The sequence below is a fragment of the Hibiscus syriacus genome, unplaced genomic scaffold (genome assembly GCF_006381635.1).
Source record: "Hibiscus syriacus cultivar Baekdansim isolate YM2019G1 unplaced genomic scaffold, ASM638163v2 tig00111543_pilon, whole genome shotgun sequence".
In the NCBI taxonomy this organism is placed as follows: Eukaryota; Viridiplantae; Streptophyta; class Magnoliopsida; order Malvales; family Malvaceae; genus Hibiscus; species Hibiscus syriacus.
In genome coordinates, this window is record NW_024063116.1 from 422,491 (window position 1) to 494,579 (window position 72,089).

At 33.6% G+C, this 72,089-nt stretch overlaps 2 protein-coding genes and 1 pseudogene across 2 annotated transcripts; 2 read left to right on the forward strand and 1 right to left on the reverse strand.

The window, feature by feature from the left end:
- Positions 1-3,343: 3,343 nt before the first annotated feature.
- Positions 3,344-24,761, forward strand: LOC120164840 (ribosomal RNA small subunit methyltransferase I-like). The gene is made up of 10 exons (XM_039174487.1): positions 3,344-3,423; positions 3,511-3,637; positions 15,719-15,800; positions 16,433-16,551; positions 16,644-16,772; positions 16,863-16,971; positions 17,060-17,204; positions 17,836-17,878; positions 24,132-24,305; positions 24,510-24,761. Exons 1-10 carry the CDS (start codon positions 3,344-3,346, stop codon positions 24,612-24,614), a joined length of 1,113 nt encoding a protein of 370 aa, XP_039030418.1. The 3' UTR covers positions 24,615-24,761.
- An 898-nt stretch (positions 24,762-25,659) lies between these two features.
- LOC120164841 lies at positions 25,660-28,595 on the reverse strand (annotated as a pseudogene).
- Positions 28,596-49,046: 20,451 nt separating this feature from the next.
- On the forward strand, positions 49,047-53,702 carry LOC120164819 (beta-galactosidase 5-like). Its single transcript, XM_039174467.1, has 18 exons — positions 49,047-49,469; positions 49,564-49,659; positions 49,768-49,880; positions 50,048-50,114; positions 50,245-50,337; positions 50,473-50,616; positions 50,731-50,819; positions 50,904-51,009; positions 51,108-51,195; positions 51,302-51,420; positions 51,528-51,689; positions 51,790-51,968; positions 52,063-52,172; positions 52,267-52,376; positions 52,519-52,626; positions 52,729-52,839; positions 52,920-53,122; positions 53,223-53,702. Exons 1-18 carry the CDS (start codon positions 49,293-49,295, stop codon positions 53,377-53,379), a joined length of 2,232 nt encoding a protein of 743 aa, XP_039030398.1. The 5' UTR covers positions 49,047-49,292; the 3' UTR covers positions 53,380-53,702.
- Positions 53,703-72,089: the final 18,387 nt, after the last annotated feature.

The window sequence follows — 72,089 nt, forward strand, 5'->3', positions numbered from 1 at the left end:
GACCAAAACAAAACTTTTAGAAAATAGGTGACAAAAATAAAACAACTATAAGAAATAGTGACCACCAGTGTTGTTTACCTGAAATTATTTGTACGGGTTCTTCAGGTGGCGTTCCTTAAACACAAAATTCGCGGAGGGATAATCCCTACTCTCTTACCACAAATAACGCTTCTCCGACGACTGCCTTTAACCGCCTTTTGCGTCGCTGTCACTGCCCTATCCTGGCATTACTCTTCTCCTTGCTCCTTTTTTTTTCCTCAGCGCTGCATCAAATCCTTCAATTCCATATCATTTTACCCATATCTTAACCTCCTTTCCTTTAGCTCCACCTCAGACATTTCATCTGATTTCACCGACTTAATCACCGATGAATCCTCCAAGCGCGTAAAACCTCCACACACACTCTCTCTCTCTCTCTCTCTCTCTCTTCTTTTGAACTTTATTTAAAAGAATATTTAATTAAATTTCCGTTACTTATAGGGACCCCTCAAACCTGGACTCTGTCTCGTCGGAACACCTATCGGAAACCTTGAAGACATCACATTACAGTGCATTGTTTCTCTTCTTTTGTTCATTTATATTTTTTTATCAAAATATGCAATCAGTCCCACTGGCAAAATCAGAGATTTTAGATTTATTACTATACTTAAAAACGTAAAATATAAATTATCTTACTTATTCAAGTTAAACAATTTAGGGGATGTTTGTTTACTTCATAATGATTAAGTGCTGAATGATTCAAATATTGAATGATTCAGAGGCTCTATATGAATAAGCTCTGAATGTGACATGTAGTTTGATAATGACTCTGAATCATTCAGAATGTACTTCTGTACTGAATCATTCAACACTGTTTTATTGAATTAGTCAGCACTAAATCATTCAGATGCGCTAAATGGTTCCATTCAGAGCTAAACAAACAGCCCCTTTGTTCAATATTGATATTTTTAATTTTATTTTCTTAACAAAATTCGCTTAGTATAATTGTCATAACCATTTTTTTAAACAATTAATTTAAAAAAAATAATTATGACTTATATTTGAAAATTTGAGATTTTGAATTATTTTGGATAGAAGTCGCTATCGACATTTGGGTTAGGTAGGTCGAATACTTAAAAACATCTTTGGGTTAGGTAAGTTGAATACCTAAAAATTATTTTCTTAGATAAAAAATGGTATGTGTTTACCAAAAATCTGATTTAACAGGCCCGAGAGTCGATTACGCGTGGGAAATGATTAACACCCCATAGCACCCAAAATTGGTACTCAATTGTTTACGCATTGTCGTAATAGTGACAATTATAAATCGAATATAAAGTTAAATTATGATCCATGCACTGAACATTGATTAATTTATTTCAAATTATTTAGTAGGAAAAATTCTTTAATTTGAAAAGAAATCTCGAGATTAACAATTCTCCGTCGAGAAAGCTATTTTGTATATTTCTTTGTCTAAAAAGAATATTCCCTCCTCGATAAAAGCGCGAATCGAATATAAATTGAAAATCGACATTTTGCATACAACAAAATAAATTGTTATTTACTTTATCATGCATTGCATTATTTGAATTAAAACAAATTAATTAGAGCTTTAAAAAATAAACTTCAATTTATTTCAAGTTCTCACTTTGTTTGAATGTTTATCGGATCACATTACTTCGATCAAACAATACTTTTCACGCCCATTCTACAAATCGTTGTTCTTGAAAATATTTGGATGAATTGATAAAATTTTAATCAAGTCTGGGAGATATGCACAATTTCGACACAAGATTAATTCATAAACTAAAATTAGCATGAATGAAATAAAAAAAACTATTAATATTTATAAGCATGCAAGGATTAAGGAAAACCCATTAAACATATACACTTATATCGTATAATGTAATAGTAAACATTTAATACTATGTATATGAAAATAAATAAACACAATGTATTAATCAAACATTTAAATCAAAATAATAGAACTAAAATGAAATTAAATGATAAAAGGATTAAATCATGAAAATATAAGATACCCATGCATAAACATGTCATAAACCATTAGGATTTCAATTGTAATACCCAAACAATGATCAAAACGAAATCAAATTAATACATCATATCCATAACACAAAATAAATATTTATCATAAAATATTATTTAAAGACGAAAACAAAAGCCCAACAAACACAGAAACCAAATCATAAATATTAATAATTTCACTAATATGCATATCAGGATCTAAGCTAAATGAATCACAAATCAATGGCCTAAAATAGACATTAAACCAAATGTATATAAAGAATATATAATGACTAAAACACAAGCAATCAAACTTGAAGCTGGAAATCAAAAGATTTGAAGTTCTATTTAGTGATTAAAATGAAAAAATTACAACATATGAGACCAGAGTAAAACATCCACGGAACTGGTATAATACAAAAGGGTAAGGACTTAAATATAAACAGAGAACAATAGATGCCCAAAACGAGATATCACAAATTTCCATTAATGGCTAAAACAGAATATTACACATAACCAAGGACTTATACTGCAATTAGCCCTTGAAAAATTAGAAACATGGATGAGATTACAAAATAATAAGGACCACAACAACTACTAACCCAAACCCGAAAACACGCTGAACCTCCCCCTCTTTAAACGATGTCGTATCATGATCTACATTTAAAGCCAAAATAAGTCCCAAAATTCGTCCCTCCCTTCCCATTTCCAGATTTCGCTCCCTCTCTCTTCAAAATAAGAGAGTGAAACTCTCTCAAATGTTCTCCTCCTCCCATCTCTACTTCATCGTCGTGGAGAAAAAGCGAAAGCCACAACTGGCATAAATCACCGATGATGACATGGAAAACCTACCTGAAAACAAACCCTTAGCCTTCTTCTCTCATTTTCTATGAAATTAAACCCTTCCACCACCCCAAAACCGAGACCTACCCTCTCGAAAACCTAGATCTGAAAAAGAGACAAGAAGGCTATACCTTCAGTGATGGGTTTTCCTAGTTCCAGCGTTGATACAATGATCAGATTTGGATGAAGGGTAAGATCTTTCTCTTTCTTTCTTTCATATTCGAAAGATTTTTCTTTAAATTTGGTTCTGGTTTTTTTAATGGTACATATCTCTTCAAATCCCCTCCGAATCTATCTGCGCTCTCTGTTTTTTTTCGAACGGTTTCTCTCTTCCCCTTTGTCTGTTGCTTCTCTCTGATTTTTATCATTTACATATGTGATTGATGATATCTACTGATGAGTATACCCTATATCCATTGATTGACACATTAGGATTTGTTTTGGATTTGCTTTAATTTTTGATTGATTTGGTGTAGATTCGATCACTGTTTGATGGATGGCTAAAACGACAGCTCGAGAAGTCATCGGTGACAGCTCACGCAGCTGGGAAGTTGATACACGCACCGATGATGGACGGTCCAGATCCCGTTGTCAGTGGTGGATGGATAATATTTAGGGTTAAACCCTAATCTGGATATCTATGAACCATTGGATCTCCATCAGATCCAACGACTGGAAAGGTGGCAGCGCCATGCAACAAAAATGGAACCCTAACTGGGTCTGGATTATTGGGCTTCAGGTCGGATACTGGGTTGGGTCTGGATCCGGATTTGGGCTTGCTTGTAATCTGGTTTGGGTTTTTTGTCATTGTGGGCTCTGGGTTTATAATATATTGGGCCTGCAAAATGTAATTAAATTGTTAATAAAATAATCATATTAATAATAACAACAACAAAACAACAACAACAACAACAATAATAATAATTAATAAATTTGAGAACCCGAACAAAAACGGGTGTCTATAGCTGCCCCTCTTTTCACATTCTTGTATTAACAAGAATAGGGTAAAGACAACGAGACAACAAGTTTTTGTCCGATTCTCCCTTTTGTTTTGAAATTTTATAGTCAAAGACAACGATGCTCATCCGCGATGAAGAGTTCTGGTCGTTTTTAGGTAAATTTGGAGATAACATGGTTCATACATGATGAGGAAGTATGGCTATCTAAGGGTGACACGGCTCCTACGTGATGAGGAGATCTGGTCAGTGGATGACACGGTTCCTACGTGATGAGGACGTCTGATCATCTTTAGGGATAAAGGCGTATAACATGGTTCATACGTGATAAGGAAGTTTGGCTATCCGAGGATAACGCGGCTCCTACGTGATGAGGAGATATGGTCGGTGGATGACACAATTCTTACGTTATGAGGATGGCTTGCCATCTTTAGGGATAATTTGTTTCAAGAGAAAATGTCTCAAGAGAAACAAAACTTGTTTCAAGGGAAATAATCTCAATGTTGTATGTTTCAAGAGAAACTATCTCCAAAGAGAAAAAACTAGTTTCAAGGGAAACAATCTTAAAGGTTGTATGTTTCAAGAGAAAAAGTCTCAAAAGACACAAAACTGGTTTCAAGAGGAACAATCTCAAAGTTTATCAAATTTTTTTCAAGTGAAACAATTTTCAAATTTTGTGTTTTGAAGAAAAATTATCTCAAGTGAAACGAAATTTGTTTTTAAGAAAAGTAATCTCAAATGTTCGTGTCTTGAGGAAGACTATCTCATGTGAGATGAAATTTGTTTTGAGAAAAATAATCTCAAGTGAGATCAACTTTGTTTCAAGTGAAACAAATTCAAAATTTGCATCTCAAGGGAAAACTGTCTCAGGCGAGACGAAATTTGTTTTTAGAGAAAACTACTCAAGCGAGACAAATTTTGTGAAAATATGTCTCAAGCGAGACGAAAAAAACAATATCAAATGTCAGCAATTTTGTTTGTAACATCCCAAACTATGGGTTAGTGACTAAATTGTAAAACTTCAGAATGTGGTGATTAAAGTAGGATATTTGAATAGTTCAATGAGTTATTCAGAAATATTTCCTGAAGGTTTTAGTAATTATTAAAGGAATCAAAGGGCAAAATGGTATTTAGCATAAAAGATATTTTTTCCCTCTTATAAGATAAGGGAACCACGTGGGGAAATGAGAGATTTTCCAGAGTTTTCTTCTTCCTTCTCCCAGCCGTGGACTCCAACTTGAAAGGTAAGATTTCTTAATAGTTGATTATTAGCTGAAATTTAAGTTGGGTTTCGATCATTAGATGATAACTAAGCTTAAGGAAAACTTAAGTTATCTTAAAATCAAAAGATGATGGAATTAGGAGAGATTAAAGATTATGAGTTCTTGAATGAAATCTTGATATAGTTGATAATTAGAATTGGAAGTTGAATTTGACTTGTCATAAATCTAAATAAGGAATATGAAGTGTTAGAATGAGATTTGGAACATGTTGATATTTGCGTATGATTCTTGAATGTCATATAAAAGATATGATTGGGAGGTTAAAGAAGTGATTATTGAGTAGAAATAAGTGTAAATATGTGTATGAAAGTTAGGAATATTAAAGAAGGTGAAATATGAAGTGTTGAGAGGAAAATGAAGGGATTTTCGTGTTCAAAATGACATTTCTGGGTTGTGTACATCGGTACATCTTCAATGGGTACCGATGCACTCTCAAATAAATAAACATCAAATACAATTAGTGCATCGATGCACCCCCTTAAGAAGAAAACATCGAATGTAAATGTGTACCGATGCACAGAGAGTGCATCATGCACGTTAAGGAATGCATCGATACACTGTAGAGTGCATCGATGCATACCTTCATTAAAAGATGAAAATAGTCTTTCTTTTAGCCCAAGAAGTGATAGTTTAGAAGATATCAATTAGTATACTGATACGTATCAATGTATTACTATGTAGGTTTAGAGCGTAATCATGTTCAAGAACAATTGAAGAATTAGGATCGAACCAAAGCAAGGCTAAGGTGAGTGCATAGTGTATTTATATGGTGATTCATGGAAATAATACTTGTGTTAAGTCTATTTCCTATATTAGAATACATGAATTAATGAATATAAGCATGTGGTTGGTATAAGTATATGTGTATATTATGATATGTATGGATATATGTTAGAGTAGTAAATCATATGAATATATATATATATATATTCTAATTCATGTGATTAGATAAGAAGATGATATAGGTTATATGATCATGAACTATGTAGATAATAAAGATTTAAGTAATAACAAGAGAAAGTGGTATACACTTGGTGGTATAAATACCCAGAATTATATAACATGTAATATAGGGTAGGTAATGAGGAATTATGGGTCTATATGACTAGGTGAAGATATAAGAACCATGGGTAAATATATAATGAGTGTACACAAACTCTAGGGAATGTTATAAGTGGAAGGTAACTATATGACATATAGTATATTATAGGGCAATGATTTATGTGAAATATGATAACTAATATGATGGACTCGTGTGATTAAATGAGACTGAAATAAGTGAGTAACATTGATGTATATATATGATAGAAAATGTGAATCAGATGTAACTAAGAAACACTAACATAAGTTATTATATTAACATTTAATAGAAGTTATATAAGAATTATATAGGAAATCATATGTGAATATAGGTTTAGATAATAAAATATGTGAGGTTGAATTAAGTAAATATATGGAATTAGTATAAACTTTGTATGTTGTAAGGGTATATGCATAAAATTATATGAGATGAGTTGTGAAGCTATGTGATATGCTATGAGAAATGACCCATGTGAATACATGAGCTTATATGAATTAGTGATGTGAATGTATATGAATAAGTAATATGAGCTACGTGCTTATGAGATATGAATATGGAACATGAGCTATGTGAAAATAAGTTAAGTAATTACATGTGCAAATGGAAATGTTATGTGAAAAGCTATGTGGCTATGTGAAGATGTGTAATGGTATAAAAGATAATGCCCATGTTATGTGATATGAGAGCTAGGGGTATAGTTGGCATGCCAAGAGTCGAGGGATTATCAGTGGTCCTTGGATAAAAAGTGTCCTTCGGGAAAAATATTCAGTGCCCCTTAAGGGAATTATATGAGCTGTGGTGACAGCATAGTGCACAACCTCTATGTACTCGCATATCTTTAGTTCTCATATGTGTACATGGGCTAATAAAGAGATAATATAAATAAACTTGATATGATGATATGTTTGTTTCCTTGTGAAATGTTATGTATGATATATGATTGTACAAATGGTAATTATAAGATCATTTGATAAAAGGAATCTATGATAGTGATAAAAATGAATATGATGATATAGTTGCTTGATTGTATATGTTATATGATAAGTGAATACATGTTAAGATATATATGAACATGAGAGATTATATGAACAAGAGAATAAGATATATGAATGATATGACATGTATGTAGTGTATTTGTTACATGAATAAGGATATGAGTGGTATGATAAATACAGTAATTATTCATGCATGATTACAAGTTATAGTTTACATTATATGTTTATTTGCCTCACTAAGTCATCGACTTAGCGTGTGAGTGTTTCACACGTAGGTTCTAAAAAGCGAGAGGAGAAGTGAAGAGGAGCAAGACAGTCAGACTCTCATTTCCACAGATCAGATCAGAATTGTAGTTAAGTGTAGATATTTGGTTGTATATAGTGTGTTAGCATGTAACGAAATTGTGAATTGCTAATGCTCTAATTGATTTTGTTTATTTGGTCCAACTTGTGTGAATTAACATCTTTTATTTTAATGAAAGTTTAAAATTTTCATGATTTTCTTTAAGAGTTAAAGTTTGAAAGTCAATGTGACATATTGGACTCGGATACGGTTGGGGTGTTACATTGTTTCAAGTGAAAAATTTCAATTTTTCCCCCAAGAAAACTGTCTCAAGAGAGACGAAATTCATTTTGAAATAAACAATCTCAAGTGAGATCAATTTTATTTCAAAATTTTCAAAATTTATGGAAAACCATCTCAATTGAGACAAAATTTGTTTTGAGAGACGATCTCCAAGGCCTATAGACTGCCCACTTCTGTATGTTGAGGATATTCCTCTAGAAGATCTTATCGTTGACTTCAGTATGTCAAAATTGTTTCTTCATGTTGAGGACATTTGGTCATCACCAAACTTTGATTTCCTGAAAGATCAGAATGATACATTTATGAATGACTATCTTGGATGTTATGATGGATGCCAAGATAAAGTTTATTTTATGTTTGATTTGATGAATTTTGAATTTGTCCTCATGAGAGGGGACAATGTCTTTAAGAAAGACAAAATTTCAAGTGAATTGTTTTTGAAAAGTATCCTCATGGGAGGGAATATCAAAGTCTTTATTACACACGATGATGAATGTTTGATGCAAATATGCAAATTTCATGTAACATGTATATATGTGTTGATGTATGTTTTCTTGATCAATGGTGAGAATGATTGTATGGGCATTCTTCATTATTTATTTGCACCAGTGTGCATCCTGGCAAATCTAGACTTGTGACAATTTCTTCTTGCCCCAGCCAATTTTGCCCCTGATGAATTTGGCTTCCTTTGTTTGGACTTGTATAGAAATCCAATAGATATTCCCTATGATACCATCATCATCCTTGTCAGATGGTTTTAAAAAGGAGAATTTATCATTCCAAAGGTCTCGGAGATTGTGTATGCATAACTGCCTTGTAGCGGGAAATCAAAGACCACTGTCTGGAGATAACCACTATAGCAATTGATGAAATATCAGACTACCCAGGAGAGCCAAGAGACATCTACATGCCAAGGATGATGGTTGGAATCTTAGAAACAACTGGATTTGAATATGTTTGATTATTTTGTTAATCATTTCCTTATATGATTTTAAGGACCTATTTTACTTTTTAAAGGTTATTTTGTACACCTTGATAATTTAAAGAAATAATCAATTTATACAATTAATTTGATATAATTTTATAAAATTTATTTAAATTTATTATATTTTATCCATTCAATTAAACTAGTAATTATTATTAATTAAATAATAATGATAAAATAATTTGTGTCCTATAGATATAGGTTTCGACATCAATTCGTAAAATAATTTTAAAAGCAAATTCGTAAGGTACTGATCATTGATCCTAGTTGGAGTCATACACTGTGTGACTCTGCCAAGCTTGACAAGACTCATAGAGATCAGAATTTTCTTATCAGGTAAAACACAAAGAAGAAATGTGGAACTCCAGGAAGTTTGGATGTCCTCAAACATTTGGCAACTTATTCATCATTTCCTGTGGCTTATGTCTAGATTTTTCAACCAGTGAATCTCTTTGCATGGTGTTCAAGGCTTTGTATAGCGTTGTGAGGAAACCAAAGAGTAAAGATAAATGGGAATGTTAGTGGGACGCTTTGGCTTGCCAACATTAATGCATGGGTGATCACCTGATCAATACAACTGTATGTTGTGATAATGGACAAAACAGTCATATATGGTAAGCTCCATTGTCTCTGTTTCACCATTTTCATTCTTCTCGCATTTTTCTGGCTCATTGATGTCTGCTCAACTCAATGATCTTGTATTCTTGGATGATACAAGCCTCCAAAAATGCCCCAATATTCCTCATTTCTTACTTCAAACTAATTTTAAGCATGAACTTTGTGTCTGAGAGCCACATGTCAATTACCAATATCTACTTCGGAGAGATTATCTTGATTGAAAATGTTTTTCTTCTTCTTTTATTTTCAAAACTTGAAAAATATCAATTAAATAATTTTGAAAAATGTTTAATCAAAAGTTGAAAATATTACCCCTTTCTAGGTTTCACAATTGAAACAAACCATAAAACAAGTGTTCATTGGATATCAAAGAATTAATTAGACTTTTAATCCTTCAACAAATTATAGCTATTTGACAAGTGTCAAGACTAATGCTATCTTTGAGGTAGGGTTAAGTAAGGAAAGAACAAGGTGTCTCGGGATGTTGCATATGGTCAAAGGTTTGGTTATTCTCATTTCTTTGATGTTCACTGATCTGATGGAGTAGCTTATATGCTCGTCTACTAGAAGTGTTCTCCGACTCCTAGCTCTCATGATCATATACGGGTTGTGCGATACCTTATCAAATCGCCTTCTATACAACTGCACAGTTTTTATATTTGAGTCGACTTTTCAGGTTTTCAACTCAAATCCTCATTTGGTTTTAAGATGTTATTCAAAATTTATGTCTTGAACCCCCCTTTGTTATTTTTTTCCTATTATACATTAAAGATTTTAGAAAACCTTTTTTAAATAAAAGATTAATCCCGATGGGCGGGATGAGATCTGAAGATAATCTCTTCTTTTTAGGAATCTATGTATGATTAAAAGGGACTTTTTAAGCACGTAATGTAGGTTATGGTTCACGGTTATGAAAGAAAATGATAAATAGGCCCAAAAAATGTTTAAGGGTAATTGAACCAAGGATTAATTCAATCTGATGCCTTCAATCTTGTCTTGCTCGATTTGAATCTGCTCGTATGCGTCCTTTATTTCTCTTGATGTTCTATGATCTTCTGGTGAAATGATTCTGGAATGATTGTACTTGATCAATCTTATGGTTTAAAGCTCAATGCGCCATTTGACTCGAGGGACTCTTTGCATGTGCATCTTGTCTTCTTTTTTTCTTTTTCTTTTTTTTTTCTTTGTTTTTTCTCTTTTTTTCCTTTTTGTTTCTTTTCTTTGCCCTTTTTTATTTCTTTGTTTTTTCTCTTTTCTTTGATTTGATCTTCGCACATTGCATTTGGCTCACTTTTTGGTATCTTATCTGGATCGGTGGTCTTCACTCATGCGAGCAGATTTCCTTCACATTCCCTCCAGTGTGGAGGGTGATACTTGGTTAGGGTTGAGTCAGAAGAAAATATAATTCAGCATCAAATGGGGACACAAGGGATATATTTTCTCCTTTTGTGAATGGATAATGAAAGAAAATCATTCATCATTTCATACACGGAAGACTTTGCAGAAGAGGTATCCCTAGAGGCTTAGATTTTTAGGATTAATTTTATTCACATGAAAACAATGTAATTAATGCAGATATAATTATTTCGAATCAATTTCCTTTTATTTTTGTTTCTTGTCTTCTAGCATGTCTCAATTGTTCAGGATCTTCTCCAGAAAATTGATGCGAGATGCCCCACATTGTGTCTTCTTGTATGAAGGTTCACGTTCAAGTGAACATCTTGTACTCAATGTCTTTAGGTTTTATTGGTAGAAAAAATGTCAGTTTTGCGTCTAAGAAGACGATGGTGACTTTATTGGCTCAACAAAAGGTAATGGTATGACTTTTTGTGTCTCAAAAAAGATAAAGGCAATATTTAAAAGTCTCAAAGAGAGGTAATGTCAAATTTTGGTTCTTTGGTACTGATCATGAATTATTCGGGTAAAGAATCGAGAGATTTTATTTCTGGTTTTGGACGGTATAAGAAAGGTCTAATCTTGACTTATGTCAAAAATCTATAATTCTTGAAGAATTAAAAGAATATGTAATTCATTCGATATTCGAATAACTACAAGATTAAAACTCGTTCAATTATTCAACCTTAGAAGGTAGCATAAATTCAATCATTAAGATTTAAAAAATATTTAAGCAAATATTGAAGAAAGAACAAAAACGAGTTCAAACAAAACAATGCTCTTAATGCAAGCGGTAAATGCAATGTCTTCTTGATCAACATCAGAATGCCTCATCATTCTTCGAATGTCCATGCCCCTGAATCAATCATGTTCTGGACCTTGTTTCAATGTCCCACTGTTCTCCATAGAATGCCCTGAGCTTATTATGTGATAGCTACATAAGGCATCAACATCGTAAAACTCAAGATATAGAGACTCTTTTCTCGGATCATCCTGGAAGGCTCAGCCCTACGACCAGCTGCATATGCTTCTACCGTACTGATTTCAGCTTCTTCCTTCAATTATTCAAATCTTGCTTCTATTCTCAATGTGGTGTCACATGATTAGGACCACTTCATTGAATCCTCCACGGATTAATTTCATGTTTTCATGAATGATGCATGTGAAAATGCTTAAAACATGAAATGCATATACAAAATGCAAAGATGCAAATGCAAAAAGATTAATCCCAACGATGAATATCGTAAAACAATTTTTACCAGAGATAAAAGTCTTCACATTACAAGATATTCCATTTTACAGACATGCTTTCTCTTGGACGTTGAGTCTTAAATGGCTCAATGCTTCATCTCGGATCTTCATTCTTGAAAATGATGCCCCTCAAGCACTTTGTAAACTAACTCCGTTAATGCCCTGGCGGTGCTGAAGTCAGTGTGTCACTCCTTGATGACTAGCGATGAAATGATTGTAAATAAGGCTCTATTGTTGGATTACTCCTTGGATCAGTGGATCATCATTTCAGTCTCGAATACTCCACGATCTTCAAGCAAGTCTCCTTCTTCTACTCTCTAAACTTCTTTAAGCCCTCGGTGCATGTCTGTGTACGCGACTGCTTGATTGAAAACTTTTATCTTTTCTTGTGAAAATTTTCTCTTGAATATCCCCTTGCGAATCAACACTTTCGCATTATGTCATGTCGATGAAATGTAATGCAAAAAGGTGAAAATGACACAAACAAAATAAAAGAAATAAATTAGTACAGACAAGATAATCAATAAAATTAAATGATGTTATATAAAATAAATACACCACCTACCCGATCATGGTATCTACCCAAGCATGCTTTCATTTGATAACAATCCTACCCGGACATGTTTTCTACCCAAAATGATTTATTTTTGCGAAATTGATCCTAACCGCATGGTTTCTAGTTTGCATGCTTTTATTCAAAAAGAATAAATATATTCTACGAACTTAAAGCAAAAGGTAAAGGATTAGAAACACTCCTCCTTTGTGTACAATTATTTTGGGCACCTACCGACGGACAGAGGTTCAGTATGGCTATACCTAGGGTGATCGTTCTACGGTTCACTACATGCATAGTTTTGCTCTATGAGGAAAGAGTACTCGAATTGTCTTTGATGTTGGTGCCCCCTTGGGCTACCAAACCCTCAATCCTAACCCATTATAGGAACAAATGGATCGAGTTCAATTCGAGGGGATTCACTTCCTTATACCCATACGAGGAATAAATCTCTACGAAGGTATATGGCATGTATCCCAGGGGTTATTTGCTAAAACTCATACGAAGAATAAATTCTTACGAGAATAAAGCATTCACCCCGACTTATTTGGAACGAAGCTCAGGTATAGATCTTATATTATACAAATGCACGTGATGTGTGTGAGAAGGAACATACAAACTTTTGACTCAAAAAGAAACAAAAAAAAAACTTGACAAAAACCTTAATAAAGCTTAAACAATAGATTAAAACGTTAGTACGATAAACATACATAAATTAGAAAAAAAATCAATAAATGGATCATAGGATAACTATAGACTCGAACTCATAATTTCCACCACAACGACAATGTGTAAGTGACTTATAGCCTCACTTTAAAAAAGGTCATCAGTGAAGTCGCCAAGCTGTCATAACCATTTTTTAAGACAATTAAGTTTTAAAAAACAATTATGACTTTTATTTGAAAATTTAAGATTTTGAATTAACTTAGATGGGATTCGCCATTGACCTTGGGGTTAGATAGGTCGAATACCTTAAAACGTCATTTAAAACAATTTTAATAAAAAATCATTTTTAAGACAAAAAATGGTTTGCGTTTACCAAAAATATGATTTAACATGTTCGAGAGTCAATTACGCGTGGGGAAGGATTAACACCCCCACAATGCCCAAAATTGGTACTCAATCGCTTACACATTGTCTTAATAGTGGCAATTATAAATCAAATATAAAGTTAAATTATGATCCATGCACTGAACATTGGATAATTTATTTCGAATTATTTATTAGGAAGAATTCTTTAATTTGAAAAGAAATCTCGAGATTAGCAATCCTCCGTCGGGAAAGTTATTTCGTATATTTCTTTGTCTAAAAAGAATATTCCCTCCTCGACAAAAGCGCGAATCGAATATAAATTGAAAATCAACATTTTGTATACAACAAAATAAATTGCTATTTACTTTATCATGCATTGCATTATTTGAATTAAAACAAATTATTTAGCGCTTTAAAAAATAAAGTTCAATTTATTTCAAGTTCTCACTTTGTTTGAATGCCGTATCGGATCACGCTACTTCGATCAAACAATGATTTCCACGCCCATTCTACAAGGTGTTGTTCTTGAAAATATTTGAATGAATTGATAAAATTTTAATCAAGTCTGGGAGATATGCACAATTTCGACACAAGATTAATTCATAAACTAAAATTAGCATGAATGAAAAAAAAACTATTAATATTTATAAGCATGCAAGGATTAATGAAAACCCATTAAACATATGCACTTATATCGTATAATGTAACATTAAACATTTAATACTATGTATATGAAAATAAATAAACACAATGTATTAATCAAACATTTAAATCAAAATAATATTAACTAAAATGAAATTAAATGATAAAAGGATTAAATCATGAAAACATAAGATACCCATGCATAAACATGTCATAAACCATTAGGATTTCAATTGTAATACCCAAACAATGATCAAAATGAAATCAAATTAATACATCATATCCATAACACAAAATAAATATTTATCATAAAATATTATTTAAAGACGAAAACAAAAGCCCAACAAACTCAGAAACCAAATCATAAATATTAATAATTTCACTAATATGCAGATCAGGATCTAAGCTAAATGAATCACAAATCAATGGCCTAAAATAGACATTAAACCAAATGTATATTAAAGAACATATAATGACTAAAACACAAGCAATCAAAACTTGAAGCTGGAAATCAAAAGATTTGAAGTTCTATTCAGTGATTAAAATGAAAAAATTACAACATATGAGACCAGAGTAAAACATCCACGGAACTGGTATAATACAAAAGGGTAAGGACTTAAATATAAACAAAGAACAATAGATGCCCAAAACGAGATATCATAAATTTCCATTAATGGCTAAAACAGAATATTACACATAACCAAGGACTTATACTGCAATTAGCCCTTGAAAAATTAGAAACATGGATGAGATTACAAAATAATAAGGACCACAACAACTACTAACCCAAACCCGAAAACACGCTGAACCTCTCCCTCTTTAAACGATGTCGTATCATGATCTACATTTAAAGCCAAAATAAGTCCCAAAATTCGTCCCTCCCTTCCCATTTCCAGATTTCGCTCCCTCTCTCTTCAAAATAAGAGAGTGAAACTCTCTCAAATGTTCCCCTCCTCCCTTCTCTACTTCTCCACCGTGGAAAAAGAGCGAAAGCCACAACCGACGTAAATCACTAGTGATGACGTGGGAAACCTACCTGAAAACCAACCCTTAGCATTCTTCTCTTATTTTCTAAACCGAGACCTACCACTCTCGAAAACCTAGATCTGAAAAGGTGATGGGCTCTCCTATTTCCGGTAGGGATACAACGATCAGATCTGGATGAAGGGTAAGATCTCTCTCTTTCTTTTTTTCTCTTTTCTTTATCTCTTCTTTTTTTTAGGTTCCAAAGTTTTTTTCTTTAAATTTGGTTTTGGTTTTTGCGAGTGGTACCTATCTATTCAAACCCCTCCAAATCTCTCTGCCATCTTTGATATTTTTCGAATGGTTTCCCTCTTCCCCTTTGTCTGTTACTTCTCTCTTATTTTTATCCTTTGCATGTGTGATTGATTATATATGCTGCTAAGTAGATAGGATATCATTATCCTATCTCCATTGATTGACACATTAGGATTTGCCTTGAATTTGCTTTAATTTTTGTTTGATTTGGGGCAGATTCAGTCACTGTTTGATGGATGGCTGAAACGACAGCTCAGGAAGTCATCGGTGGCGGTTCACGCGGCTAGGAAGTTGAAAGGTTGGGCGCGTGTATCACACGCATCAGTGATGGACGGTCCATATTCCCTTGTCGGTGACGACTGGATGATATTTAGAGTTAAACCCTAATCTTGATAGCTGAGGACCGTTGGATCTCCATCAGATCCAACGGCAGGAAATGTGGCGGCGCCAAGAAGTAAAAATGAAACCATAATTAGGTCTGGACTCTTGGGATTCGGTTGGGCTTCGGGTCAGATCCTGGGTCGGGTCTGGATCCGGATTTGGTCTTGCTTGTAATCTGGTTTGGGTTTTTGTCCTTGTGGGCTCTGGGTTTATAATATATTGGGTCTGCAAAATGTAATTAAAGTGTTAATATAATAATAAATAAAAAATTAATAAATTTGAGAACCCGGACAAAAACGGGTATATACAATTATGTTTGCTTATAATTTTCCTAATAGTTTGCTTATTAAATATATTTTCCTATCAAGTTTATATGATTTTATGTGTATATTGATGTTAAATTTTGACGAAAAATATTAACGATTAGCTTAAATGAATAAAACAAAACGATTTAATTTTTAAAGTTCTAAAGTGCATGACTAAATATCAATTCATTTGAGTATAGGATCTGACTTCATATATTGACCTTAATTTTTTTATATATCACATTATTGGTGATTTCATCAAAGCAATCTCTACGGGTTTTGAAATCAGCTGATGTCATACTCTCAGAGGACACACGGCATTCCGGGATGTTGCTTCACTATTATAGCATCAAAACTGCTCTTGTAAGTGAGATTGAGCCATTTTTTCCTTGATCAGTTGATATCATTCATTTTGTTCTTCAAAATTTTTGATTGTGCGGGTTTTAGAATTCCAGCTAAGTTATCACAAATATAATGAATCTCAAAGAGAGGAAACAGTTTTGAAGAGGTTAAAACAAGGGGAGATCATAGCGTTGGTCAGTGATGCTGGAATGCCTGGCATTAGCGATCCCGGTACAGAACTGGTTAGTATTTGCATCCCTATTGGCTGAATTCTATAGATTGGTTGGTCTTGATGAAGAATGTAGTGACTGATGTTTGGAACCGCGGTTTAGGCAAAGATATGTGTGGATGAGAACATTCCTGTTATTCCAATTCCTGGACCGTCTGCCTTCTTAACTGCTCTTTCTGCCTCAGGATTGTCCACTGATGAATTTACATTTGGTAATTCCTTTGTAAAATATTGTGATTGAATGCGTTTCTCTGTGTTCCTGGAAAGTTAAAGACTGTTATATGGCATATAATGTTGCAGTTGGTTTTCTTCCAAAACATGCCAGTTCACGGAAGGAGAGGCTGATGACTTCTGCAAGTGAAAAACCAACACAGATATTTTATGTTCCTCCTCACAAGCTTAGCCTGTTTCTTGAAGAAAGTTCCCTGAATTTTGGCGATTCAAGGTAAAAAATGCATCTGCTTTTCTTCCATGAACCGTGATCAGTATAGTAACAAATGGTGAGAATCAGAGGAAAGGATTGAAAGATCAAGTCATTCTTGGTGAAGGGATTTTGTATGAAGATGCGGAATGTCTTTTCTTGCGAGGAGAAATCCGCTTGAGCCAGAAGTATTCTCTTTTTTAGGTGTATCATTTTTGGATGTGTATGCATCTATTTATCTGCATTACTCAAAAATATATATAGAAAGTCTGCAGAGGGAAAATAACTCATAGTGGCTCCAAATATGTAAAGCTTGTTAGTTAACTTGCTCTAATTTTGTAGTAACTGATTATCAGATCAATAGCTGAAATCTCTATTATAAGATGATATCATTAAAGAAACTGTATCAGCAGTTTCCAAGGCAATCAAATTAGAGGGGTGAAGAAATTTGGTTCGTTTCATCTTTAAGTGCAAGATCCTCTGTTTGCTTGATTGACATTATGTACTTTTCCCTTGCTTCAGTTAGTTATCTGCCTTCTGATACTTCTTTCAAAATTCTTAGTTGTATGTATTGGCATCTTTAAACTAAGTCTTAAGTGGAAATGACTGATGGCTCTTAGTCCCTATTATGACAGGTGACTTGATATCGTTGCAGGCAATGTGTCATAGCTCGGGAACTAACAAAAATGCATGAAGAGGTAGGTCTGTATTTATTCTCTTTATGTTATCGTATGCTACTTTGTCAAGTGTTAGGCAGATTTTATTTTATTTTTACCTACCATTTATGTTTATGCTAACGTAGCCTTTTTTCACCTTATTTCGGTTACTAAATCGTTAATGTTTATAGCTTCAATAACTAATCATGTTCTGGTTTCAGGCTTCTGATTAAAGACCAGTAGAAGAGGCCAATGCCTAAACTTTTTCAATGGGCCTGTATGGGGGGGGGGGGCGGAAATCAGGAATATGGCGTAACTCATGAGGCTTTAACACCATTTTATTTGAACCTTATGTCATGTGGCCTTTTGTTTTAGGCCTTTTTGGCCTTGCGTTTTCCAATGGAGAAATGTTCTTTTTTGATAATTGAGTTTTTCTTTTAATGTTCTTTGTTTTCTTTTCAAGGTATTCGTTGATGTGATTTTCACCCCTTATCAGAAATGCTATTGCATACAATAAATTCACTGGCTCGGAAAGCCGGAGGAAAATAAAATGATATGAATGTACCCTATAGTTTGTAGGCTATAGAAGGTAGAAAAGAGATGCAATAATTCTCACCCCATAATGAGTTGAAACATTACATGGTTTAAATTTGGAGATCTTACTTTAAGGAAATACAATAAAGTGCTTATGCAATAGGTTTGAGTAGAGATTTTATTTTAAAGAAATACAATAAAGTGCTTGTGCAATATAGGTTTGAATAGTGCTAAATCTATTAGCCAGTGTGACCTTGTTTTGTTGGAAATAAAACACTCACACAAACAACTTTTATTGAAACTCAAACAAATATTACAAGAGTACTCTCACTCAAAAAACAAGAACTACAACTCACTCTTATAAGACTTTGCTTCTTCACTCACTTAGAAGCTCTTAATTTTTCTTGATGCTTAAAACTAAAATGGGAAGGGGTATTTATACTACTCAAGAACAATCCTACACCACACAAATAAACTAATTTAAACCATTACAAATTCAACAAATATCTAACTCTCACCTAACTAAATCGATGTAAGCAATGACATCATTAATTAAATGATGTAAGCAATGACATCTTTAATTAAATGATGTAAGTAATGACATCAATTTAGTTTGGGTTTGGGTTTAGGCTCCCATAATGGATCAAGTTTATGATCCAACACCTTCCCTTAAACTTGATCTCGTGACCCCTAGTAGGTTCCTTAATCTTAAGAAGTCTTCGCTGGTCAGTGGCTTGGTAAAAATATCAGCAACTTGATCTTGTGACTTCACATATTCAACTTCCACATCTTTTCTTGCAACACACTCCCTTATATAGTGGTAGCGAATATCAATGTGCTTGCTTCGATCATGGAATACTGGATTCTTCGCTAAGGCAATGGCTGACTTGTTGTCGACACAAACCTTGGTAGGCTCTTCTTGTATCAACCAATCTCCTTCAATAGATTTCTAAGCCAAATTGCATGACAAACACATGAGGTAGCAGCAACATATTCCGCTTCACAAGTGGACAATGTGACAATCGGTTGTTTCTTTGACATCCATGTGAATGCAATATCTCCCATGAAAAATATGAATCCAGTAGTGCTCCTTCGATTATCTATGTCTCCACCCCAATCACTGTCGCTATATCCAACAAGCTTGTAATCATTAGAAACTGAATAGAACAAGCCAAAGTCAATTGTACCTTTCAGATAGCGAAGAATTCTCTTTGCGGCTTTAAAATGGGTGGTTTTGGGGATTCCATGTAGCGACTAACCAATCCAACTGCGTGAAGAATATCGGGTCTCGTGCAAGTTAGATAGCGTAGACTTCCTACCAAACTTTGAAGAATGTTGGATCTACACTTTCGCCTTCTTCATGTTTGGTCATCTTGATCCCGTATTCTGCCGGTGTGCTTATTGGCTTACAGTTCTCCATCTTGAACTTCTTCAGTATCTCCTTTGCATAGCTTTCCTGTGAAATGAAAATTCCATCATTTTGTTGCTTAACTTCAATGCCAAGGTAGTACGCCATGAGCCCCATGTCTGTCATCTCGAATTCTTTCATCATCACATCCTTGAATTCATTAAACATGCTTGGGTTGCTTCCAGTGAAGATCAAATCGTCCACGTAGAGGCACACGATCAAAATATCTTCATCTTTGATCTTGATATATAGAGCATGCTCGTAGGGACATTTGTTGAAGCCATTCTCTTGGAAGTACTTGTCGATTCGGCTATTCCATGCCCTTGGTGCTTGTTTTAGCCCGTAAAGAGCCTTCTTCAACTTCAACACCTTGTCTTCATGCCCTTTGACTTCATAGCCTGATGGTTGCTGAATGTAAAGTTCCTCTTCAAGAACTCCATTTAGGAAGGCGGACTTTACATCCATCTGTTGTATCTTCCACTTGTTTTGAGCTGCCAAAGAAATGATTAGTCTGATAGTCTCCAATCGAGCAACAGGAGCAAATACCTCATCATAGTCAATTCCAGCCTTTTGACTATAGCCTTTAGCAACTAGCCTCGCCTTGTGCCTTTCAATCTCTCCTTTGGCGTTTTGCTTTGTTTTGTACACCCATTTGACACCTATCGCCTTATGTCCCTTGGGAAGTGAGGTAAGTTCCCATGTGTCATTCTTCTCGATGGCCTTGATTTCTTCGTCCATCGCATCTCCATTTCTTTTCTTGTACCGCTTCTTGAAAGCTCACTGGTTCACAATCGGCAAACAGACAAAATAATGTAAGATTATCTTGTCGTTCAGTTACCTCATAGAGATCTCTAAGGCTTCTTGTGCGTTGCACAACTCTTTCACTTTGACTCCCACTTGACGATGATGAAGGTGATGAGTCTCCTTGAGTGGTTGATGTTGGTGAAGTGGGTGGAGTTGCAAGCTCTTGTTGAGATTCATCTAGTTGCTCCCTTATTGTCTGCTCATCTTCTTCAAACTAAGGAAAGAAATTGAAGTCATCTGTATGAGAGTTAAAATCCCATTCTCCTTCTTCGTTGAAGACCACATCTCGACTAATCACAAACTTCTTATTTTCTGGATTGTACAACTTGTAGCCCTTCGAATTAGCATCATAGCCGATGAAGATAAAACTCTCGCTTTTATCATCAAGCTTCGTTCTTCTCTCGTCTGGTACGTGAACATGGGCTATACTTCCAAAGGTTCTCAAGTGGGAAATGCCAGCTTTCTTCCACTCCATGCCTCTTGCGGTGTCTTTCCCCATACACTTCTTGTTGGAGATCGATTTGACAAGTAGACTGCACACGATACTGCTTCCGCCCAAAATTCTTTGGGTAGTTTCTTGCTTTTGAGCATGCTTCGTGCCATGTCGAGGATTGTTCTATTCTTTCTTTCTGCCACACCATTTTGCTGGGGGATCTAGGAACTGTCATCGGTCGACGAATTCCATTTGCTTCACAGAACTCTTGAAACTCCCTGGAAGTAAATTCTCCACCTCGATCGGATCTCATGACTTTGATCTTTCTACCGCTTTCTCTCTCCACTGCTGCTTTGAACTTCTTGAAGACTTCAAAAACTTCTGACTTCTGTTTCAAGAAATATACCCAGGTTTTTCTTGAAAAATCATCAATGAAGAGAAGAAAATAGTTATTGTTACCGAGAGAGCTTGGCTTGATCGGTCCACACACATCGGTATGGATGAGCTCAAGTGGCTTCTTAGCTCTTGTCTCTGACTCCTTTGGAAAGCTTTTCCTGAATTGTTTCCCGACTAGACCCCTTCACAGATGGTCAGGATGGTTGATGTGAGGTAGTCCTTTCACCATCTCCTTCTTAGATAATAGCTCTAGACCTCCAAAATTGAGATGCCCAAATCGAAGATGCCAAAGCCATGATGCATCTTTGTAGCAGCTTTCAGGCACTTTGCAACATCATTTTGTATGTTGATCAAGACATTCTATTCTTTGACATCGGCACTTTAGCAATGAAGTTATTCTTATCATCTTTTATAGAAAGATTATAATTATCATATGAATATCATAACCTTTCTCTACCAGTTGCCCTAAACTTAAATGTTACTTTTCATATTGGGCACATAGTAGACATTTGAAATAAATTGATGTCTCCCATCTTTCAAACGGATAAGAATGTTACCTCTCCCTTTCACTGCTATTGTGGAATCATCTCCAAATGAAACATTTCCACTTACTGACTCGTCTAGCTCCACAAACATGTCTTTCCTTCCACACATATGATTGCTTGCACCACTGTCAAGATACCAGGAATTTGCTTGGCCATCATCAGTTTCCTTTCGTGCTAGAAGAAGAGTTTCTTTGCCATCTGTCTTTTCCTCCACGTAATTGGCCTTCTCCTCAATTTTGTTGTTGGGAGCTCTACATTCTGAAGCATAATGCCCAAATTTTTGACAATTATACATCGAATTTGAGATTTGTCATACTTTGAGTTTGGATTAATTCTTCCACGCCTCGTGTTGAGCTTTCTCCTTTCTCATAGTTGTTGTTGGAATTGTTATTGTTGTAATTCCAGCCTCGTCCACGACCTCGACTTCCACCTTGTCCATGGCCTCTACCTCTGCCTTGGCCACGTTGGTTTCTATCATTGCGTTGGCTCTCATGCATATCCTTGAGTTGCAGCTTGAGGAGTTGCTCAGTAAACTCATGCTTCTTTTTATGCTTCTCTTCGTATGCTTGCAATGATCCTTGGAGCTGTTCGATCTTCATTTCTTCCAAGTCTTTAGTTTCTTCAATCGTCACGACGATGTGCTCAAATTTGGGATCCAACGAACGGAGTATCTTCTCTATTATCCTCACATTGTCTAACTTTTCACCATTTCTTTTTAATTGATTAGAAACAGCTACTACTCTTGAGAAATAATCTGAAATAGACTCAGATGCTTTCATGTTTAAGGATTCGAATTCACCTCTTAATGTTTGGAGACGAACCTTCTTCACTTGCTCGGATCCTTTGTAAGAGGTTTGCAGCTTCTCCCACGCTTCCTTGCTAGAGCTTGCACTTGAAATATTTTCAAAACCATCATCATCTAATGCTTGATAGATGAGGTAGAGAGCCTTCTTGTCTCTCTTTCTTGAATCCTTCAAAGTTGTCTTTTGATCTGGTTGTAAGAGTAGCAAAAGCATCATCATCCGCAGGCTCGTTATAGCCTTTCTCTATGATATCCCACACATCTTGTGATCCAAGAAGTGCCTTCATTTTGATACTCCAATTGTCGTAGTTGTTGTTGTTGAGTGTCGGAACTTGGAATGGTGTCATACCATTTTCCATATCTCTCAATATAATGAGATTTTGTAAAATCCGATTGCACGGATGAATCCGGAACGATGAAAAAAAAACTTTGGAGGGACTTGGACAACTCGGTCAAGGGCTCCAACTCGGCTGACTCGGCTCAACTCGATTTTCTGGCAGCAGTCTTCCGGCGATGCGTGGCGGTGCGTCAGAAACTCAGATTGAGAAAATTATGGCGGCGGCGTATTCCTCTCGTCGAGACCTTCGATCTTTCCAACTCTCTCTGATGCCACTTTGTTGGAAATAAAACACTCACACAAACAACTTTTATTGAAACTCAAACAAATATTACAAGAGTACTCTCACTCAAAAAACAAGAACTACAACTCACTCTTATAAGACTTTGCTTCTTCACTCACTTAGAAGCTCTTAATTTTTCTTGATGCTTAAAACTAAAATGGGAAGGGGTATTTATACTACTCAAGAACAATCCTACACCACACAAATAAACTAATTTAAACCATTACAAATTCAACAAATATCTAACTCTCACCTAACTAAATCGATGTAAGCAATGACATCATTAATTAAATGATGTAAGCAATGACATCTTTAATTAAATGATGTAAGTAATGACATCAATTTAGTTTGGGTTTGGGTTTAGGCTCCCATAATGGATCAAGTTTATGATCCAACAATTTTCACCCCTTATCAGAAATGCTATTGCATACAATAAAATTCACTGGCTCGGAAAGCCGGAGGAAAATAAAATGATATGAATGTACCCTATAGTTTGTAGGCTATAGAAGGTAGAAAAGAGATGCAATAATTCTCACCCCATAATGAGTTGAAACATTACATGGTTTAAATTTGGAGATCTTACTTTAAGGAAATACAATAAAGTGCTTATGCAATAGGTTTGAGTAGAGATTTTATTTTAAAGAAATACAATAAAGTGCTTGTGCAATATAGGTTTGAATAGTGCTAAATCTATTAGCCAGTGTGACCTTGTTTTGTTGGTTTTTCTTTTTTAGTGACTGTTAATTCTGGCAGTCCTGGCGGGGCACTTTGGGGAAAGCAAAGGAAGGCTTCTTAACTCGCCACCCAAAGGGAGAAATTACCCTCTTGATTGAGGGCAATTCAAATTGCAGTGTGGAAACTCCATCTGAGAGCGAGTTAGAAAATGACCTGAGAGAATTGATCTCCAGTGGCCATAGTCTTTCTTCGGTATGATTTGAGTTGTGTCTTCACATTTTACCAAATTTATACCTTGCAAAGGCTTTAAATAGATTCCTTATTAATTTTATGCGACTGTCATTATGAAGTATATTCCATTTAGACATTAAGAAATTCGGAAGAACTTATATCTTTTGAAGAATGTTCCACATTGTTTCTATTTGATAAAAATAACTAAATACGATTATGTTGCAGGCAGTCAAATTGGTGGCGAAAGGAACATCAATGAAAAAGAAAACGATATATTCCCTTGCCCTGAGAAAATTTGCAAAGAAGAACAAAGCAGAGGATTCAAATTAATGTCAAGCATTCCGGTAGAATTGAATAAGAAGGGTTCGATAACTTGGAAGTTCGAAAGCCAAGAACAAAACTCACCCTTTTGATCTATTTAATTTAACAGGGAAAATCCATATCCAGCACTAGGTTATTTTCCTTTTCGCCTGCATTTTTGGATGTCGAGGGGCATGGCATGCTTTACATTACATGGCTAGGGAGCATGGCCATATTTAAGGTAAAAGCAGTAATTATAGGTGAAGTACTATCGGTTTGCAGTTTTCCTAAGTTTAACCATCTCTTAATTACTATTTCACCCGTGGTATCTGCCAATTCGTGTTGGGTTTTCACACTATGATCACGGTTAAAGTATTATATTTATAAAAAAAAATTGATACATTGATAATTCATATTAATGTCTTTCCTATTGTGCTAGGTTTATATATAATCATGTCCACTTTGAAATTGTCACGTGGGTTTACAAAATTTTCTCTAGTTGCTTTGGTTTATTTTATGCATGATACCAGCTTATAATATACATGTGTACCTACACTTTGGTGTTCTTTTTTTTTCCTTTGATTTTTCTGTTTTGGACCCGGGGACCTATAATTATGGTCTGTTTGGTTCAATAAAAATTTGAAGGAAAAAAAGAGTGTGCTTGATAAGAAAAAGTCGGTTTCTATTCTAATACAAAATGAACAAATGTTTTAAATTGGAATAATAAGAGGAAAGAGATGAAGTGTGCATACTTGTTCGCAAATTTAAACCTAACAAAAGAACGAAAACTAATGTGATTTGATACAATGACAATTTAATAACACTAGAGATAAATTCACCAAAGGCCCATAGATGAGTGCAACTTGCGTCGTTGCAGACCATGTGTAGCAGTTTCACTGCTAGTTAGCCAGCATGATTCGAACCCTGTGAACTGGGTTACACTTACCACAAATAGCTACATGTTTATCACCCGAATAAGAGTATTCTTAAGTAATAATTAGGATTTGGTTAGACGTGAAACCCAACAGGCTCATACTCCCATTGCAACACAATGATTTGAAGTTTATAGTATAATTCAAGTGAAATATTTGAAGAGAGACAATCTTGTGGTTCTTTGATTTCCAAGCCAGTGCTGCATATGAACAATGACATCTAAGTAAGCGCTGCTCCTCCCATGGAACCCTACCTCCTTTCCCTCTGTCACGGTTGAAGTGCAAAACGTCCCCTTCTCCTCACCAAATGGACCATACTTCCCTCTGCTTGTGTATAACGTTAACGACGTTACCACTTTTCTCTTCTCCTCACTGTCTATGCACCCATAATATCCCGACACGCAGTTCACTACCTCGTTCGGGAAGTCTAATTTTACCCGATTTGTGGTGGTTCTTTTATGACCTCCATGTTTTGTAGACCACACAGATTGTCCATTTCGATCATACTCTATCTGCATTGAGCAAATAGCTTCAGATTTGGTTATATATATTTGCCTAATCCCAGAATATACTCCATCATCCATGGTCTTCCTCCATCTCCTCCCCAAGGACCTGGTCCCCGTGGTGCTGTTCTTTTACCACACTACAAGCAACCTGATCAAATTCAATCCAAATTACATATATATATATATATATATATATATATATACATATATATCCTTTTGGAGACATTTAGAATGAAACATACGAGAATCCATTAAGCAACATCAATGGTTAAAGAGATTGTCGTTTTCCCCAGAGATATTGGGTTTGACCAGTTGTGTTTGTAGGGTGCGCGCGCGCGTTGTTAATGACTAAAAAAGATTTTAAACAAATACTACCTTATAATCAATCCCAGACTATTCAAAACAATTGAAACATATGAATTTCCTCTTCCTCAGGTACTCACTTTGCTAGTACTAGCTTGTTAGACCATGGAGAATTATCAATTTCGGCTATACTCTTTTCACTTTGGATGATTGCTTTGGACAAAGGTGGCTTTGGAGGTGGTATTTTGGCTTCCATCACGTGCACACCAACGGCATCCAGGAACAAACCTTCACTGCCATGGAATCCAACAATCTTGCCTTCATTCATCTTGTTGGAGAAAGAGGGTCCTTGTTCATCTCCATATGGCCCATGCTTCTTTGTTGGTGTAGACGTTAATGACTTGATTACATTACGCCCCACGTACATTAATGGCCCGAATGTCCCCGTGATGTGTGTCAAAATTTCTGAGGATAATCAAACATTATCTGCGGAGAATGCAACAAGTGAATTTGTTGAAATACCAGCAATGTTGATTGAATCTTTATAAGAAAAGCTAGACTCATACCCTATCGGTTTTGAATCCTCCATGCCTCCATGTTTGCTTCCCCATACCGCTTGTCCGTCGCGATCGTAACAACCTTTATCGATACACTTCTGACATTGGTGACAAAGTGATTTGCCTTACACCGGTTAGATTCCGTCATCTAACTGGTTCCACCATTGCCACCCTAGGGTCCATAAGTTATCACTCCTTCCGGTGCTTTTGAGGGTACCCTCTTGGGACTCTTCAATCCTCAATCCTTCCAGTACTTTTGAGGGTACCCTCTTGGGACTCTTCAATCCATCCGGTACTTTTGAGGGTACCTTCTCTAGAGTCCTAAATAAACCTTGAGCACGCAAGAAACAAATAACAAAAATTGCATCACATATGTAACATAAAAAGTGAAATCAAAATCACATTTACACCTGTCAACTCGATGATGATATTGGTTTTGGATAAGGTTATCGATTAATTTAGATTTTGGGTTCAAGATAATTCGAGTTTATTAATATGGAATTTTGGTTAGGTTACTAAATGAGTTATGTTTTTAACTACAAGTAATAAAATGAGACAAAAACTAAACATTAAGTATGATTTTGAAAAATTGAAAGTTTAGGTGCTAAAACATACCAAAACTAAAGTTTTAAGTACTAAATGCATAGTTTACCTTTTATAATATTATGATATTATTTTATTCCAATTTAAATAGTTTTCTATAACTATATACAATGCATATATATTTCTTTATAATTTTTCATATGTGATATATACATATTATAAAGAGTCGAAGGACTTGACTTAAACTTGAAAATCAATCAACTAATTACTAAAAAATTTTGAATTATTCAGTTTTATTTATAACTCGATTTGAATTTAAAAATTTCCAAGTTAAGTTTATGAAATTATGACTTTAAATTAGAGTTAGGGTTTCGAGTCGAGTCGAAAATCAATTTTTCGAGTTGTCGAGTTTTGCTCACCACTCATTGCGAGTCATTTTGGGTCTAGGTATTTTAAAACAACTTAACTTAACTTGAGGCTAACAAACTCGACTTGACTCTTAATTTCATAAACACGACTCGATTAAAAAAATTAAATTCGAATCGAATTATAAAATAGAGCTCGAATAAGTCAAAATCTTTAGTAATTAATAGATTGATTTTAAGTTTTTATTGAATCCTTCAACTCTGTTGTATGATATATATATATATAGTTAAAGAAAACTATTTAAATTGAAATAAGATAATATCGTAACATTATTAATATTTTAATTAAATTTAAATAGAAACTCAAATAATTCGACTCAATTTAATACAAAATTTATTTTAAATAAATTCTGACTTATAGAAGAGAACTTATCAACTTGACCAATTAAAATTTTATTAACTAGACTCGACCGAATACTCACCTAAGTTAAGTAAGGTCGAATTATTAGTATAAAATCGACTGTTGTTCTTACCTTACTTTAGGTTTCTACATCGCTGGAATCATCAAAGCTACTAGAAGTTAGGCTGGGGAGAGGCTTTGGAAAGGACTTCCTTGCATCACTAAAAACCCATCTTTGTCATCCCCATTAGAAACGAAGCGCTGGGCATGAATGATAGTCCTGCAGGGATTCAACTTAATCACAGGCTTCGAATAAACAACAATTGTGTCCAAATGCACACCACCCCTCCTATGAAATACCACAATCTTTCTCCTACTCATCGAGAAACTAGTCCCTTGCTCCATACCATAGGTCCATAAGCTTTTCTGTTGCTTACAAAGTGAGCGATCGAACCATAAGAGGTCCCTTTCGTTAATAAACAACAATTGTGTCCAAATGCACACCACCCCTCCTATGAAATACCACAATCTTTCTCCTACTCATCGAGAAACTAGTCCCTTGCTCCATACCATAGGTCCATAAGCTTTTCTGTTGCTTTACAAAGTGAGCGATCGAACCATAAGAGGTCCCTTTCGTTTAGGGTACCGCAGTATCCATGGATGGAAGTAAGAAACTCATATGGGCAATCAAGTTTGACCTAAAACAATAAAAATATCAGTTTTGAGTTTGAAGTAGATTTACCAATTTGGTATTTCGAAATGTGACCTTATATGTCTTGGAGCCTCCATCACCCCCATGTTTCCTTAACCAAATAGAGTGTTGAAAGTCAAATAAAGCATGCAATTCAGTGCACATGCTTAATTCAGTGGCTTTCGGTGTTGTGGAAAAAAAATTAGTTGAAATTGTTGAATTTCATGGATGGTAAAATATCAAATTTAGTCATTGTACTTTAGGGTATTTATAATATTAGTCCTTAAGCTTCAACTATAAATACCCTAACACATTTATCTTCAAAACCATACCAAATCATTCTAGTTTTCTCCAAATACTAGAGAATTTAGAGAGTTTCTTGAGAGTTGTTTTCTCCTTTTTTATCAAGAGAGAATTATCATTGTTTTCTCCTTGGTAGATCGAGAGAAGTTGTAATTCCTATTTTCTCATAGTGAAATTCTTCTACCGTTGCCCGTGGTTTTTACCCTATATTATTTAGGGGTTTTCCACGTAAATTTTATGTCTCTTTTATCTTCATTTTTATTTTCTCAAATTATCAGTTGCGATTTTTTCTCTATCCGATAGCCGTCTTCCGCAGTAATTAGTATCAGAGTCAGATTTGAGTGTGTAATATCTGCTTATTGTCTTTGTGGTTGCCACCAAAAGGTGGATCCTCTAACATAAGAAAGTAAGAAGGTATTACCCATTCTTTGAAGCTTACAGAGAATTATTCACAATAGTGAATGGGAGCTATCCGTAATAGAAGCTATGACAACAAAATTTGATATTGAAAAATTCAATGGGAGAAATTTCTCATTATGGAAATTGAAGATGAAGGTCATCCTGAGGAAAGAAGGTTGTCTAGCAGCTATCAGTGAAAGGCCAGTAGATTTCACATATGACAAAAAGTGGATCAAAATGGACGAGAATGCTATGGCAAACTTTTATCTAGCATTAGCAAATGAAGTATTATAAAGCATCGAGAAGAAGAAGACAGCTAAGAAGATATGGGATCATCTCACAAAATTGTACGAGGCCACATCGTTGCATAATAAAATTTTACTTAAGAGGAAATTGTACACTCTTTGTATGCCAGAATCTACTTCAGTGATGGAGACTTAAACAAACACACTGAACACGTTATTTTCTCAGCTTACATCCTTAAGATGTATAATAGAAGAACAAGAACGTGTTGAACTTATACTTCAAAGTCTACCTGATTCGTATGATCAACTCATCATCAACTTGACAAACAGTAATAGCACTAGTCTAGTCTTCGATGATGTTGTAGTTGTTGTAAGAACAAGAAAGATAGACAAGTAAATCTACAACAAGCAGAAGCATTGACAACGATGAGAGGGATATCAACAGAACGTGGCCAAAGCAGTAGTCACAAACATGGTAGATCGAAGCCGAGAAGTAAGAAGAATTTAAAGTGCTACCACCGTGGAAAGAATGGTCACTTGAAGAAGGATTGTTGAAGTCTAAATAAAAACTCCAATTCACAAGGCAATACCACAAATACTTCAGATGATGGAGATGCTCTGTGCTGTGAAGCGTCAACCACCGTGGAAGGAAAGAAAAGATTTACAGATATATGGCTCATTGATTCGGGAGCAACATATCACATGACCTCAAGAAGAGAATGGTTTTATCATTATGAACCTGTCTCAGGAGGATCTGTGTATAGTTGCAATGACCATGCCTTAGAGATAGTTGGCGTTGGAACCATCAAATTGAAGATATATAATGAAACAATTAAAATTGTTCGGGATGTGCGGCACGTGAAAGACCTGAAGAAAAATTTATTATCCTACGGATTATTGGATAATAATGCAAGCAAGATTAAAACACGTAAAGGAATCATGAAGGTGTTCCTTGGAGCGCTTGTGGTGATGAAAGGCGAAAAGATAACAGCAAACTTGTACATGCTGAAGGGAGAGACTTTGCTAAAAGCAGAAGCCTTTGTTGCCTCATGTAGTTCAGATTTTGTAATGCTATGGCATCAGAAACTTGGACACATGTCAGAACAAGGAATGAAAGTCCTTGTAGAGCAAAAGCTACTTTCATGCTTAACAAATGTATCATTTACTTTGTGTGAGCATTTCATAACAAGTAAGCAGCACCGGTTGAAATTTAACACGTCAAATTCTAGAGGTAAAAGTGTTCTAGAATTGGTTCATTCTGACATATGGAAAGCACCAGTTACATCCCTAGGTAGAGCAAAATACTTTGTCTCATTTATTGATGACTACTTTAGGAGATGTTGGGTGTATACCCTATTAAGAAGAAGTCAGACATTTTTTCAACTTTCAAAAACTTCAAAGCGCGGCTGGAACTTGATTCTGGAAATAAGATCAAGTTTTTCAGAACATATAATGGAGGAGAATATACAAGTGAAGAATTTGATGACTTTTGCAGGAAAGAATGCATCAAAAGACAGTTCACAGTGGCGAATACTCCTCAACAAAATGGAGTTACAGAGTGGATGAACAGAACCTTGTTAGAAAGAACAAGAGCAATATTGAGGGATGCAGGCATAGAAAAATCATTTTGGGCAGAAACAGTCAATGCCGCCTATTATTTGGGTGAATCGAGCTCCATCAACTACAATAGAGCTGAAGACAGCAATGGAGATGTGGACTAGTAAACCGACTGATTAGTCAAACCTCCGTGTATTTGGAACTATAGTGTACGTGATGTACAACTCCCAAGAAATTTCAAAGTTGGATCCAAAATCCAGGAAATGCAAATTCTTGGGGTATGCTGATGGTGTAAAGGGGTATCGCTTGAGGGATCCCACTGTCCACAAAGTGATCATCAGCAGGGTTGTTATCCTTCTAGAAGATAAACTACGAAGAAAATAAGACGATGATAGTGCTGAAAAGTCAAAGACTACACAGATACATATGGAAAATGAGGTTGAACAAGGAGATTCTTCTGAAACAGAACCAGCACATGATGAACAATAACCAGAGAGTTCTGAAGCTCCAACAACTCGCAATCAGATCGTGTGAGAAGATATCCCAATTGGCACTCAGATTATGTTATAGAAGGAAATATTGCATACTGCCTTTTAAAAGATGACGGTGAGCCATCAACATACCAGAAGGTAATAAACATCTCAGATGTTTCACTATGGATGATGGAGATGCAAGAAGAAATTGAAGCCCTTCATAAAAATAATACATGGGATATTGTGCCACTACCACAAGGGAGGAAGCCAATTGGTAACAAATGGGTCTTCAAAATCAAGCGAAATGGTGATGATCAAATTGAGATGTATCGTGCAAGACTGGTGGTCAAAGGATATCCTCAAAAAGAATGTATTGATTTCAATGAATTTTTTTCTCATGTGGTTCGACTAACAACAGTTCGAGTAGTCTTGGCAATGTGTTATACATTGAACTTACATCTAGAGCAGCTAGATGTTAAAACAGCTTTTCTTCATGGAAATCTTGAAAAAAAGATTTACATGCTCCAGCCTGAAGGTTTTGAAGAAAAAGAAAAGAAGAACTTGGTTTGCAGGTTGAACAAATCTGTAACATCCTCAATACCGGGTTAGTGACCAAATTATAAAGTTTTAGAAATTGGTGATTAAAGTAGGATAATTGAATAGTTTAATGATTTATTGGAATATAATGAAGGTTAGTTAGTAATTATTAAAGGAAATAAAGGGTAAAATGGTCATTTGACCAGAAAGATTTTTATCTTTCTTTTAAGGTTATAAAACACGTGGAAAAGGTGAGAAGAAAAGAAAAGTCTGGAGCTTGGGTTATCTCCTTCCTCTTCTCTTCCCATAAGCTCCATGGCAAAGGTAAGCTTAATTTCAGTTGGTTAATTCTTGAGTTTTAACCTTAGTTTTGATTTTTGGGGTGTTAAGAAAGATTATTTAGAGATTAAAGTATGTTGAAACTTCAAAATGGATGAGTTATGAAGGATTAAATATGAAGAGTTTTTAAGTGAATTAGTGAAATAGAAGGAGTTAATAGATTTTGAAGTTGAATTTAACTTGTCAAGGGTTAAATTAAGAGATATGAAGTGATAAAATGAGTTTTAAAACATGTTGAAAATCTGGTATGATTCTTGAAGTTAATAAAGAGGAGATGGTATTAAGGTTCAAGATGAGATTAATGAATAGAAATGAGTTTGAATATGAGTATGTAAGTTAAGAATAAGGAAGGGGATGATATATGAAGTAATTAAGCTGAAAATAGTGAATTTTCGGGCATAAACTAGAATTCTGGGCTATGTGCATCGATGCACATTCAATGTGCACCGATGCATCAAGGGCAAATTTCCAGAAATTGTTCAGTGTGTATCGATGCATAAGGAGTGCATCGATGCACCCCATTAAAATGAAAACATCGAAGGTGATCTGTGTATCGATGTATGGGTAGTGCATCGATGCACATATTAAAGAATGCATCGATGCACTGTAGAATGCATCGATGCACTTCAAGGAGAAATTGAAATAGACATTTCTTTTGGTCTAAGAAATGATAGATTAGAGTATATCAATGAGATACTGATATGTATTAATGTATGATTATGTAGATATCGAACATGAACAAGTTCTGGAACGAGTATCAAGTTAAGATTCGATCGAAAGAGATGAAATCATAAAAGGTGATCGAAACTTAGTGAGGCCAAGGTGAGTGCATAATATTGACATGTATTGTTTAATGGAAATAGGGCTTGCGAAGAGTCTATTTCCTAGAATAATATGCATGAAGTCATGAATGAGATTATGTGGTTGTTATTATTATATGTGTTATATGTGATTATATATTTTACATTAATTGTATGTATGCATAACTAAAGATATTGATATGCTTGGTATATGTTATAGGATTTGTGTAAAACACTAAAATGTAATAATGGAAGAACATGAAATGAATTATATGATAAAGACATAAGGAATGAAATGAACGAGTGAGCATAAGATAATCGAGTATAAGTCATATTATATGGTATAGGTGATTACACGAGAAAGGTTAGAAGACTCTATGAGGATAGTATAAATTCGAGGGTATATGCATAAATAAGGATACATAAGTTATATAGGAAAGATTATATAGTTAAACGAACTATGTTTATGAATTATAAAGTGAAGAGTTACAAAGCTTTATGAAAGAGTATATGTATGAAGTAATGGGAAATTGAACTAATTAAATAGATTAAATTAGTATATATCAAATAAATTATATACGTGAAAGGGGAAATGAGATAAAATAAGTTGAAATTATTTATCGGATAGAATGAGATTATTTGAAACATGTGTTATAAACTTTATAAAGGAGGACTTAGGTTAAATCATTATATGATATAAATATAGGGCATTACTATGTAAATTACATTAAAGAGACATGTTTACACGATTACAAGATATGATACTGGACATTAGATATATGAAAGAGAAAGTGAAACAAGTTAAATGATATTGAATCAGGTGAATATAAGAGATTAAAGTATAAATTATATGAAAAGATATAAGTCATAGGATATGACATGTTTATAGGAACATAGTAGAATTGTTAGATGCCATGTGATACACGAATACGAAATGATATGAGAATTTACATGAACTACGTGATTATATGTTATATGAATACAAGAACATGAGATATGTGAATTATATGGAAATGATCTACGTGTAAGTGAACTACGTGACTATGTGATTATATGAAAAGGGTGATAATGAGCTATGTGCAAAAACTATGAGACTACGTGCCTAGGTAATATGAATATATGAACATGTGAAATGACATAAATGATAATGCTCATGTTATGTGTCATGAGAGCTAGGGGTATAGTTGGCATGCCAAGAGTCGAGGGTCTACGCGGTCCTTTGGGACATATATGTATCCTTTGGAACATCTATGAAGTCTTTTGAGACACATACTTGGTCCTTGGAATATGTATATGGATCTAAAGGAATTTTCTACGTGGTCCTTAGAGACATCTTATATGGCACTTCGGTGCATTTCTACGCGGCACTTAGGTGCAATTCTACATGGCACTTCAGTGCATTTATACGAGCTGTAGTGACAACATTAGTGCACAACCTCTATAGACTCACATATCTATAGTTCTCACATGTGTACACGGGCTAATAAAGAATATGATATAAAAGAACCTTGTATGATATTATGTGTTTTATTTGTAATCTTTATGGTGAAATGATATATGTGATATGATGGTGATGTGTATATAGCTTGGTTAAGAAGAATAGGTACAAGAACATATGACTAAAAGATAAAGAAGAAAATAAGACTATTAAAGAGATAATGAGAAATTTATTACCTACGCTTTATATGTTTTGTGTTAGAAAATATGTTATCGGAATTATATGATGATATTGGTATTTCTTTGTGAAACAATATGTATGTATAGAATATATATATGTATATATATTTATGTTTGGATGCATTTTATGGTTTATCATGATTACATGGAATGTGAATAATAGGAATTAATTATGATATACTATAATCAGTTTATTTATGCCTCACTAAGTCATCGACTTAGCCTGTGAATGTTTCACACGTAGGTTCCGGGAAGCTAGAAGAAAGGTTAAGAGGAGCAAGACAGGTCAGCATCTCCCTTACAAAATTTCAGATCAGAAAATAGAGGATTTAAATGACTTTGGCTATTTTGAATATAGTTGGCATGTACTAATTGGTTGAGTTAAATATGCTCTTATTGATTTTGGTTATTGTGGTCAATTTATGTAACTAAACCGTTTTTACTTTAATGAAAGCTTTAAATTTTCTTTGAATTTTGTCAAGAGTCAAAGTTTGAAAAGTCAATGTGACACCTCAGACTTGTATCCGGGTTGGGTACGGGTTGGGGGTGTTACAAAATCTCTGTATGGTCTAAAGCAGGCGCCGAGGTGTTGGTATAAGAGATTTGATTCCTTCATTATGTGTCTTGGATACTACATACTTAATGCATACCCTTTTGCTTATTTCAAAAGGTTTGGTGATAATGATTTTGTTATATTGTTGTTGTATGTGGATGATATGTTGGTTGCAGAACCCAACAAAGATCATATTAAAGAATTGAAGGAACAACTAGCTAGGGAATTTGAAATGAAGGACTTGGGATTAGCAAACAAGATTCTAGGGATGCAAATTCACCGAGACAAAAGTAATAGGAAGATTTGGCTTTCACAAAAGAATTATTTGAAGAAGATATTATCACGATTCAACATGCAAGATTATAAGCCAATTTCTACCACTCTTCCTATTAACTTCAAATTATCCTCCAGTATGAGTCCTAGCAATAAAGAAGAAAGGATGAAGATGTCTCGAGTATCATATGTATCAGCATTGGAAAGTTTAATGTTCGCTATGATATGCACAAGACCAGAAATTGTACAAGCAGTGGGAGTGGTTAGTCGGTACATGGCGAATCCAGGCAAAGAGCATTGGAATATAGTAAAGAGGTTCCTGAGATACATCAAAGGGACCTCAAATATTTTGTTGTGTTACGGAGGATCAAATTTACTTATCAATGGGTATGTTGATTCTGACTATGAAGGGGATTTGGATAAAAGCAAATATACTACAGGATATGTGTTCAAAATTGCTGGTGGAGTTGTAAGTTGGGTTTCAAAATTGCAGTTAGTTGTGGCTACATCCACAATAGAGGCAGAATATGTAGCAGCTACACAAGCCAGTAAATAAACAATTTGGTTGAATATGCTATTGGAGGAGTTTGGGCACAATCAAGAGTATGTCTCTCTATTCTGTGACAGTCAAAGTGCCTTGCATCTAGCAAGGAATCCAACATTTCATTCAAGGACAAAGCACATACGAGTTCAATGTCATTTTATTCATGAAAATGTGGAAGAAGAGACGGTAGATATGCAGAAGGTCCATACCAAAGACAACATAGCAAATTTCATGACGAAGGCGATCAATATTGATAAATTTACTTGGTGTCGATCCTCTTATAGCCTGTCAGAAACGTAAGCAACATGATGGTACAAGGTAGAAAGAATGGTGTGAAGATATGATTGTTCCAATCAAATCTTCAAGTGGAAGATTGTTGAAAGTCAAATAAAGCATGCAATTCGGTGGCTTTCGGTGCTGTGGAAAAAAATTAGTTGAAATTGTTGAATTTCATGGATAGTAAAATATCAAATTTAGTCATTGTACTTTAGAGTATTTACAAGATTAGTCCTTAAGTTTCAACTATAAATACCCTAACCCATTTAGCTTCAAAACCATCCCAAATCATTTTAGCTTTCTCCCTATACTATAGAATTTAGAGAGTTTCTTTAGAGTTGTTTTCTCCTTTTTTTTATCAAGAGAGAATTATCATTGTTTTCTCCTTAGAAGATCGAGAGAAGTTGTAATTCCTATTTTCTCATAGTGAAATTCTTCTATTGTTGCTCGTGGTTTTTACCCTATATTATTTAGGGGTTTTCCACGTAAATTTTGTGTCTCTTTTATCTTCATTTTTATTTTCTCAAATTATCAATTGTGATTTTGCTCTATCTGATAGCCGTCTTCCGTAACATAGAGGTTATTTTGTTATCATATTCTATCTGGATCGAGTCAATCCCAGTTCAATGAATGTCGGAACCGTCTTTCGGGTAGGCCCAAAATTGGGGTTCGACTTAAATAAAATGAATTAAAGTCGCCACCAATAATTTATTTTAAGTATAAAACGAGTTGATCGGACACCCTAATTTCTTACCTGATATGCATCCTACCAGCGATATGTCGGATTCGGGAGTCGGTTACAGTCAAGGAAGGGTTAACACCTTTGAACTGCCCTTTCGGTACTAGTTAATTCCAGTTGTCTTTAATTAAGAAAATTGTAAGTTTAAATTAAAATGTAAAAATATGATCCAAATTACTTACCTCTGATGTATTCAAAAGTGTACCCTTTAAAAATTCGAGAAACGTGTTAGAGGAAAAAAGTTATAAAATTAAAGAAAATAAAAAGAAATAAAAGTAAAAATAAAGAGAGAAAAAAATAAATGAACTAAAGAAAATAATAATAATATGTACATATAATAAATAAATAAATAAAAACAAGAATGAAATAAAAATAAATAAAGAGATAAAATAAATACAAATGAAATAAAAGTAAGATAAAGGTAAAGAAAATAAAAACAAAGAAAAACAAAGAAAAATAAAGAAAACAATAGAAATAAAGTATATATAAATATTAATGTTAAAATAAATTAAATAAATAAAAGAAAAGTATATATATAATATGTAGTATTTAAATAAATAAATAAAATAATAATAATAATAATAAATATATATATATACATAAAAATAGAATGTAATGAAAACAAATGATAAAAAAACCAAAAAGAATAAATAGTAAAAAAGAATAAAAATAATAAATAGAAAAAGACAAATAAAAAATATATTAATTATAAAAGGACTGAATTGGAATAAAAACCTAATTTGAGGGTCAATTTCAAAGCCAATCGAAGAAAAAATTGAGAATTTAGGAGCATAACAAGAGATTTAAAAATCAGGGGGACTGAAGTGGGGATTTCCCCATTTTTAAACAAAAACGTGCGAACCCTCTGGATCGGGTCGGGTCGACGCACGAGTCTCAACTGGGTCCACGGGTCGTACATTTAAGTAAAAAAAATTTAAAATTTCTCATTTACTTCATTTTAAAAACCAAAGCGCCCTCCCCCTCTCTCATTTTCTCTCGTGTGTTCATCCAAAGGGTGAATTGCCACTGTGGTTTCCAGAAATCGGTGGCCCGCCGCCTTGTCAGCCATCATTTATCGGCGACCAAACATAAAATGTTTGCTTTTTTTGAAAGCTCCTCTCATCCTCCTTTCAAAAATCCAAACACTTTTTTTAGAACTAGCCGGGGGAGAGTAGATCTAGGAAAGAAATTTCGAAAAAAACTCCCCTTTTTGTTCCTCGGCCAACCTTTTCTTTGTTTTTTTCAAGTAAAAACAATAGGAAAACGACGCATGCAAGTGAAAAAATAAAGGAAAAAACTTCCACTTTTTTATTGCTTCTTGAAACGATTACAAGGTACAGCTTTCGATTTTTCACACGTATTCCTGGCATATTTTCTGAGTATTTTGTGTGTAATCTCTTGTGTAAATCGTGTGTAATCTATTGTGTGTATTTCGTGAGTACAATAGTGTTCGATTTACACTTATTTATAGGTAAACAATTCCCTATTTTTAGACTATTTTGAGTGTTTGATTCCGAGTGAAACTCTTGCTTTGTTGGTGTCTTTGTGTTCCATTCATCCACGTTTGTTGGTGGTGATGTTAGCGTCGTGAAATTCGTACGTGGGTTGTGGTTGCATGAGGCGTGAGGTATGGGGACTTCGAACAAGAGAAGATGTTGCGGCGCTGGGGTGAGAAGTGGTTGGAAGCGAAGATAGGGTTAGGGTTTCAAAACCCTACCCGGTTCAGGTTGCTCCAGTGGACCGGGTCGCGTGTTTTGGCTTCTACTGGGCCACTGTTGGTCTTGTAAATTGTGATGGGTCACCCTTTGTAAATGAGTTGGGCTTAGGCTTGCAATATGTAAACAAATGAAAACAATAATAAATATAAATACATATATTATATAATATAATTTGTAATGAAAATATATTATATAACATAATAACATTAATGGACGAAATTAGGTGTCTTCAATGAGATATCAATTATTGCATTACCGTCGAGTGCATTCCGTCGTCCCAACCCAATGAGACCCTCCTTTGCCTCCCCATGGACCGAATGATGCCGGTTTCTTGTCGTCCTCGAAACTCTGAAAACATTAAGGTATAGGAAAATTAATGATCAATAAATTGAAAAAACTAATAGTAAAAGAAGATTAATGTTTACTTACCATTCCTGGAGCAAAGAGTAGGCAGGTTGGTTTAGAATGGCAATGATTATGAAGCAAAAACGAATGTAATTTTAAACTGTGACGAAGAAGCTTATTCTGTGTTCCACTTGGAAGGGAATCGATTCAAAGGAAAATGAAGGGAATCAATGTGATTTGAATCCACGGCTCATGTGAAACAAAATGTTGTTTTCAAGCGGTTCAGCATGAAGCGATTGAGTTCACGTCATGGATCCTTCGCGTTTTCTCTTTCGTCCATTTCAAAATAACATGCGTTAATTTTTCATCTTACTCAAATAGCTGGCTTTCACTACTCTCTTCAAATTCCAATTCTGCTTTCTCTGCAGGAAAATATAGATGCACAAGAAAACGGGATTGTCTCAGGAAATGCGGGTTAATACACGGTTAATATACGGCAGTACCGGATACATTAAAATGTATTTAATAAATTCGGTTTAGCGGTACCTATTATGTTGACAACTAATAATGTTTTAGGTAAAAAATATGAAAAACTATTAAAAAATTTGGTAACCGGTAAACTTTGGTTATCGGTAAGTATCTATCTTTTTTATAAAAGTGTCCATACTTTTAACATATCAAGTAAATTTTACCGGTTTTATCATAATGAATCTGATTTTGTCATATTTTTACTTGTTATATTGTAAAGTATCTATCCTTTTTATAAAAGTGTCCATACTTATTTCACTGTGAAAATATATTTATTATTATCTTTGGTTAATATTGTTAAATTTAAATTCTAAATAATATTTTATAAAATATCAAAACAATCAAATAATTTTGTGTGTAAATGAAATTATTAAATTAATATTGTAGGTGGAAAACATGAAACACTATTAAAAAAAATTGAAACATAAATTACATAACTTTAAAAAAAGTATATATCATTTTTATAAAAGTGTCTATACTTATTTCACTGTGGAAAACATATTTATTATTATCTTTGGTTAATATTGTTAAATTTAAATTCTAAATAATATTTTATAAAATATCAAAAAATCAAATAATTTTTTGTGTAAATGAAATTATTAAATTAATATTGTAGGTGGAAAACATGAAACACTATTAAAAAATTTGAAACATAAATTACATAACTTTAAAAAAAGTATATATCATTTTTATAAAAGTGTCCATACTTATTTCATTGTGGAAAACATATTTATTATTATCTTTGGTTAATATTGTTAAATTTAAATTCTAAATATTATTTTATAAAATATCAAAACAATCAAATAATTTTTTGTGTAAATGAAATTATTAAATTAATATTGTAGGTGAAAAACATGAAACACTATTAAAAAAATTGAAACATAAATTACATAACTTTAAAAAAAGTATCGATCATTTTTATAAAAAGTATGGACACTTTCAATATAATAGGTAAAAATATGATGTAATAGGTAGCGCTTATATAATGTAATATGTATCGTTTATATAATGTAATAGGTAGTTGTAAAGTATCTATCCTTTTTATAAAAGTGTCCATACTTTTTTCATTGTAGAAAACATTAATTTAAGGTTATCTTTTGAGTGAGTTTTAAGATATTAATTTAGTAATTATAGGCGTCTAATGATTTATTTTTACGTTACGATATATATTATTATTAAATTAAAAACAATAAACATATATATTACATATTTATTATTATCTTTGGTTAATATTGTTAAATTTAAATTCTAAATATTATTTTATAAAATATCAAAACAATCAAATAATTTTTTGTATAAATGAAATTATTAAATTAATATTGTAGGTAGAAAACATGAAACACTATTAAAAAAAATTGAAACATAAATTACATAACTTTAAAAAAGTATCGATCCTTTTTATAAAAAGTATGGACACTTTCAATATAATAGGTAAAAATATGATGTAATAGGTAGCGCTTATATAATATAATAGGTATCATTTATATAATGTAATAGGTAGTTGTAAAGTATCTATCCTTTTTATAAAAGTGTCCATACTTTTTTCACTGTGGAAAAAGTTAATTTAAGGTTATCTTTTGAGTGAGTTTTAAGATTTTAATTTAGTAATTATAGGCGTCTAATGATTTATTTTTACGTTACGATATATATTATTAAATTAAAAACAATAAACATATATTTACATATTTATTATTATCTTTGGTTAATATTGTTAAATTTAAATTCTAAATATTATTTTATAAAATATCAAAACAATCATATAATTTTTTGTGTAAATGAAATTATTAAATTAATATTGTAGGTGGAAAACATGAAACACTATTAAAAAAAATTGAAACATAAATTACATAACTTTAAAAAAAGTATCGATCATTTTTATAAAATGTATGGACACTTTCAATATAATAGGTAAAAATATTATCTAATAGGTAGCGATTATATAATGTAATAGGTATCGTTTATATAATGTAATAGGTAGTTGTAAAGTATCTATCCTTTTATAAAAGTGTCCATACTTTTTCACTGTAGAAAACATTAATTTAAGGTTATCTTTTGAGTGAGTTTTAAGATATTAATTTAGTAATTATAGGCGTCTAATGATTTATTTTTTACGTTACGATATATATTATTATTAAATTAAAAACAATAAACATATATTACATATTTATTATTATCTTTGGTTAATATTGTTAAATTTAAATTCTAAATATTATTTTATAAAATATCAAAATAATCAAATAATTTTTTGTGTAAATGAAATTATTAAATTAATATTGTAGGTGGAAAACATAAAACACTATTAAAAAAAATTGAAACATAAATTACATAACTTTAAAAAAAGTGTCGATCCTTTTTATAAAAAGTATGGACACTTTCAATATAATAGGTAAAAATATGATGTAATAGGTAGCGCTTATATAATGTAATATGTATCGTTTATATAATGTAATAGGTAGTTGTAAAGTATCTATCCTTTTTATAAAAGTGTCCATACTTTTTTCATTGTGGAAAACATTAATTTAAGGTTATCTTTTGAGTGAGTTTTAAGATATTAATTTAGTAATTACAGGCGTCTAATGATTTATTTTTTACGTTACGATATATATTATTATTAAATTAAAAACAATAAACATATATATTACATATTTATTATTATCTTTGGTTAATATTGTTAAATTTAAATTCTAAATATTATTTATAAAATATCAAAACAATCAAATAATTTTTTGTGTAAATGAAATTATTAAATTAATATTGTAGGTGGAAAACATGAAACACTATTAAAAAAAATTGAAACATAAATTACATAACTTTAAAAAAAGTATCGATCCTTTTTATAAAAAGTATGGACACTTTTAATATAATAGGTAAAAATATGATGTAATAGGTAGCGCTTATATAATGTAATAGGTATCATTTATATAATGTAATAGGTAGTTGTAAAGTATCTATCCTTTTTATAAAAGTGTCCATACTTTTTCACTGTGGAAAACATTAATTTAAGGTTATCTTTTGAGTGAGTTTTAAGATATTAATTTAGTAATTTTAGGCGTCTAATGATTTATTTTTTACATTACGATATATATTATTATTAAATTAAAAACAATAAACATATATATTACATATTTATTATTATCTTTGGTTAATATTGTTAAATTTAAATTCTAAATATTATTTTATAAAATATCAAAACAATCAAATAATTTTTTGTGTAAATGAAATTATTAAATTAATATTGTAGGTGGAAAACATAAAACACTATTAAAAAAAATTGAAACATAAATTACATAACTTTAAAAAAAGTGTCGATCCTTTTTATAAAAAGTATGGACACTTTCAATATAATAGGTAAAAATGATGTAATAGGTACCGCTTATATAATGTAATAGGTATCGTTTATATAATGTAATAGGTAGTTGTAAAGTATCTATCATTTTTATAAAAGTGTCCATAATTTTTTCACTGTTGAAAACATTAATTTAAGGTTATCTTTTGAGTGAGTTTTAAGATATTAATTTAGTAATTATAGGCGTCTAATGATTTATTTTTTACATTACGATATATATTATTATTAAATTAAAAACAATAAACATATATATTACATATTTATTATTATCTTTGGTTAATATTGTTAAATTTAAATTCTAAATATTATTTTATAAAATATCAAAACAATCAAATAATTTTTTGTGTAAATGAAATTATTAAATTAATATTGTAGGTGGAAAACATAAAACACTATTAAAAAAATTGAAACATAAATTACATAACTTTAAAAAAAAGTGCCGATCATTTTTATAAAAAGTATGGACACTTTCAATATAATAGGTAAAAATATGATGTAATAGGTAGCGCTTATATAATGTAATAGGTATCGTTTATATAATGTAATAGGTAGTTGTAAAGTATCTATCCTTTTTATAAAAGTGTCCATACTTTTTTCATTGTGGAAAACATTAATTTAAGGTTATCTTTTGAGTGAGTTTTAAGATATTAATTTAGTAATTATAGGCGTCTAATGATTTATTTTTTACGTTACGATATATATTATTATTAAATTAAAAATAATAAAAATATATATTACATATTTATTATTATCTTTGGTTAATATTGTTAAATTTAAATTCTAAATATTATTTTATAAAATATCAAAACAATCAAATAATTTTTTGTGCAAATGAAATTATTAAATTAATATTGTAGGTGAAAAACATGAAACACTATTAAAAAAATTGAAACATAAATTACATAACTTTAAAAAAATTATCGATCATTTTTATAAAAAGTATGGACACTTTCAACATATTATAATGTAATAGGTAAATTTGCAATGTTATCAGTATAAATATACCGGTTTACTTATAAAATAGGTAAATATAAGCCTACCTATTACATTATATAAGCGCTACCTAGTATGTTATTGTACTTTATAATATTTTTGGTTAAATAATATAACATAACCGGTCTAAATTTTAACCGGTCACTTGTTTTACCGGTCACGCCGTATATTAGCCGTTTTTTAGGCGCCGCACCGCAGAACTACCCCAAGAAAACACACTTTTCTGATTTGGAGACATAGATTCCGGCTTTTTCGGCCTGTCAAGCCCGGCATTAATTGGCCCAATAGGTCACTTTCGAATTTATTTTATAATCTACCGTAATTGTTACAGTACAGGATAAATCCTTCACGTCGACGTGACGTGATTTTTAAAAAAAAATTAATGATCTCAATTCAACATGCCCCACCTAGACTATTATTATAATATATTTTTATATACTCGTCCCGTCGACATGACAAATCTCATGGGAAGTAATTTTATTTTTTAAACTCAATAAATAATTAAAATTTTAAGAAAATATAGAAACTCGTCATGTTGAGGTGACGAGTTACCCTGGAATTTAATTCAAAAAATTATCGTTGGGCAACGAGCAACTTTTGAATTTTAAAAAATTTAACTATGACAAAATAATTTTCGTAATTTTTATGATGCCGAGGAGTGGTCGAATGATAATGGTGTGGAACTCGTCAATTACGTTGTGGTCATCCGCCTTGATCGTCTTTATTTTCGTTTGCTTTTTCAACTGGTATAATGAACATCACTCCACTTTGATATCCACCTTTGAAATATGGTTATAGAGTACTTAAGGTATTTGACATCATCATTGTCATCATTGACTTGACTTGGCTACCGAAATCATTACCTTGTTGACCATATATAATATGATCTCATTCACCATCACTTGCATATTCTATCGAAGATGCTTAACTGATTTGCATTACATCTCATGAACCTTAAATCTAATTTGACTAACTCTCCATTGAATCATGCTATGGAGGATAAAAAACCATAACTTGCATGAGATGCAAAATATATTCTCTTTATGGAGTGATTCCTAACCCAATTCTCTTTATGTTTCTCACGCATATCAATTATATGGAACACGTTTATATCAAATATTCACATAGGAATTGGTTGACGAGAAGCAAACGATCGCAACAACTATTTTTAACCCTAATCTCAATGATTATAAACAAATATATTTTCAAAAATCTCATAGAACTCATCACGTCGAGGTAATGAGTTTCAATATGTCCATTGGAATCAAACTGTTGCTGTTGTCCGTTGTCCGACGACTATAAATAGCTGATTTTTTAAATTTCAGGATAACTCGTCATCTCGACATGATGAGTTTCATACTTTTTAAAAATTATTTTAATTTTTAAATTATTTATTGAATCTAAAAAACACTACCTATAAAACTCATCATATGGACGTGATGAGTCTCATGAAGTATATTATAATACTAGCCCATATGGGACCCACTGACCTGGGACCATTAAAAAATATTTTTTGAGTAAACTCGTCACGTCGACGTGAAGAATTCATCATGTACTATAACATTTGTTGTAGATTGTAAAATAAATTCATAAGTGACCTGTTAAGCTAATTAATTTCTCCGCTTGACCTAATGGGTAAAAAAAACCCTTAGATTCCGCTTGCTGAGGCCCATTATGAAGCCTTTCAGGGTCTCTTTCTTCAAGTCACTCCAAAACATACCGGACTTTTTAAAATCTAATTAAAGCCTAAACTTTTGCCCATCAACTCATTAAACTCAATTATGTTATTTTTTGAAAAATATTTTTTATATTATAAAAGTAAAAATAACATGGTTAAATATAAAATTTTAAAATACTAACAATATTAAAACCATACCAACTATATTTAGCTAAATTAGTATTTTTTTTACAATGGTAACGGGATTCCATTAGTAGAAATAATCGAATGAATCAAGTTACAATGCACTCTAACTAAACCCAAAGATACAAAGAACAAAGAAACCTCCGAATGACATCCAACATAAAATAAATCCAAAAACCTTTATAGAATTTCTTATCTCTGTCAAATGAAATACTTTACGAAGTAATAAATGAGTGGTGAATGAACCAAGCAATTTGACAAACTACTTCGCTACATAATTATGATTATATCAGCAAACAACTTTGTGCGAGCACTAACACGACCGCAGAGGTATGCAAAAAACATACCAAAAATCATAAGGAACGTGTCACAAGAACAGAGAAAAAATGTGTCACAAGGACATAGATTCTTCTTTGAAATTGAAAAAACTCAAGAAAAAATCAATATTTAGATTGGTGTTGCCGTCGGCTAAAAAAAAAAAAAAGAAAGAAGGTAAAAAGTATTAAGAAAAACTTAAGTTAGAGAAAAAAATTAAATCAATATTTTTTATTATAATAAGATTGTAAACTTGTACGTACTTGAGTACCATTGTTTTTTAAGCATTATGATAAGTGGCATATTTACAATTTATTAGGATGAGTAAATATTTGTTTTAAAACTTAAACTAATTTAATTTTTTATATTTATTTATTTTATTAATTGTGCATATTCTTAGATTTATTTGTTTTCACATGTATATATAGTTTTTAAAATCAGTTGAGCAGAACTCGTAATTAATAAACACTGAGGGGTTGTTTGGTTCAGGAAATATGTGATTATCATGGAAAAAGAATGTCATTCCCTCGTTTGGTTGACCAGTAATCTTATTCACGATAATCTTTTATTCCCAACAGTGATATTTTGGGGGTATATTATCGGGAATGTGATTATCCCTTCCCTTAGGTATTGTTGGATTACCAGTGTTTTGGACTAAAATGCCCTTAAATTTCCCCCCCCCCAAAAATATCATTCTTCTATCGTTGAATAATAAAAATTCTACGAAGGTTAAATTACAAATTTATCCTTAAACTATTTTAGATTTAAAAAAAATCCATAATTAAAATTTTATATAAAGTTCAGGGATTAAAATAAAATTTTAGCTTTTCATTAAACATATTTATCTTTTTAATTTTGTAAAAAAAATTATATAAATTTTATGAATTTAATTAAAGAAAAATATATAAATTGATTATAGTAATATTATAGTATAATTTAACTTGTTAAAAAAATAAATTTATAATAAGGATAATTTAGTAAAATATGTATTCTAATAATCTTTTATTCTTTTAACTAAACACTGTAATCTTACGTTCCTACTAAATAAATCAAATACAAAATACAATATTCTGTGTAATCTTATTTTTGTCAATAATTCTATTCTTACTTATAATCTTACATTTCACGAACTAAACCCACGTAAACCGTTATTGAAATGGAGGATCCACATCTATCAAAATTAGGTGACGTGATCCAAGAACTGCTGTAGGCTGTAATAATTTTCTGTAATAGCATGCTGCACCGACGTAAACGGAACGGAGATCTAGGGGCACACAAACTGTTGACTTTAAATGTAAGAGAAACAAACGGCACATCGACGACGTCCACTAAATAGTAAATGGTTGAAGGGTGTCGGCTGCTTTTTGCTCACCATCATTATCATTCAAATTAATAGCAGTCAAACTCTAAAACCAACAAAGCAGGAGAAAAAGAGAGAGTGGAATGCAACCACTTCCCACATTGTAATTAGGAGAAACGCCTCTCTTCTCTTAATAAAGGAATCATCATGCAAAACCATAAAGTACACCGTGGTGTATATATCTCCCGAAATTAACTTTATATTATAATATTTGCGTACTGCATGACTTCAAATTCGTTTCTGCAATTAATACAATAAATGTGCTTGGCCTCTCTTCAGTGCTTCGTTGATAAATAGAATGAATTATATATTATTAATGAAGCAAACATTAATAATGTGTCGTGCATTTGCTTGTGTTTGAGGTCATCCACATTCACCCGTAAGGGGAGAAAGAAAGGAGGAAGACATGGGGAAGAACACCTAGACGAAGTAAACAAGGATCCCCCATTTGTATCACGGATGCCAAATAAATTTAGAGAAATATTATGAGCGAGAAAATAATGACAAATTATTTAGAAATGTATAGTATTTATTATGGTGGATTAAGAATTTATCACGAGTTTTGTAAAATATTTTTTTATTAGAGCATATTTGTTTGACGAAACTAAATTAATTTTCATCATTGTTCCTTCTGCAAGATATATAATTTAATTTTAAATATAAAAAATGCTAATTCCAAGGTTTTTATTTTCTTTTATGATTTTGAAATTCAAGCTGCATTTATCGCTACTGGGGGATAGTAATATATACAAATGTTCTTTGTCTTATTTATTAGCAATAATGCTAAGATATCGGAAGGCCAAATTCTCGTGACGCTTCACTCCAAACTCTAAAAATTCAAATATCATGATGAAAACATTAGTATATAAACTCTAGGGCAATGCAATTAAATATTCCATTTCCATTTCCTTTGTCATTCTCTCTCTTATTTGCTGTGGCAAAGTGTAATCATTTTTTGATTTGGAGCCCTTTTTTAATTTTTTTTTACTTGGTGTTTCTAGTTAGCTGTAATACCATTTTCTTCTCCAGTATTCTAATTTAATGGCTGAAAATGCATAGGACTCTGCCATGATTTCTCACATGCATGATCCAAGTACATATAAAAACAGCAGACCTCAGAGATTTCATCATGTCATGTGAACATAGAACATTGTTAAATTGCTGCTAGTTGCAGAGTTGCAGCAAACTTCTCTTTCATCTAAAAAAAATTCAAGTTTTTTTTTTCATTGAATGGAAATGGAAACTAGCTCAGTTTCTAAGCTGTTAATTTTGTTCTTCACGGCCTTGTTTGTGAGTTCTAAGCTGATCTACTGCACCATTACGTATGACAAGAAATCTATTCTCATCAATGGAAAAAGGAGAATCCTCATCTCCGGCTCCATTCATTATCCCAGAAGCACCCCTGATGTAATCTTCTTTCATACTTTTCTTTCTATTTCCTCCCTTAAGAACACTAGTGAAACAAAGACAAGTTCTGGGTTTTCATTTTTTTTGGATGTAGATGTGGGAGAGTCTTATACATAAGGCTAAAGAGGGAGGCTTGGATGTCATAGACACCTATGTCTTCTGGAATGGTCACGAGCCTTCTCCAGGAAATGTACTATCTTAGATCTCAACTGGACCATCTTTAAAAATTGTGTTTTTTTTACTCATTTTACTTCATTAACTTTTTAGTATTTCCCCCTCCATTTTTGTGATGATATAGTATAATTTCGAAGGGAGATATGACCTTGTCCGGTTCATCAAGACGGTGCAAAAAATGGGATTATACGCTAATCTTCGCATTGGACCCTACGTTTGTGCAGAGTGGAACTTTGGGTACTTACCATTTCTATCCTTACTTGCCTTTTTCGGTTGGAAAGACAAATTTTAACCTTCTTAGCTTGTTTTAGAGCCATGAATGATTGAATAAAAGATAAGTTTTTTATTTGATTATCATAAAAAATGCTGGATTTGAGTGGTTTATACTCTATTTTCTGATACAGAGGATTTCCAGTTTGGCTAAAGTATGTTCCTGGTATCAGCTTCAGAACAGATAATGAGCCCTTCAAGGTGTTTGCTCTTTTTCAGTCGACCTTTCCTGTTCCACCTTGAATAAGATATAAAGGAAGAAGATAAGTCATAAAGTTAAAATGATGTTATGCAAATTCCAATTTCTTTCCTTTTGTTTTTTTTCCTGCAGAGTGCAATGCAAGGATTTACCCAGAAAATTGTCCAAATGATGAAGAACGAAAAACTTTTTGCATCACAAGGTGGCCCCATCATCCTTTCTCAGGTATGGGATTCTCAATAATTTGGAACTTATTTTAGGAATTTTGATTTTGTTCAAAAGCGTGGCTAAAGCCTATGCATTGGCCTGAACTGACTTACCATGTTGACAAATACTAATTCTTTGAGACTTTCCTTTTAGATTGAGAATGAATATGGTCCTGAGAGTAAGGCACTTGGAGCAGCTGGTCATGCATACGTTAATTGGGCAGCAAAAATGGCGGTCGGACTAGATACTGGAGTACCATGGGTCATGTGCAAGGAAGATGATACCCCAGACCCTGTGGTAAGCCATCTCGTGCTCTCTCGTTCCCGGATTTCCCGTCGTGACTGACTTGTTATTAAATTCATGTGGACTAGGAAGACCCTGACTCTGTTTTCCTTCACATCTTGAATACAGATAAATACATGTAATGGCTTTTACTGTGATGCATTCTCTCCTAACAAACCTTACAAGCCTACATTGTGGACAGAGGCTTGGAGTGGTTGGTAAGTACTTAATTTGCCACTTCTTAAAGATGTCATCTAATGCTTATCTGTTGATCTGATATTTCTGCCCTCAACAATGAGAAGGTTTACGGAATTTGGTGGTGCGATTCACCACCGGCCGGTTCAAGACTTGGCCTTCGCAGTTGCTCGTTTCATACAAAAGGGTGGCACATATATTAACTATTATATGGTTAGTTAGCATATCCATTTCGGTTTCTAATGGAAAAAAGAATCATGCAGCCATCAGCAAGTTTAAACTTACAGCTTATATCTATTTGCCTTCATTAGTATCATGGAGGAACCAACTTTGGACGGACTGCTGGGGGACCGTTTATTACAACCAGTTATGACTACGATGCTCCAATTGATGAATATGGTGAGAAACTGTATTCATTTCCTTGCTATGTTCTCACAGACCCTTTGTACATATAGAAACAAACTTTGAACTCTGAGTTGTCACTTACAAGTTCACGTTTTTTTAGGATTAATCCGGCAGCCTAAATATGATCATCTATTGGAGCTTCATCGAGCTATTAAGCTATGTGAACATGCTTTAGTTTCCTCAGACCCTACTGTTACTTCTTTGGGAACCTATCATCAAGTAAGCATTCTTTTTTAGTCATAATTCTTGGTGTCCATTGGTAATATGATAATATGGTATTAAATATAACTTTACACTCATGATGCTAGTAATGTTTTATCTTTCAGGCTCATGTATTTTCTTCTAAAGGAAGCTGTGCAGCTTTTCTCTCTAATTACAATACGAAATCTGCTGCCAGGGTGATTTTTAATAACAGGCACTACAATTTGCCCCTTTGGTCTATTAGCATCCTTTATGATTGCAGAAACGTGGTGTTTAATACTGCAAAAGTGAGTGAATCCTATGGCCCTATCTTAATGTACTTGAGGCTATTTCATTATATATGATGATTTTCCTATGAAAGTACTTGTACCTTTTATGCATATCAAGGTTCGGGTTAAAACTTCACATACCCACATGGTGCCGACGAGCTCAAAGATGTTCTCTTGGGAGACTTGTGATGAATCCATTTCTTCTCTGGGTGAAAGTTCGAGACTCACAGCTAACGAACTCCTGGAGCAGATGAATGTCACCAGAGATACTAGTGACTACCTGTGGTATGCAACAAGGTGCGAAACTGCCTTTTTTACACTACTATTTTCGTAATTGTTGAAATAGCATCTTGAAACTCATCTAGAAACCCCACATATACTTTCATTCCAGTGTCGACATCAGTCCATCGGAATCGTTTCTACGAGGAGGACAAAAGCCAACTCTCAATGTGGACTCAGCTGGCCATGCCCTTCATGTTTACATCAATGGACAGTTTTCGGGTATATCACTAAGTAAAATATAATTTAAGTTCGTCTAACATGTTGATACCACAGAATTTCGATATATGTTCTAATTCTTATGATAATATCACAGGGTCAGCATATGGGACTAGGAAAGACAGGGCATTCACACTTTCAGGGCCAGTGAACCTACTTGCTGGAACAAATCATATTGCACTTGTCAGCATATCTGTCGGATTACCGGTTTGTTATTTACCGTGTCTAATTGGATCTAAATGTTAGGTAGCAAATATACGATTTCAGAACGTGCCATTCCTTTACCACATGGATCCATTTGGATGGGAAAGTTTTCAACTACTGATACAAATTTATGGTGGTGTTGTAGAACGTTGGACTGCATTACGAGACATGGAAAACGGGAATTGTGGGTGTTTACTTGAATGGCCTTGACGAAGGAAAGAAAGATTTGACATGGCAGAAATGGTCGTACCAGGTTCGATAGCCTTTTAATATGCAAAATCTACAATTTTACATGTTTTGATGATGCTATATAAAGCCAGAAGTTAGTTTGGCTCACAAAAGTACTTACAAACAGGTTGGCTTGAAAGGAGAAGCAATGAATTTGGTCTCTCCAGATGGGGTCTCATCTGTTGAATGGATCCGAGGTTTACTAGCTGCACGGAGGCAGTCCATGACATGGTACAAGGTAGAGAAGCTGAAGGCGGTTTTCATTTTCATCTTTTTCGATATTTCAATGGGTCCGAAGTTAACCATTGGATATTGTAGGCATATTTTGATGCCCCAGAGGGTAATGATCCATTGGCTTTGGATATGCGGAGTATGGGAAAGGGTCAAGCATGGATCAACGGACAGAGCTTAGGAAGATATTGGATGGCGTATGGGAACGGTGACTGTGCAACTTGTAGTTACTCAGGGACATTCCGACCGACAAAGTGCCAGAGCGGTTGTGGCCATCCAACACAAAGATGGTAATCACTCTCAAAACTCCAATGGACTTTGCAGTTGGCATAAAATGAGTATATTTCACTTGTTGAGCTCTTATATTTCCATGTTACGAAACATGATCAGGTACCACGTTCCAAGATCATGGCTAAAACCAAGAAAGAACTTGTTGGTACTCTTTGAAGAACTCGGCGGCGATGCAACTAAGATTTCTCTTGTGAGGAGAACAGTTTCGTATAAGTCGCGTGGACACCATCACAAGTCGGGAGGGAAGAATAAATAAGATATTGCAGTTTGGTTAGTCTAAATGAGATTTGGGTATTGCTTAAATGTAGCAGAAATGTAAGGGTTTTAGAAATAGGCAGTCATAATCAATCAGGTTTGGCATGGGTGATGAGAGTCAAGGCAGCTGATATCTGTGTTTGAAAATCCAATTTTGTGATTGTTTGGAAAGCAAGAATCAATGTTATGCAGCCGTGATTTGAAGAAATGAATCATTCTTGCTGGTGATGCAACACTTAGAGATTTTATTTCAACAGGTACGCTTTATAGATGTAATTACTCAAATTTAAATCTATTAAAGAATGCAATATTTTCCTTTGCTAACAAGTTCACTCAAATATAAAAGTAATTAGAACATAAGAATAAGAGAAAAATATAAGATAAGAGTCGAAAACCCTAGTGTTTGTTTTCTTTTTCTCTATCTGTCGAACTTTCACCTGATTGTAACTCCATCAGACGACCAATTTCCCGTTGAAACAAGAGTTAACGAACTGAAAATGGAACCGACGAATCACGCGGTGAGTGACAAGGGAGGCAAGGTTTGGATAAGATTATATATTTAAGGATTTTTTTTTTTGTAATTTGGGAGAAATTAGAGTTTTTTAAATATAATAATATTTTTATTTTTTAAATAAAATTTTAAAAGTGAAAAAAAAATTTAGACACATGAATTGACTAAAATAAGTTCAGACATCCTCACGAAAAAAATATAATTTGGTCTATTTTTTATAATAAGCCAATAAAAAGTGATTTGAATCTAAAATGATCTAAATTAGAAAATGTTCCAAGTCTAAAATGATTTTATTCGAAAAATATAACTTATAAATCAGAAAGATTTAAAATTTAAATGATTCAAATATAATTGACTTGAACTATAAATAAATGATTGGAAAAATGTTAAGTCTAAAATGATACTATTCGAAAAAATATAATTTTTAAAAAATGATTCAAATATAAAATTAACTTAAATCATAAATAATAAATAAATAAATAAAAATGTAAAATTCAAATTGATTCAAATTATAATCACCATCCGAAATTGATAGCTATAATCTCCGGTCAGACTGCATTAAAATAATGTTTTTTCTTAACGCTGCAAAAAAATAGAGACCCTAGACATTAAGGGCGTTTAGTTAGCAGAAAAGATTATTATAAAAGGAATAATCTTTCTTTTTCTTAAAATTGTACCCTCATTTTTTATTTACAAAAAAAATTATTATCAGATAATAATTTATTATCAATAATTTTTAGATATTACACATAATTCTCATCACTTTAAATAAAAATACTCTTAAAATAATAAATATTTTTTATATGGTTCATTTTCAATTCTCATTCTTTGAGTTTTACTCAAAATTATAAACATAATAAGAATAATAATATAAAAAAAGTTTAATTTAGAAATAATAATAAATTTGAGTAATTAAAATTATTTTATATTTCATATATTAATCATTTATAATTTATAAGGTGAAAAAATTATTGTAAAAAATGTAGTTATTTAAAATAAGATTTAACTTTGAGTTATTAAAAATGAAGATTATACATTGAAAAAATAATATATATATATGTCCACATGAGATCACAACATTATTTGTTTATTATATTATATTTTAGGCTTAATATATTTTTTAAGTGTTTAAATTATATATCAAAATATGATTTGGTTCCTAAATAATAATTTTACTGAAAAAAGTGCTTAAAGTTACAATCATAATTATTTCAAATGTCTAAACTATAACCGCGGTTAAATTTGATCGTTAATTGACACATGTCATAATTTTAAAAAATTTATTTTAATTTTTAAAAAAAATTAGAAAAAAAGATTTCCCTGGCTCTCACTCCTATCCCTGCACCCCTTTCTCTCTCCTTCCCCTCACATTGGCGTTTGCAGCAGTCACTTGAAGTTGAAGCAGACCAAATGTGTAGGTTCCCCAGAACCATACAATCCCGTCACATCCAGTAAAATCCTGAGCACACAGTCGAGGAACCGGCAAGTAAGGCCCTGAGCACACAGCCGAGGAACCTCCAGGTATTCTTCCTCCAACATTAACCCCCCAAATAAAACATGTTCCGTCCGTAAACGGATATATCAAAAATCAAATCATAATTCACCCCAATTTAGGGGCTAAAATTAAGAAATTATAAAGTGGCTGATTTAATTGGTATTTTGAAAGAAATATTGGGGATTAAATTGTAAAGTTTTAAAGTTGGCAAACCATTTTATAAAGTGCAGGAAATTCAGTGGCTAAACCCATGATTTAACCATTTCTTATATATAATGAATTATAAGCTCCTCCCCGTGCGCAGGTTTCATATTTTCCAGATTTCCCTCCTCCAATAACCCAACTTCCAACTCCGATCTACTCGCCGTCCGACCTCCAATCGATGAGCCGAAACCACCATCGTGTTCGTTGTCAACCAAGGAACAAAACCCCTCAAACCTTTCGTCGTGAATCGTCTTCGTTCGTCGTTAATTTCAGTCGGAAGTATCATCGGTAATAACTCGGTTTTAGTTGGTTTTTCATCGATTCACGATGATCGGGTCATCCGTTTACGACACCTCCCGCACCATCGTGTTCATTGCATCGTTCCGAGTTCGCCGGTGTCATCCTTGGTCTCCGTTGACGGTGGCGCGTGAGGAGGTGAAGCGGTCAAAGTTTCCGATTTGTTGAAATCGAGCTCTCCGCCGTTCAAAATTATGAACCGAGCTTTGTAAGTATCTCGAAATCGCTCAAAATAATTTTTAGAAATTTTTTCCGAGATTTTATCACTGTTCACGCACCGCCACTGCGCGGGGGGAAGGAAAAATTGACCGGTTTGACAGGTTTTGGAACTATTTTGACCGGTCACAACCCGACCGGACCCGTTGACCCGACCCGTTGACCCGACACGACCCGACCCGTTGACTCGTTGACCGGCGTTAACCACTGTTGACCAAAACTTTGACCGGCTTTGACCGGGCGTTAAACGACCTTTAACTTCGACCGAGTATACCTATCCTGACATTTTTCGGCGTTCTAAATCCGATTCCGCTGTCCGTTTTTCGAAATTCAAACCCGAAGGCCTCGAAATTGCCGGTCAAACCCGTTGACTTTAATTTTGACCGAAAATTCCAAATTTCCGAAAAGTCATATTTTATGCTTTCGACGTCCTGAATCTGAATCCGAAGTCCGTTTCGCTAAATTCGAACCCGGTAAGCCATCTTTCACTGATTTATCACCCGATTCGATCCGTTTATCGTAATTAAGCTTCGTTTCTGATATAATTTATGTTGATATGTATATGAGGAATTATTGGAAGTTGAATTGAAGATCAAAGGCATTCGAATGGAATTTTTATGGTCGATCAGTATTGCACAAAAATCGAGGTAATACTTTACTACCTCTTTATGCTTTATAGAACATGTTGGTATTGGTAAATGCATGAATAGAAATGTTTGGTCTCATATGTGTAATTAATGAAGATCTACTCTAGATACGAATACGGTAGAAAGTAGATAACTGAATATGGCTCAGATGACTATTATAAGAAATTGGAGGACAGTTGGAATTAAATTACAAGTTCTGGAATTAAGTGATAAAAGAATCAACCATGGATTGTAGATTATAATTTATCTCATTAAAGGTACTTAGATGATAAATTATGAGAATATTTCGATTAGGTAAAATTACGAAATTACCCTTATGTTGGAAAATGAAAAGAATTGTCTCTGGAAGTGGAATTAATAAATCTGAAAAGAATTATTGATATGCTAAAACTATTTATGTGCATAAGAAATGTTAGTTTTACTTAGAAATTATGGATAACCGGTTCTTTAACCCCAAGAAGGTTTATGCTAGATACTAGAAGTCTTTTAAGGAATCATTTCAAGATCAAAGAATATTCGAGGAAGCAATTGATCATAGGATCTCTAAATTATATTATTTTCGTTAAGAGCTAATATCGAAATTATCTGGTTAAGAAATTACGGAAATGACCTTGAGAGGTAAAATAGTCAGAGTTGACCCTGAAGGAGAAAGTACTTTGAGAATTTGTACTTAACTCGATTAAGTACAAATTTAATTATTAATATTCTGTCTTTGTAAAGAAAAATTCATAATATTGCGTTTGTAAAATCCGAGAAGGCACTTGACCCGAAAATATCTGAGTTATGAGTAAATACCTGAAGAACAATTTATCGGATGGTGCTCTTTTATCAGAATTATTCGAACGGACTGGAATAGATGATAAATTGGAATTAAATAATAACACCGGATGAAGGAAAAAGATTGAAATACCGTGGATCTGTAAAATGACCAAAATACCCCTGTAATGGAAATGACCCAAGAATATCACCAAGCTCATAAATGATTGGATATCCTCGAGCTCTGAAATGAATGGAATAAAACTGAATACCAAAATTTACAAAATAACCTTATGGTCTAAACTAAGTAAATGTCTTGGATTAATTAAGGAATCCAAGTAAGCATAGGTATTGGACTACCTTTAAAGATAATGGAAAACAATTTAAGTGAGTAGATCAACCCTAAAACTATATCAATACCTGAATGGCATAGATATTACTGGAACATGTGTTTGTCTTCTCAAGTTTGGCTCGATGATAAATTTTGGAAGTATTCACCTCAGCTCAGCTCTAGATTGTATTCAGTACTAAGAATTGGAAGTTTGTTCGACAATCAACCACGAAGACCAAGTTGAATGAAATATAAGTACAACATGTATCTGAAATTCAGGAACGTTTGAATTACTCTGGAAAATCCTGAAGTAACTGGAATGGAGATGACTGCTAAATGAAATAGGTAACCTCAATGACTGAGGATTTAATAAGTGATTTGGATAAGTCTTGAAACTCTGATGAGTTTACGTAGTGTACAATTACAATGGGTTATGAACAAATTAATCAAGTACGTAAGCATTTCATGATATTGTGGAAGCATGGAAATGAAATACATACATTGGAAGATTTATTCAGCGATGATTCCGAAAATGGTCTACATTGAAGAATTTGTGGTATTAAAGAGTAAATACCCTGGAAGAACAATGAATTGACCAATCGACAAGCATTAGTTTTGGAAACTATTCATCTAAGAGTTGTCCGATAATTCGATCAATCGACATATAATATAAATGTCCTGAACCTTCATTTCTTCCTTATCAGCTCAAGTCACATTCTAAATAACTGATGATTCTGTCAGTTATTGAACTCTTTCAATAGTGATTCTGAATTCCGATATTCTATCGGTATACTAAAGATCCGTGTTCCCCTACTTGTTAAGATTACCCAATATCTTTGAATACTATCTGTAAATTCTGGTGTGTTCCCTAATCACATGAATATTTTACTTGATTTTCGATTTGATTTCTGATCTGATACTTGATATGGATTCTGATCTGATATCTGACATGGATTCTGATCTGATACTTGACTTAGATTCTGATCTGATACTTGACCTGGATTTTGATATGATACTTGACGTGAATTATGATTTGATTTTTGATATATCAGTTTACGGACGGAACATGTTTTATTTGGGGGGTTAATGTTGGAGGAAGAATACCTGGAAGTTCCTCGGCTGTGTGCTCAGGGCCTTACTTACCGGTTCCTCGACTGTGTGCTCAGGACCTTACTGGACGTGATGGGGTTATATGGTTCTGGGGAACCTACACATTTTGTTCGTGACGGATGGGGGTATATATATATATGTTTTAAAAAGATATAAAAAGTTACATGATTTTTGGGAACACACTAGAAAACCTATTCTGATCTCCCGAACTCAATCATCCGAAATATTTATCTGAACTGAAAGTTCATGGTCTGTTAGTACCTGAAATATCCGTAGAATCTCTGCTCAGTATAAAGATCTGTAAATGTCTGAAACAATAAGGAAATAAATATTTATCTGTATCTGCACGTTCATCAGCATTATCTGGTAGTTCTGTATTACTGAGCTTTCTAAAGCTCACTCTATTACTCACCTTTTCAGGTTAAAAGAATTGTACCAGTGCATCTATCGACTTCAGTAAGGGAGTTCGTCCGGCATTGTTGCAGAGTATGGTACATGTGATTAGGGGGCATGTAATTGTATTTTGATTTATATACGAGTTTGGAAATCTGTTTTATTTTTAAATAGTGACAACTGATTTTATAAGTTTACATGTTCTGATAAAAAGTTTTAAATTTTCCGCTATTTTTACAGTGGGTCGCTCCGGTGGCCCTAATGTGACTTCCCGGATCGGATCGGGTTACCCGCATCGGTCTGGGGGTTACATTTAGTGGTATCAGAGCTATGGTTTGAGTCAAAAATTTTCAAGTTAGACCGGCCGGTCGAATGTCAAAATATGTCTGATCAGTACATGCCCCTAGACTGTAATCGTACCTCTCTGAGCCGAAACTCCAGGGCTGAGTCCCTATCTGTATCGAGTAAACCGAAGTTTCTATCCGTTAAGGTTATATTTGTACAAAAAGGAATACCAGTAAAATCTGTCTAAACGACGTAAAGTACCTCACGAGCCATGTGAGAGTTAATTACCCGAGAAATTTTGAATCGACTCCGGAAATGAAATTTAGCTATGCTACTGCTCTATGAACCTATTATCATGACAAAGGCTGAATTGATTCCACAAGGATAAAGTTGTTTTGATTATTTACTTGGAATGAGAGAGATTTCTGATAAGAATGTATACTCAACTGGTTAAGGATTAGTGAAGGATCTGTGTTTCTATAAAAGCTATATGAAAGATATGAAAGAACTGATGGAAGTTTCATTTCTGCAATTATGTGACATGAATGAATTTCGAGGACGAAATTCTTTTAAGGAGGGGAGAATTGTAACACCCCAATTTAGGGGCTAAAATTAAGAAATTATAAAGTGGCAGATTTAATTGGTATTTTGAAAGAAATATTGGGGATTAAATTGTAAAGTTTTAAAGTTGGCAGACTATTTTATAAAGTACAGGAAATTCAGTGGCTAAACCCATGATTTAACCATTTCTTATATATGATGAATTATAAGCTCCTCCCCGTGCGCAGGTTTCATATTTTCCAGATTTCCCTTCTCCAACAACCCTACTTCCAACTCCGATCTACTCGCCGTCCGACCTCCAATCGACGAGCCGAAACCACCATCGTGTTCGTTGTCAACCAAGGAACAAAACCCCTCAAACCTTTTGTCGTGAATCGTCTCCGTTCGTCGTTAATTTCAGTCGGAAGTATCGTCGGTAATAACTCAGTTTTAGTTGGTTTTTCATCGATTCACGACGATCGGGTCATCCGTATACGACACCTCCTGCATCATCGTGTTCGTTGCATCGTTCCGAGTTCGTCGGTGTCATCCTTGGTCTCCGTTGACGGTGGCGCGTGAGGAGGTTAAGCGGTCAAAGTTTCCGATTTGTTGAAATCGAGCTCTCCGCCGTTCAAAATTGTGAACCATGCTTTGTAAGTATCTCGAAATCGCTCAAAATAATTTTTAGAAATTTTTCCGGGATTTTATCACTGTTCACGCGCCCCTACGCGCCGCCACTGCGCGTGGGGAAGGAAAAAGTGACCGGTTTGACCGGTTTTGGAACTATTTTGACCGGTTTGACCGGTCACAACTCGACCCGACCCGTTGACCTGACTCGACCCGACCCGTTGACCCGACCAGTTGATCCATTGACCGTTGACCCATTGACCGTTGACCGGCGTTGACCACTGTTGACCAAAACTTTGACCGGGCATTAAACGACCTTTGACTTCAACTGAGTATACCTATCCTGACATTTTTCGGCGTTCCAAATCCGATTCCGCTGTCTATTTTTTGAAATTCGAACCCGAAGGCCTCGAAATTGCCGATCAAACCTGTTGACTTTGATTTTCACCGAAAATTCCAAATTTCCGAAAAGTCATATTTTATGCTTTCGACGTCCTTAATCCGAATCCGAAGTCTGTTTCGCCAAATTCGAACCCGGTAAGCCATCTTTCACTGATTTATCACCCGATTCGATCCGTTTATCGTAATTAAGCTTCGTTTCTGATATAATTTATGTTGATATGTATCTGAGGAATTATTGGAAGTTGAATTGAAGATCAAAGGCATTCGAATGGAATTTTTATGGTCGATCAGTATTGCACGAAAATCGAGGTAATACTTTACTACCTCTTTATGCTTTATAGAACATGTTGGTATTGGTAAATGCATGAATGGAAATGTTTGGTCTCATTTGTGTAGTTAATGAAGATCTATACTAGATACGAATACGGTAGAAAGTAGATAACTGAATATGGCTCAGATGACTATTATAAGAAATTGGAGGACAGTTGGAATTAAATTACAAGTTCTGGAATTAAGTGATAAAAGAATCAACCATGGATTGTAGATTATAATTTATCTCATTAAAGGTACTTAGATGATAAATTATGAGAATATTTTGATTAGGTAAAATTACGAAATTACCCTTATGTTGGAAAATGACAAGAATTGTCTCTGGAAGTGGATTAATAAATCAGGAAAGAATTATTGATATTCTAAAACTATTTATGTGCATAAGAAATGTTAGTTTTACTTGGAAATTATGGATAACCGGTTCTTTAACCCCAAGAAGGTTTATGCTAGATACTAGAAGTCTTTTAAGGAATCATTTCAAGATCGAAGAATGTTCGAGGAAGCAATTGATCATAGGATCTCTAAATTATATTATTTTCGTTAAGAGCTAATATCAAAATTATCTGGTTAAGAAATTACGGAAATGCCCTTGAGAGGTAAAATAGTCAGAGTTGACCCTGAAGGAGAAAATACTTTGAGAATTTGTACTTAACTCGATTAAGTACAAATTTAATTATTAATATTCTGTCTTTGTAAAGAAAAAAATCATAATATTGCGTTTGTAAAATCCGAGAAGGCACTTGACCCGAAAATATCTGAGTTATGAGTAAATACCTGAAGAACAATTTATCGGAGGGTGCTCTTTTATTAGAATTATTCGAACGTACTGAAATAGATGATAAATTGGAATTAAATAATAAGACCGGATGAAGGAAAAAGATTGAAATACCGTGGATCTGTAAAAATGACCAAAATACCCCTGTAATGGAAATGACCCAAGAATATCACCAAGCTCATAAATGATTGGATATCCTCGAGCTCTGAAATGAATGGAATAAAACTGAATACCAAAATTTCTAAATGTAACCCCCAGACCGATGCGGGTAACCCGATCCGATCCAGGAAGTCACATTAGGGCCACCGGAGCGATCCACTGTAAAAATAGCGGAAAATTTAAAACTTTTTATCAGAACATGTAAACTTATAAAATCAGTTGTCACTATTTAAAAATAAAACAGATTTCCAAACTCGTATATAAATCAAAATACAATTACATACCCCCTAATCAGATGTACCATACTCTGCAACAACGCCGGACGAACTCCCTTACTTAAGTCGATAGATGCACTGGTACAATTCTTTTAACCTGAAAAGGTGAGTAATAGAGTGAGCTTTAGAAAGCTTAGTAATACAGAACTACCAGATGATGCTGATGAACGTGCAGATACAGATAAATATTTATTTCCTTATTGTTTCAGACATTTACAGATCTTTATACTGAGCAGAGATTCTACGGATATTTCAGGTACTAACGGATCATGAGCTTTCAGTTTAGATAAATATTTCGGATGATTGAGTTCGGGAGATCAGAATAGGTTTTCTAGTGTGTTCCCAAAAATCATGTAACTTTTTAGATCTTTTTAAAAACATATATATATATGTTGAAAACATTTTGATATTTCGATATAACAAATTAAGTTAAATGAATTTTAAGATTTTCCAAAATGATTTTCGAAGTATATTCGATATAATTATTCGAATATCAAAACATTACTCCAAATATTTCAAAAATCATTTTTAATCCTTACTTAAGTGTAAAATTAAGTTTTAATCTTAAAACAATTTCAAAATAATCTTTCAAAGTATTTCGAACCATTTCAAAGCCAAAAATTCTAGATTGCTCAGAGGGAACCGATTCCTCCCCCAAGGGGTTACCGATTCCCCCCTGAATGGTTTGGCTCCGAGATTTTCAGAATGCTCGGAGGGAACCGATTCCCCCATAGGGGGTACCGATTCCCCCCTGTGTAACGGTCGAAATATTTGAATTTTACACTTAGGGAACCGATTCCCTATGAGGGAGAACCGATTCCCCCAACGCTCCAAGCTATTTTATTAATTGTTTTAACACTTAAACGACTATATTATCTTCATTAATTATCCCCAACGTTCAGAAGTGATTCAAGGTGTATTTAAACAAGTTCTGAAGCCCTTGATCAATGAGAAATCATAGAGAAACAAGAGAGAAAGCATCAAACACCAAGTTTGTGCAAATCAAGCCAATTTTCCTTTCAATATTCATTTTGCTTTCAAGAACACCATTTGTGCTCATTTGTAATTATCTTTGAGTGTTCTTTTCTTGTTCTAGAATTGTGCAAACATCTTACCTTGTGATGTTTTCCTTGTAAGTTTGCAAATTTGTAATCTTCTCTTTGGGAAAAAAGTGTTCTCAAGAATTGGGGTATATTCTTGAGGGTGTTGTAAGGTTATCTCTTTGGCCTCAAAAGAAAGAACAAATTAGTGAATTTGTTGGAAAATCTTTAGTGTGGATAGCTAAGGTAGTAGACGTAGACTTTAATTGAGAAATTCGAACCACTCTAAATCGCTGTGCAATTACTTTCAATTTTCTGCAAAAGCTTCCACCAAATTTTTAATTGCCAATTCACCCCCTCTTGGCCAAATCCGTCAATCGATTAACTCAACAATTGGTATCAGAGCCTAACTCATTTGAAGGTTTAATCGCCTCTTGAGTCGATTCGGGAAGAGTTATATCGATTATCAAAGTCATCAATGGCCTCCTCTTCAAACTTCGACTCCGGTCTCGATTCGATGCCCGTCAACAAGCCTCCTTTCTTCAATGGAGCTAACTATGCTTATTGGAAGAATAGAATGATGTACTTCATTCAAGCAAGTGACATGGGAGCATGGAATGCTGTAGAAGAAGGATACATCAAACCTCTCACTCATCCAAGGTTGTGGAGTGAAAGAGAGACAAGAATGTTCCAGCTCAACTCCAAAGCCATCCATATCATTTTTTGTGCTCTTGGACCAGATGAATACGGAAGAGTTTCATCATGTGTAACCGCCAAAGAAATATGGGACAAACTTCAAGTCACTCATGAAGGTACCGATGAGGTAAAGAAATATAAAATTAGTATTCTAACGCATAGCTATGAAAATTTCAGGATGAAACCAAATGAAGATATCAAAGCTATGACGGATAGATTTTCAACGATTGTCAATGGTCTCAAATCATATGGAGAGATCATTTCAAATGAAAAGCTTGTGAGGAAGTTAGTCTGCTCCATCCCAAAATCGTGGCAATCAAAGAAGACGGTAATCATCGAGTCTAAGGACTTAACGTCCTTAACTCTTGAAGAGCTAATTAGGTCAATCCTCACTCATGAAATGATGCTCGAAGATGAGGTGGACATCAACAAAATTGACGAGACACCAAAGGAGAAGGAGAAGAAGAAAAACATTGGAGTTGCTCTCAAATCCACAAAAGATGAGAGTGATTCGAAAACGATGACAATGACGAGGAAATGGCATTGTTTACCAAACGGTTCAGAAAAATGATCAGACCTTATCGAGGAAGAAAATTCAAACGAAATGAAGGCCTCAAAAATGAACCGAAAGAGAAGGACCCAATCATTTGCTACAAATGCAAAAAGCCAGGGCATGTTAAATATGATTGCCCATAATTGAAGAAAAAGGGTCAATCAAAGAATAAGCATAAGGCTCATGTGGCTACATGGAGCGATGAAGAAAGTTCTGATGAAGAGGAACAAGAAGTAGCTAACTTGTGCTTGATGGCATTTGGGGAAGATTCTAAGGTAACCTCTAACTCATCTGATTTTGATGATTTATCCTATGATGAGTTATTAGAGGAATATAATGGGTTGGCTTCGGATTATGAGAAATTATTTTTAAAAATATAAAAAATGATGTTTCAAAATTGAAAATTGGAAACAAACTCATATCCAAAACCAACAACGATCTTGAAAGTAAAATCAAAGATTTGCAAATCAAAATAGAAGAGTTTGAAAAGAAAAATTTAGATTTTCAAAATTTACTTTCAAAGATCAATGATGATCATCAAAAGAAAATTGATGATCTTAAAACTTCTTTTGATAAAGTTGGAACAAAACATTTTGAAAAAGGTGGAAATTCAAAATCCAACTTTGTTAGAAAAAGTTTTAGAAACTACAATCATAGAGGTCCCCAAAGAACCTCTAATGGAAAAATCGTTAGAAGTATGTGGGTTCCTAAAGAACTCATTACTACTAAAGATAAAAATATCCTACACAAATGGATACCTAAGGGGACTATGATTTTGGAAACTAATGAATATGGACCCAAAAGAATTTGGGTACCAAAAATCAAAAAATTAATCTATGTTTGTAGGGAAAGGAGCATTGCTACAAGGCACGGGAAACAAATTCAAATTCATGGTACCTTGATAGTGGATGCTCAAGACACATGACCGGAGACAAAAGCCGGTTCATTGAGCTTAACGCCAAAAATGGAGGAGAAGTGACTTTTGGAGACAATTCAAAAGGTCACATTGAAGGTATTGGTACAATAGGTAATACCTCTTCTATACAAATTAAAATTGTTTTATATGTGAATGGATTAAAGCATAATCTATTGAGTATTAGTTAATTATGCGATAAAGGATTCAATGTCTTATTTGAAATTAATGGTTGTAAAGTCATTGACATTGCATCTAATCGGATTATGCTTATTGGTCATAGAATAGGGAACATTTACATGGTGCATTTAGATTCTTTTGATATGACTAATTTTTGCCTAGTTGCTAAGGATGAACATGATAGTTGGTTATGGCATAGGAGACTAGGTCATGCTAGTATGAGTGTTTTGCAACGGCTAATTCAAGGTGATTTAGTTCGAGGGTTGCCTAAGCTTAAATTTGATAATGATAAAATCTGTGATGCTTGTGCTAAAGGAAAACAAAAGCGTGTTTCTTTTAAATCCATTAATGACGTATCAACTAGTAGAGTATTACAATTGATCCATGTAGATCTTTTTGGGCCAACTAGGACTACTAGCTTGGGTGGAAAACAATATGCATTTGTCTTGGTAGATGACTATTCTAGATATACTCGGGTTCTATTTTTAAGTACTAAAGATGAAGCATTAGAACAGTTCATCACATTTTCAAAAATAATCCAAAATGAAAAGGGTTACTCTATAACTAGTGTTAGGAGTGATCATGGCACTGAATTTGAAAATCTTGGATTTATTGAATTTTGTAATTCTAATGGTATTAGTCATATTTTTTCAGCACCTAGAACCCCTCAACAAAATGGAGTTGTTGAGAGGAAAAATCGAACTTTAGAAGAAATGGCTAGAACCATGCTTTGTGAAAATAATTTGCCAAAATATTTTTGGGCGGAAGCCACAAATACCGCTTGTTATGTTGTAAATCGAGTAATGATTAGGCCAATTTTAAAGAAAACTCCATATGAATTTTTCAAAAATAAAAAGCCTAACATTAGCTATTTTCATCCTTTTGGATGTAAATGTTTTGTTTTAAACAACGGTAAAGAAAAACTTGGCAAATTTGATGCTAAAAGTGATGAAGGAATTTTTCTGGGTTATTCCTTAAATTTTAAAGCTTATCGAGTATTTAATAAAAGAACTTTAGTTGTAGAAGAGTCTATACATGTTATTTTCGATGATAATCCCCTTTCAAGGAAGGATTCTTGTGTGAATGATGATGTAGGTGTTATAAATACAAATGATGTTAGACATGAAGTTGGAGAACCATCATCAAAGGAAGAAACGAAAAATGAGGAAACTCATGATCCTCTTGAGAATCCAACCATTGAAGAAAGGGAAGTGTCTTATCCAAGAGAGTACAACTATGTCAATGATGGTGAAATTATAGGTGATCCATCAAAAGGGGTAACAACTCGATCTTCTCTTAGAAATATTTGTAATTATGTTGCATTTATCTCATGCATAGAGCCTAGGAATATTAAAGAAGCATTAAATGATGAACATTGGATTATGGCTATGCAAGAAGAGCTAAATCAATTTGAGAGAAGTAAAGTATGGACATTAGTTGAAAGGCCTAGTAATAAATCTACTGTAGGTACTAGATGGGTATTTAGGAATAAGCTTGATGAGAGTGGTAATATAGTGAGAAACAAGGCTAGACTTGTTGCTCAAGGGTATACTCAAGAAGAGGGCATAGACTATGATGAAACATATGCTCCCGTAGCTAGGATGGAAGCAATTAGAATGTTATTAGCATTTGCATGTTTTCATGAATTTAAATTATATCAAATGGATGTTAAAAGTGCATTTTTAAATGGTTTTATAAAAGAAGAAGTGTATGTGGAACAACCTCCAGGTTTTGAAGATTCAAAATTTCCAGATCATGTTCTTAAATTGACAAAAGCTCTTTATGGTTTAAAACAAGCTCCTAGAGCTTGGTATGAAAGATTGTCAAATTTTTTAATTGAAAAAGGTTTTTCAAAAGGAAAGGTTGACACTACATTGTTTTTAAAGCATAAAGGTAAAGATTTATTAGTAGTTCAAATTTATGTTGATGATATAATATTTGGTTCTACTAATGATGTTCTTTGCCAAGAATTTTCTAAGCTAATGCAGAGTGAGTTTGAGATGAGCATGATGGGGGAGCTCTCATTTTTCTTGGGACTCCAAATCAAGCAAAGAAAAGATGGCATCTTCATTAATCAAGCTAAGTACGTCAAAGATATGCTCAAGAAGTTTGGACTGGAAAATGGGAAACCTCATGACACTCCAATGAGCTCTTCAACAAAGCTTGAGTTAGATGAAGGAGGTAAATGTGTAGATGTTAAATTATATAGGTCAATGATTGGCTCTTTGCTTTATCTAACTGCAAGTAGACCGGACATTGTGTTTAGTGTTTGCTTATGTGCTAGATTTCAATCATGTCCTAAGGAATCACATTTACTAGCTGTTAAGAGAATCTTTAGATACCTTAAGGACACTCCTAGTTTAGGACTTTGGTATCCTAGAGACTCTAGCTTTAGCTTGCATGCTTTTTCTGATGCGGATTATGGAGGATGTAAATTAGATAGGAAAAGCACCTCCGGTACTTGCCAATTCCTTGGAAATATGCTGATTTCTTGGTTTTCAAAGAAACAAAATTGTGTTGCATTATCTACCACTGAAGCGGAATATATTTCAGCCGATAGTTGTTGTGCACAAGTTTTATGGATGAAATAACAACTTTTTGATTATGGAATTGAAGTAGGTATTATTCCTATCAAGTGTGACAATACTAGTGCTATTTGTCTCACTAAAAATCCCATCCAACACTCTAGAACTAAACACATTGAAATTAGACATCACTTCATTAGAGATCATATCACTAAGGAAGATGTAGTTCTAGAATTTGTTGATATTTTGCATCAATTAGCGGATATTTTTACAAAACCCTTAGATAAGGAAAGGTTTTGGACACTTAGGAGAGAATTAGGTTTAACTGACCTATCTTCACTTAGTGTTTAAAATAATTCTGCACTTTTAATAAATACTGAAAAATGCTCATAATAGTAATTTTTGATTGCATTCATTGCTATTAGTTAGGGGGAGTTTATGATTCTTGATAAAAAATTAATTTTATGTTCAAATATCGATTAAAGATTAATTTAATTGTTTAAACATAATTATTTTTCAATAAATGAGTTGCCTATACCACTAAAGAAGATTAATTTAGCATTTCGTGTGCTTAAAAAATCAGATTTTAGCATTTTGGTGCAGAGGGAATCGATCCCCCCCATTAGGGAACCGATTCCCCCTTTGAATAGGAACTGATTCCCCCCACAGGGGAATCGATACCCCCTTGGGGTTCTGTTAAAATCGGGCAGAACACCCCCCAAAACCCCAAAACCTATTCCGCCATTTCTCACCCTCAAACACTTAAATCTCCATTCTTGCCTCAAATCATTGATTTTAATCGGAATTCACTTCAAATATTATCTCCTAAACTTGCAATCATCATTAAAATCGTGCAAACAACATCTAAATCCCCTCAATCTTCATCTTTCAAGGTAAATTTTTCTAAACTCTCTATTTCATTGATTTTGAACATAGGATTAGTTTTAATTAGTTCTAGGTTGAAATAATGATCGGGCATTGATTGTTTAGTGATTAGAAACTAGATGTTACAACTAATTTCATCAAAAACACAAGAATTTTCCTAAATTTTTAATTTTTTGAAATAAAAAAAATGTTAATTTTCAAATTATTGTGTTTTGATTAAATTATGTTGTTGTTATGAAAACTATACATATATTGTTTCTCAAAACCATATTTTTCAAAAGTATTTCAAAAACTTTGCCCATTAGGATTGATTTAGAGAACCTTGAAATATTGATGACTCAATTGAGTTTTGGGATTAATTGAATTGCATACATTTGTTTTTAAAATTGCAGGTTATTCAATCTATTCCGATTTCCTTCACCATGTCTAATCCTAAACGTGCTAGGTCTTCATCTAGTCATTCTAGTCGTCAACCAAATCCACCTCCAAATCCTCCTCATATTCCTCAAAATCCTATTCCAAATCTTGATCCTAACTTGACTATCCAAAATTCTTGTTTCAATCAACCAGGTCCTAAAGATTATCGTTATTGGTTTTACCAATATTTTGACTCGTATAAGATTAGGGAAGAACGTATCCCATCTCTTCAAGCTATGGTTGCTATTAACTTTAAATATCTCCCTATCTTGCACGAATGGAAATTTGATAAACTTTTTGAACTTGAACCCGTTGTCTATCATCAACTTGTTCGTATCTTCTACTGTAATGCCGTTTGTATCAAAAATCGTGACAAAACCAAAACCATAGGAGTACGTTCCTACCTCCTAGGTCAATATTTCCATCTTGATCCAGATTACATAGCCAATGCCTTAGGCTTGGATAATGAAGGTTTATCAATTGAAAAACAAGTTTTAGGCTCACGATAAAAACGGAATAATAGTGCAAGTGTTCTAGATCTTCATGAGCGTTTTCTTCATCTCATGATCACTTGGTGGTTTCGACCATCCGGGGGTCGTTATTATACTCTCAGAGCTTTAGACCTTTGGTGGTTGCATTGTTTTGAACACAACATAAAAATAAACATTTCCGAGATTATCTTTGCTGAAATCGTTGAAACTGTTAACCTAGTGCCAAATAAGAAACTCTGTTCTTCACTAGTTTACAGTTGTATCCTTAGTAATCTCTTTTCTAAAGCCGAGCTTCGAGTTGGTCTAGATGCCGCTTTTCCTCTTAAGAAACAAATCAATCTTCTTTCTTTAACAAGAGCGGGATGGGTCAAAAATAAAGAAACCGGTGAATGGGTTCGATCTTCTGCAACTACTCCGGGAGCTAGTTCTTCACAAGCTCCACCCGAAGCTGACGAAGATCTCGAGCTTGAGCAATTAATGCGAGACATCGATGAAGCTGAAGATAAACCTGAGCAGCCCGAGGAGCAGCCCGAAGAGCAAGCACAACAATCGACTCAAATGCCTCCATATTTTCAATCTTTTATGGAGACATTTGATTACCGATATGCGGCCATGGATTCGCGCTTTAATTCTATAGAGTCCCATTTATCCACAATGGGAGCTCAACAATTAGAAATTCTTCGAGAAATGCGTGCAAATAATGAAGCAACCAACGCACGTGTTAATGACCTCACTAACGAAATGGCCGCTATGCGAGCTCGTTTTCCTCCTCCTGATCCGGATATGTGATTAAATGTTTTAATTTGTTTTCCAAACTTATTGTTTTTAATATTTTGAATATTTTGGAATGTTTGAATTTGTGGATTGTGGATTTGCTTGGATTTATGGATGGTGTGAACTTATATGTTTGGTGTGATTTATTCATTATTGCATCATTTACATCATTATTAACAATATGACCAATTTTACCATATCACATTGTTTATGAATAATGATTATGGAACTAATGGCTAACGGTTCTCTTGATTGTGATCTTAGCAGCTTATGCATACATATACCTAATCAATTGGCTAAATATTTTTCACGTTTCTTTGAATCTTTTTGATTTAACAAAAAGGGGGAGAAGTGTGTGTTTTAAGTGTGTTTTAAAATGATAAATGGGAGAAGTGTTAAAGTAAGGGGGAATAATTTTAAAACTTGATTTCAAAATCTTAAAATTACTAAAATGTTTTGTTATATCAAAAAGGGGGAGATTGTTGAAAACATTTTGATATTTCGATATAACAAATTAAGTTAAATGAATTTTAAGATTTTCCAAAATGATTTTCTAAGTATATTCGATATAATTATTCGAATATCAAAACATTACTCCAAATATTTCAAAAATCATTTTTAATCCTTACTTAAGTGTAAAATTAAGTTTTAATCATAAAACAATTTCAAAATAATCTTTCAAAGTATTTCGAACCATTTCAAAGCCAAAAATTCCAGATTGCTTAGAGGGAACCGATTCCTCCCCCAAGGGGGTACCGATTCCCCCTGAATGGTTTGGCTCCGAGGTTTCCAGAATGCTCGGAGGGAACCGATTCCCCCCTGTGCAACGGTCGAGATATTTGAATTTTACACTTAGAGAACCGATCCCCTATGAGGGGGAACCG

Coding starts and splice junctions, on each gene's coding strand:
- LOC120164840 (XM_039174487.1), top strand. CDS start 3,344: ATGGCTAAAACGACAGCTCGAGAAGTCATCGGTGACAGCTCACGCAGC. Junction 3,638..15,718: donor TTGGGCTTGCTTGTAATCTG/GTTTGGGTTTTT, acceptor GATTTGGGGCAG/ATTCAGTCACTGTTTGATGG. Junction 16,552..16,643: donor ATAGCATCAAAACTGCTCTT/GTAAGTGAGATT, acceptor TTAGAATTCCAG/CTAAGTTATCACAAATATAA.
- LOC120164819 (XM_039174467.1), top strand. CDS start 49,293: ATGGAAATGGAAACTAGCTCAGTTTCTAAGCTGTTAATTTTGTTCTTC. Junction 49,470..49,563: donor ATCCCAGAAGCACCCCTGAT/GTAATCTTCTTT, acceptor TTTTGGATGTAG/ATGTGGGAGAGTCTTATACA. Junction 50,115..50,244: donor CAGATAATGAGCCCTTCAAG/GTGTTTGCTCTT, acceptor TTTTTCCTGCAG/AGTGCAATGCAAGGATTTAC.